This window comes from Caenorhabditis remanei, chromosome V (assembly GCF_010183535.1).
Source record: "Caenorhabditis remanei strain PX506 chromosome V, whole genome shotgun sequence".
In the NCBI taxonomy this organism is placed as follows: Eukaryota; Metazoa; Nematoda; class Chromadorea; order Rhabditida; family Rhabditidae; genus Caenorhabditis; species Caenorhabditis remanei.
The window spans coordinates 20,221,788-20,275,427 of record NC_071332.1 but is presented as its reverse complement, the minus strand read 5'-3'; the positions used below and the strand labels follow the sequence as shown (position 1 = coordinate 20,275,427).

General features: G+C 36.0%; 10 protein-coding genes across 10 annotated transcripts; 5 read left to right on the top strand and 5 right to left on the bottom strand.

Moving 5' to 3' along the window:
* Positions 1-2,526: 2,526 nt before the first annotated feature.
* On the bottom strand, positions 2,527-8,774 carry GCK72_021557 (uncharacterized protein; the record flags this gene model as incomplete). Its single annotated transcript, XM_003104461.2, has 11 exons — positions 2,527-2,777; positions 3,743-3,858; positions 3,906-4,034; positions 4,080-4,144; positions 5,258-5,389; positions 5,443-5,591; positions 6,137-6,388; positions 7,080-7,223; positions 7,268-7,333; positions 7,399-7,489; positions 8,700-8,774. 11 exons carry the CDS (start codon positions 8,772-8,774, stop codon positions 2,527-2,529), a joined length of 1,470 nt encoding a protein of 489 aa, XP_003104509.2.
* A 2,901-nt stretch (positions 8,775-11,675) lies between these two features.
* GCK72_021556 (uncharacterized protein) lies at positions 11,676-13,093 on the bottom strand (the record flags this gene model as incomplete). Its single annotated transcript, XM_003104509.2, has 5 exons — positions 11,676-11,966; positions 12,495-12,606; positions 12,655-12,724; positions 12,886-12,964; positions 13,007-13,093. The coding sequence occupies 5 exons, from the start codon at positions 13,091-13,093 to the stop codon at positions 11,676-11,678; spliced, it is 639 nt and encodes a 212-aa protein (XP_003104557.2).
* A 611-nt stretch (positions 13,094-13,704) lies between these two features.
* Positions 13,705-14,037, bottom strand: GCK72_021555 (uncharacterized protein; the record flags this gene model as incomplete). The annotated part of the gene is made up of 1 exon (XM_053734350.1): positions 13,705-14,037. The coding sequence occupies one exon, from the start codon at positions 14,035-14,037 to the stop codon at positions 13,705-13,707; it is 333 nt and encodes a 110-aa protein (XP_053583263.1).
* A 2,239-nt stretch (positions 14,038-16,276) lies between these two features.
* On the top strand, positions 16,277-18,202 carry GCK72_021554 (uncharacterized protein; the record flags this gene model as incomplete). Its single annotated transcript, XM_053734349.1, has 5 exons — positions 16,277-16,399; positions 16,487-16,705; positions 17,019-17,209; positions 17,327-17,597; positions 18,107-18,202. 5 exons carry the CDS (start codon positions 16,277-16,279, stop codon positions 18,200-18,202), a joined length of 900 nt encoding a protein of 299 aa, XP_053583262.1.
* Positions 18,203-18,258: 56 nt separating this feature from the next.
* Positions 18,259-21,193, bottom strand: GCK72_021553 (uncharacterized protein; the record flags this gene model as incomplete). The annotated part of the gene is made up of 6 exons (XM_053734348.1): positions 18,259-18,354; positions 18,671-18,947; positions 19,599-19,816; positions 20,120-20,283; positions 20,799-20,938; positions 21,081-21,193. 6 exons carry the CDS (start codon positions 21,191-21,193, stop codon positions 18,259-18,261), a joined length of 1,008 nt encoding a protein of 335 aa, XP_053583261.1.
* Positions 21,194-26,812: 5,619 nt separating this feature from the next.
* On the top strand, positions 26,813-27,236 carry GCK72_021552 (uncharacterized protein; the record flags this gene model as incomplete). Its single annotated transcript, XM_053734347.1, has 2 exons — positions 26,813-26,923; positions 26,967-27,236. The coding sequence occupies 2 exons, from the start codon at positions 26,813-26,815 to the stop codon at positions 27,234-27,236; spliced, it is 381 nt and encodes a 126-aa protein (XP_053583260.1).
* A 692-nt stretch (positions 27,237-27,928) lies between these two features.
* On the bottom strand, positions 27,929-30,885 carry GCK72_021551 (uncharacterized protein; the record flags this gene model as incomplete). Its single annotated transcript, XM_003104456.2, has 8 exons — positions 27,929-28,159; positions 28,211-28,322; positions 28,397-28,466; positions 28,524-28,602; positions 28,998-29,169; positions 29,629-29,765; positions 29,815-29,961; positions 30,688-30,885. The coding sequence occupies 8 exons, from the start codon at positions 30,883-30,885 to the stop codon at positions 27,929-27,931; spliced, it is 1,146 nt and encodes a 381-aa protein (XP_003104504.2).
* Positions 30,886-37,065: 6,180 nt separating this feature from the next.
* GCK72_021550 (uncharacterized protein) lies at positions 37,066-39,347 on the top strand (the record flags this gene model as incomplete). The annotated part of the gene is made up of 8 exons (XM_003104415.2): positions 37,066-37,280; positions 37,323-37,492; positions 37,611-37,835; positions 37,891-38,000; positions 38,085-38,205; positions 38,592-38,703; positions 38,766-38,976; positions 39,102-39,347. 8 exons carry the CDS (start codon positions 37,066-37,068, stop codon positions 39,345-39,347), a joined length of 1,410 nt encoding a protein of 469 aa, XP_003104463.2.
* A 1,673-nt stretch (positions 39,348-41,020) lies between these two features.
* On the top strand, positions 41,021-42,971 carry GCK72_021549 (uncharacterized protein; the record flags this gene model as incomplete). Its single annotated transcript, XM_053734346.1, has 6 exons — positions 41,021-41,183; positions 41,984-42,166; positions 42,248-42,339; positions 42,420-42,533; positions 42,585-42,793; positions 42,836-42,971. 6 exons carry the CDS (start codon positions 41,021-41,023, stop codon positions 42,969-42,971), a joined length of 897 nt encoding a protein of 298 aa, XP_053583259.1.
* A 726-nt stretch (positions 42,972-43,697) lies between these two features.
* On the top strand, positions 43,698-48,443 carry GCK72_021548 (uncharacterized protein; the record flags this gene model as incomplete). Its single annotated transcript, XM_003104433.2, has 11 exons — positions 43,698-43,860; positions 44,353-44,535; positions 44,580-44,710; positions 44,760-44,873; positions 44,924-45,235; positions 46,282-46,388; positions 46,433-46,577; positions 46,625-46,847; positions 46,898-46,997; positions 47,968-48,268; positions 48,324-48,443. 11 exons carry the CDS (start codon positions 43,698-43,700, stop codon positions 48,441-48,443), a joined length of 1,899 nt encoding a protein of 632 aa, XP_003104481.2.
* Between the last annotated feature and the right edge of the window lie 5,197 nt (positions 48,444-53,640).

Below are 53,640 nucleotides of genomic sequence, written 5' to 3'. Positions count from 1 at the left end.
GATAGTGGAAAAGGGGGAAACGTGACAAAATTGGGGAAACGACAGAGTGTGATGTAATATTTTGAGTGGATTGAGCAAGAAATTAGTACAGTAGGAGAGAAGGAAATAAATGATGAAGTTTGACAGGTGGAGGCAATCAGAAAAATTTGAAAATTTGAAATTTGAAAAGTCAGCTGACTGCTGGTTTTACATTACAACAAAATCAACATAACTTTCACTTTTTTTGAGCCAAAAATCATTGAAATCCCTCAAAAATTGGCAGAGTAACAGATTTTCGACAAAAATTTAGAAAAAGAAAAAAACAAACACCTGAATAATTTCGGAAACCAACCGTTCTGAAACTAAGTCATTTCATAACTGTGGCATTTTGGGATACTGTAATATTCTAGATTGCTGTAAAATTTCTAAGATACTGTGGTGATCTCATATGTATGTATACCACGACAAAAAACTACAATAATACCTATCCCAATTTAATGTACGCAAGTAAACAGACCTTTTTCGTGTGTGTCTTCAAAAGATTTGAGTCATAATACTCTTTACTTGACCTTATTTCTGATAGCAAACATGCAAACATTCAACAAAACGCGTTTTAGTTTTTTTTTAAACCTTTTCCAAGTTTTGGTTTTTCTACCATGTGTCAATAACCTTTTTTCTGAAAATTTCTGGGATAGATATACGGTCATCTGAACTTCTAACAATCTAGGACATTCGGACACTCCGAAACACAGACACCGACCTCCACACTTTTAATTTTCTTCTCGAAACTTCCACGTTCCCGGAAAAAGCCGGCCAGCACTTTCTTTTTTGTGTACAAAACCTGTCATGTTGTCACGTGGTCTCTGTATTCTCTTTTTGGCAATTGTAAAACAAAGTGGTTAGAACTACTGATAACCCGACAGGAAAGGCAATAATATCAATTACACAAAACCGCTGATGGCACATTTTTGGAATTGTTGAGATGGTGGAAATGTGCGTTTAATGGGAATTGGATATGGGGATATGGAAATTTAGTAATTCTAACCGTCTCGACATGCTTCTTTCAAAAATATTATTTCTATACGATTCGAAGCAAATCTGACTGAGATACGATCAATTCTTCGAGTTAACCCGGAAATGTTAACATTTTTTGAAATCTGGGATCCCAGTCGTCAATTCTCTCTTATTTTTATTATTTTTATATGCCTAAAAAGCTGAAGACGTGAGGATTCTGAATCTGTCTTTGAAATGTTTCTAGGATGGACATAAACCGAGTTACAGCGATTTGAATGTTCTGGTGACTTTTTCCTGTTGCTGATCTTTTGACAAATGCAATTAAAAAATACGATGCTTATGTTTTAATGGCTCCTCTATGTATTCCATTTCTGGCACTGCTTTCCGTTTTTTTCCGTCGTTAGAAAGTGTGATAAGAAGCCATGAGATGCTGACGACTACGTGTCTGTGATAAGGCGAAAGAGGAAAAGTTCGGCGACACGTTTCGAGCGGAGAATGAGAAGGAAACAAACAACTTTTATGATCTACGATGCAACTTTGATCGACAGGAGCACTAGAGTATGTGGAGAATTTTTGGAAAATGTGACTTTAATTATTTAATTGTGGGATAATTAGGCTATGAGAAAAAACATAAAATCTCAGGCATCTTGTCAGTGAAGAAAAACTGGAACTGAAATGCTTTCCCAATATAAAAATATGAAAAAAAAAGCAAAACACGAATTTTTAGGATTCCAACAAAACACAAAGCAATTTTCAGATGTTTGGCGACCTGGCCTGCCAGTCAGAATGCTCCACAATGTCAGAAAATGCACTAGAATGACGAAAACGCGTTTGAGAGCATTAAAAAGCATTTGGAGCAGGTTTTTGATGTTTTAAAGCAGTGAAAATGATTCAGAATGCAATTTCCCATTTTTATGCATTCAAGAGCATTTCAGGCATTTATTTTTTCAAATCCTTAATTGTACTCAGAACCAGAAAATTGACATTCCGGTTTCATTTTTGAACATTTTTAGCAACTTTAAAGCAAACAATGTATAAAAATGCATCGTATAAATTTTGGTGCATTCTAGCTCATTTTTTGGCATAAAATATGCCAAATAGTTGATTTTCCAGTTATTTTGGTAGAAAATGCTAGTCCAAAAATTCTAAAATGTTGAAATATGCATTTTTATCATTCTAGCGCATTCTCTGACATTCTGACGCATTCTGAATGGGTTTTCACGCTATCAAACTCATTCTCGTGCATTTTAAACAATTTTCACTTTTCAAAACATCTGAAAATTGTCTGAAATGCACTAGAATGCAAAAAAATGCATTTTGATCTTTCTGGTGCATTCTGGCACACTATGAAGCATTCTGAATGACAGGTCACGCCGCCCAATAAAAAATCTCTGCAGTTTCTGAAAATTTGCTTGAATTCTATTGAAATAGCAATTTTATTCAAAAATGAATAATTAAAAAATAATTAACCGGTATACATATATCATGGCACAAATATTCAAATTATAACAAAATATCAATTAATTAAATAAATCAATACTGAAACTTCAACATATCCTTTAAAATGGGGTCATCCAACACATCATACACCGTAATCTCAATATATGACGTCACCATTTCATGGACCTCCGCCATGGCCACGCCCACTGCCAGTACTATATCAGAAGCACGGAGAAGGGCGTCCGGATGGCCTTCATCGTCACAGATGAGCAAGAGTGTGCGGAAAATGTCGTCACGTTGACGGGAGCACACTTGGCGACCCGTTTCTTGCAGTTTGTAGTAGTCTGGAAAAGAAATTTTTATGTGGAGAATTCCAGAATGACAACGACGCATTCTCAAGCATTTTAGAGCATTTCGGATGATTTTTAATTGTTTTGAAGGTTGAAAAGTTGTTCAGAATGGTCCAGAATGTCAGACAATGCACTAGAATGACAAAAATACATATTTCAACGTTCTAGAGTTTTTGGACCAGCTTAAAAATGCAGTAAAATGGCTTAGAATGCTCCAAAACGCTTTTGAATGTATTTCTTGCGGCACCTGTCATTCAGAAGGCTTCAAATTGTTTCAGAATGCAAAAATACGCATTTTTAAAAATTCAAGAGGATTTCAGACTATTTGCAGATGTTTTGAAGGTTGAAAAATAGTTCAGAATGCTCCAAAATTCTTTCTGAATTGTCTCAAAATGGCAAATTTCCATTTTTAGACACTCAAGAGCATTTCAGGCAATTTTCAAATGTTTGGTGATGGGAACTGCCATTCTGAATGCTTTGAATTGCCTCAGAATGCATCAGAATGACCAAAACGCGTTTTGGGCGATTTGAGACGGTTTTAAGCCCGAAAAAATGTTTCAAAATGCACCAGAATGCTCCAGAATGTCAGAGAATGCACTAGAATGACAATAATGCATTTTTCAGCGTTCAGATGTTTTAGTACATTAATAGCTGTTTAAAAATGCCCCAATTTGCACTGGAACGCTTTAGAATTTAAAAAAAAACACATTTTTGTGCATTCTAGTGCATTTCAGTGCAATTTTCAGATGTTTGAGAGTGTGAAACTTATTCAGAATGCACAAAAATCCTTAGAATGACAAAAACGCATTTTCACGCATTTTGGGGCATTTGAGGCAATATCGGTACCCTAGAATACCCCAAAATGTCAAAAACTCGTTTTTCAACCTTTTTTATCATTTTAAACGTGTTTTTTTTTGCATTTTAAACATTTCCGCTGCTTTCAAAATCCAAAAACTCACTATAATGCCAAATAGTCAACGCCTTGAACAGTGCAAACTCAGTCAACGACATATTGAGATCCTTAAACGGCTTACAGACATGCATCCACTGTCTCAGCTTCATCGATGTCAATACTCTGCAAATTTTTGATCTACATTTAAAATACGAGACTCAGGTGCTCACTTGTACTTATCATAGTCCTCATCTGACTGGAAATTTCCAGAATCCCTCTTATTCTCAATTTGTGGCAGTGGATCCATTGATAGGTACTCCCCATTGGCAGTGACCAACACGTCTTTTGTTGGGAAAATTCTAGAATAAATTGGATTACTGTAGGTTACGGTAGAGGAACCTTACACTTGACTGTAATACGCTTGATCTACCAGCACGTCAACTGCAGCGGCGGTTCGGAAAAGAACTGTCTGAAATTTTTTTGTGGATACTCAAATTGTATTTGAATGCATTTTCAAACAAAAATGCAAAAAATTCCGCATTTTTTGAGCTAAAAATCATGTAGAACGGATAGAAAATGAAGAAGTTACAGATTTTCGAAAAATTTCAAAAAACTTCGAAAATCGAAAAATCTATCGTATCTCCGTAATTTTCGTGGTGAGACCCATAAAACTTATATTTTCAGAATCAACGTGAAAATGCGGTTCAGATGAGTATAATCATGCCATACTTTCAGAAAATTGACATTTTGAGCCGAAAATGCACCAAAATGCTCAAAAATGAAAATCATGCAAACCATATCATGATTATACTCATTCAAACCGTCTTGTTTTGCTGATTTTGAGTATAATAGTTCTACGGAATGTGGATCAAAATTGATCGAGTTACGGCCAATTTTCGAAACTAATTTTTTTTTCGAAAATTGAAAATCTATCGTATCTCAGTCATTTTCGTGGTAGGACCCATGAAACTTATATTTTCAGAATCTGCATGTCACGACGGTTCCAATGAGTATAATCATGCCACATTTTAGAAAAAAAGAAAATTTGAGATTTTGAGCCGAAAATGCATCAAAATGCACCAAAATGCTCAAAAATGAAAATCATGCAAGTCATATCATGACTGAACTCATTCGAACCGTCTTGTCTTGCTGATTTTGAATATATAAGTTTTACGGAATGCGTATCAAAATTGATCGAGTTACGGCCAATTTTCGAAACTATTTTTTTTTCGAAAATCAAAAATCTACCGTATCTCCGTAATTTTCGTGGTGAGACCCATAAAACTTATATTTTTAGAATCAGCGTAAAAATGCGGTTCAGATAAGTATAATAATGCCATACTTTCTGAAAATTGAGATTTTGAGCCGAAAATGCATCAAAATGCACCAAAATGCTCAAAAATGAAAATTATGCAAACCATATCATGATTATACTCATTCGAACCGTCTTGTCTTGCTAATCTCGAATATCTAGGTTTCACAGAAATTAGATGAAAACTGATCGAGTTATGCACCAAAATGCTCTAAAAAAATAAATAATTTTTCAGGGTAACTGTAGGCTACTGTAAGGTACTGTACTCACTTTTTCAGATTTGTTTAATGTTTGAAATTCAGGGAACCTATTGATATAATCCAATATCATGGTGTAATCATTTCGATTCTTTTGACGATAGGTGCGATGGTCGAATAGTTTCAAGTCGGATATGTCATAAGGCTGAAAATTTAAATTTTATCAAAAATACAGTATGCTACAGTACTCCCACTTACACAAACACAAGGACCATCGAAAACTGATCCGAGCAGCTTGTCTGTGTAGGTTATCCGCCGTCGCATGTTTAGATTTATTACTTGGTCAGTGTAGAGAGCAGCCAGTCCGAATAATCGGTCCTCTTCTTCTAGGGCAGACAGGTAGGCGGCTGAATTTTAAATTTGAAAACAATGGCTGTGTATTTTTAAATGAAAATACAAAAAATTCTGCATTTTTTGAGCTAAAAATCATGTAAAACGGATAGAAAATGAAGAAGTTACAGGTTTTCGAAAAATTTCGAAAATCAAAAAAAACTACCGTATCTTAGTCATTTTTGCGGTAGGACCCATAAAACTTATATTTTTGGAATCTGCATTTCAAGACGGTTCAAATGAGTATAATCATGCCATACTTTTTGAAAATTGACATTTTGAGCCGAAAATGCACCAAAATGCTCCAAAATGAAAATCATGCAAACCATATCATGATTATATTTATTCAAACCGTCCTGTCTTGCTGATTTTGAATATACAAATTTCACGAAACGTGGATCAAAACTTATCGAGTTACGGCCAATTTTCAAGACCAATTTTTTCGAAAATTTTCGAAAATCGGTAACTTTTTGAGTTTTGGACAGTTTCAGACAATTTTTAGTTTATCATAACCGTAATTTTTTTATTTTTAATAAAAAATAGTTTCGAAATAAAATCTCACCAGAAGACTCTGAAAATGAAGTCATCCTTGATCGAACCTCTGCGGAATCCGTCAAAAACTGAAAATCATCGGATTCAGCTGGAATCTGAATGAATTGTTGAAGCTCATCCATTCCCATCAGATTTTCAGACGACTCTTCTGTCATTTTTCTGGATTTCGGTGTCGGAGGCGGGCAGAAGTCCCATTCATTTTCAGAGTAGAACATGACATCGGAAGTGGATGTGGTGGGGTATTGGTCGTAGGGTGGAGGGCCTGAAAATGAATTTTTAAATTTTATTGCATTTTTATATAAAAATACGATAAATTCTTCATTTCTTAAGCTAAAAATCATGTAAATCGGATAGAAAATGAAGAAGTTACAGATTTTCGAAAAGTTTCGAAAAATATGGAAAATTGAAAAACTACCGTATCTCAGTCATTTTCGTGGTAAGACCCATGAAACTTATATTTTCAGAATCAGCATTTCAAGACGGTTTGAATGAGTACAATCATGACATACTTTCAGAAAATTTACATTTTGAGCCGAAAATGCATCAAAATGCTCCAAAATGCTCAAAAATGAAAATAATGCAAACCATATCATGATTATACTCATTCGAACCGTTTTGTCTTGTTGATTTTGAATATCTAAATTTTACGGAATGTGGATCAAAATTGATCGAGTTACGGCCAATTGTCGAAACTATTTTTTTTTCGAAAATTGAAAAGCCACCGTAGCTCTGCAATTTTCGTGGCAAGACCCATGAAACTTATATTTTCAGAATTTGCATTTCAAGACGGTGTGAATGAGTATAATCATGACACACTTTCAGAAAATTGACATTTTGAGCCGAAAATGCATCAAAATGCACCAAAATGCTCAGAAATGAAAATCATGCAAATCACATCATGATTATACTCATTTGAACCGTCTTTTTTTCTTAATTTTAAATATAAGACTTACAGATGGATCCGTCCACTAAGGGTTCTATAGGAACCTGCTGGAGAGTCTGCTGTGGCTGACAAAAATCCTCAGACTGTGAAGAATTTCTAGAATTGGACTTGGACAGAGGAATTGTTGGTTTCACTTCTCGCTTGGCTTGGACTACTGTAATTACCAATTAAATAATTAAATGAAAATAATTGACTTACGATCCTTAACCATCCCGGCACGTAAGCATTTCTTGAGACGACAGTGTCGGCAGTTGAGACGGAGGGCTGAAACTTTTTGGACGAATTGCAACCGGTTTCGAAATGTCTCAGTTCTAATTCGAGAAACTTACTATGATCAATGCGACACGATTTGATACCATCGCCCAGGCAATCGTATGTCTGTCCCATGGCTATACTGCGACGGAAGAATGCAGCGCAGGCCTGGAAATTAATTTTTTTTTGATTTGGTATTGTCTTCCCCAAGAAATTCAAAAAATGGCGGTTTTAACAAGCTAAAAACTGTCTGAAAGTGTCAAAAATAAAAAAGTTACAGATTTTGTTTTCGGAAATATTGGTTTCGAAAATTGACCGTAACTCGGTAAGTTTTGATCTAAATTCTGTGAAACTTTTATTTTCAAAATCGGCATAACATGATGGTTGAAATGAGTATAATCATGATATGGTTTGCATGATTTTCATTTTTGAGCATTTTTATGCATTTTCGGCTGAAAATGTCAATTTTGTGAAAGTATAGCATGATTATACTTATCTAAACCGCATTTTTACGCTGATTCTGAAAATATAAGTTCCATGGGTCCTACCACGAAAATGGCTGAGATACGGTAGATTTTCAATTTTCGAAGTTTTTCGAAACTTTTCGAAAATCTGTTTCTATCCGTTTTACATGATTTTTAACTCAAAAAATGCAGCATTTTTTGTATTTTCATTCAAAAGTGCAATCAGATTCAATTTTTTATTTTTCAGAATGTTATTATGCAAAAACTTAGAGTATCTTTTCTGAAACTTGAAATTTCAGAAAAAATTGAAAAACCATAACTTTCTTGAATTTTGTTCATTTTTCTTAAATTTTGGCTCAAAATTCTGCAATTTTAACAAAAATTCTCATTCAACAAGAAATCAGCAACACAAGACGGTTCGAATGAGTATAATCATGATATGGTTTGCATGATTTTCATTTTTGAGCATTTTGGTGCATCTTGATTCATTTTCGGCTCAAAATGTCAATTTTCTGAAAGTATGGCATGATTATACTCATTTGAACCGTCTTGAAATGCAGATTCTGAAAATATAAGTTTCATGGGTCTTGCCACGAAAATAACTGAGATACGGTAGTTTTTTCAATTTTCCACATTTAAAATTTTTTTCGAAAATCTATAACTTCTTCGTTTTCTATCCGTTTTACATGATTTTAGCTCAAAAATGCAGAATTTTTCGTATTTTCATTCCAAAAAAACGTTTTTTACCGTATCTCAGTCAGTTCTCCATAAAAATCCGTAAAAGTATACCATTAGAATCATCTCAACGGGGCGGGGCCTACTCCGTCATGTTTATAGTCATTGGAGTCGTCTAAATATGGAAATTCCAAAAATCAAACTTTCAAACAAAATTTGTTATAAAAAATTGGACCTACCTTACAAGATTGTGCTCCGAAATGATAATTAGTAGCATTTGGTGAATCACACACTGTGCATTTCCCACGGACCATGGTTTGTAAAAAAATCTCTGCAAAAAAACAAATCAATACGAAAGTTTCCATCAAAAACATAATAGAAAAGAGAAATTAGTGACCAATATGTAGAAACATATAGAAAAAGAGAAAAAGAAAGAGAGGAAACATGATAAGTTGATAAGGACACACATTCAACACACACGTGTGGTGAAGAAGGGGGGGGGGGGGGGGACTAGGAGGACACATACACACAATTCGTATGTAAGGGACAAAATAGAAGGGGGAGAACGACAGAAAATGATAGCATTTTCTGTTTTGTAGGGTGTAAAAATAGATGATGTGAATGATGTTTGCAGGAGAATAAGGTATAAAGATCAGAAAAATGTTAGGAGAATAGTTTAGAAACAGAATCCAACTTTGAGAGTGTGCCATAGTAATTCTGATCGTCACACCAAGAAAACGTTTAATAGATCATGCAGATCAAAGATAGAGCTTCATTTTTGTAGTTGACAACTTTTTTGTACGAACACTCCCTAGCAAGTTACATATCGCCGAAGTAAAATCGACTCTTTTCAGTGCAAATCAGTGCGATTTTTGAGCTGTCGTCTTAAAGTGACCATAACTCTCTAGAGAGTGTCCGTACAAAAAAGTTGTCAACTACAAAAATGGTGCTCTACGTTCAATCTATATGATCCATTAAAAATTTTCTTGGTGTGACATTCAGAATTACTATGGCACACAAAGTTGGTCATTTTCCACTGAAAACCGCCAAAGTTGATACCTTTTTGTCTGGTACTGTATAAAGATCAGAAAATATGTTGGGATAATAGTTTTTTTTAAACTGGAATTGTCAGAAATTGAGTTTTTGAGATCTCCGTGATTTTCCGCTTCAAATTAATGAAATTTATAGTTCTGGAATAAGCAAAATAAAGGGGGCAAGGGTCCGAAAATTGATCTTAAGAAAGTTATGACCTTTTAAAGTTTCGAAAATTAATCTATAAAATTCCTGCTGATTTTTTAAAACATTGAACTGTTTTTTAACGTTTTATGCTGTATATTTGCATATTTTTCATGTATAATTAATTAAAACCTGAGTTTATCTGAAAATTTAATGATTATTATTATTATTATTATTATATTTTTCTTTAAAAATCAGCTTGAATTTCATTCGCACAACATGTGGTTTAACATCCATATTTTTTCAAAAGCAAACATTTTTGCTACTGATGTTTAAAACCAGTGAAATTCATTCTATTAAAATCAGCTAAACAAGATGTTTTAGATACGTATAAATATGAATAATTTCAAAATTGTCTTGACTTAATTATGCCATTAAAACCGTCTAGATCTCCTGATTCCAAAAATATAAGTTTTATCAGATTTGAGCTAGAGATACAGAAGAAAACGTGTTTTTTGTAGCAAGACCTATACCGATAATTATGCTTATTCAAATTGCCAAGATCTCATGATTCTGAAAATGTAAAATTCACTAATTTCAAGCTGAAACTGACAGGGAATGTTCCCACAATTAGAAATGAAAAAAACCCCCAAAAACTGACCATCAAAAAAAGTAATAATAAAAAAGTACACTTATTTGCATCATCACCATTTTATTTTTGTGTTGACTGTCATCATGTCCCCCGTATCGACTATAATACACTACACATAAGTAGAAGAATGGGTGGTCATATCAGTGTATTCTATTTTGATCATCAATAATGAGGGGCGACGGATAATACAAAATGATCAGGGGGAATGATAAAGATCAACGGAAGATCAGAAATCGGATAATTGGGTGATTTCAATTAAATGCTAATTGTAAGATCTACGTGTCCAGGTGCAATATTCATATGCTATACTAATATCTGAGAATATCGAATGATAAAAATAAGTAAAATCAAGGTGATAAGCAGTTTTTCAAAGTGCAGTATGTGCGCTCTAATGAGAACAGTAAAAAAATATGTAATGATTAAGTATAAAAATAATTAAATAAACATAATTAAGTATAATAGGGGGGAATTTGTGGTGTAAAAGTAAAATCAATAAGACCACTAAGACCAGTGTCCTCCTCGCATAACGATGCTATCTTATCTTATCTGTAGCGAACAAGAGTACACAATTTCTATTTGTAAATAAAATAGAATGCAAAATTTTGATGGTTTTTGAAAGGAAAAGTACAAGTTGTTAGGGTTTTGCAAGTTTCGCACTTTTCAAAAATTCGACCGAATGATCCGAGTGCATTTTCAAGCATTGTGGATCATTTTGAATCATTTTTATGCATTTTCAGTTTTTGTTTCAAAATTGACTTTTTGCACATTTTTGTGCATTTTCTGCGGTTTTCTTTGTTTTTGACATTACTTTTCAAAACTTTTTGCATTGTTTTCATCTAAGAAACGTTGACGCTAGATTTCAGTGCATTCTGAACCATTTCTAAGCACAAAAATGCCTCAGAATGCTCCAAAATGCACAAAAACCATTCGGACGCTTGTTGGCACATTCTGGTGCAGTTTGACGCACTTCAAAATGCACCAAAATGCTCCGAACCGCTCTAAAATCATTCTGATGAGTTTTGGTGCATTTTCGAAACAACTTCAAAATGCACCAGAATGCTCCAGAATGCACTAAAACCTTTTTGACTCAGTTACATTTTCAAGTGTTCTAGGTTTTCAAAATGCACCATATGCCTACCGTACCCTTTCATTCGCGGTATTGAAAAATGGCTCAAAATGAATCAAAATGATCCTTGTATTCTGAAGCATTTTTTTTGTTAAAAACCGCTCAAAGCACTTTCAACTTCATCATAAATGCACGAGAATGATCAGAGTGCATTTTCGGGCATTCTGGATCAATCTGAATCATTTTCATGCTTTTTCAACGAATTTTTCCAAATCATTTATCACAAATATACATACAATGCAATTATCTCTCAATTATCAATTAACCAGTCGTATTACCCTTCATCATTATCAATTTCCCGATTTCCTCGAATCCTTTGCCAATTCCCTCATCCAAACTATACACATAGACCATCACAATGATAAGAATTGAGTGCGTGAAAAACAATCGTTCCACATTTTTTCTGGTGACACAGAACACGTGAAGCACGTTATTCGTCGATCGGTTGTGTAGACTACGGTCGAGGAGCATACGGTAGTTTTCGAAAATTAAAGGCTCATCGCATTCTTGGAGGATCGTAGAGTTCAGCAGGACACGGGCGGTCTGGGACATCTGGAAAAATATTTTTTCATTTAAAATACCATAATTTTTTGAAGAAAAATGGTCTAAAACGCTCGGAAGTGTGCAAGTACGAACAAGAATGCATAAGAATGCACAAGAATGCTCAAGAATGCTCAAGAATGCTCAACATGCACCAAAATGTACCAAAATGAACAATCTGCATTTCAGTTCATTTTTGAGAATTTTTTGCATTTTTTCTTCTATTTTAAAAATAAAAAATTTCTAAAACGCTCAGGTATGCACAAAAATGCAAAAGAATCAAAATGTAGAAAATCATTTTTGGTGCATTTTTATCATTAAATAAGTAAAAATGAGCCAAGACTGCATGAAAACGGCCAAAAATGCTTAAAAATGCTCTAGACTGCATAAGAATGCACAAGAATGCTCAACGTGCACCAAAATGCACCAAAATGAACAATATGCATTTTGTGCATTTTTGAGCATTCTAGAGCATTCTTGAGCACTTCTTTGCATTTTTTTTATCTAAAAGCCTCAAAATGTGCATTATTTTTGACTCACCGCCTCTTGGATAAACGCCACTGGGTACATCAACGCAAAACTGATAATAAAACCAGATATAATCCATGCTATCATGCAGATAAGATAGAGAACTGGTGGTTTACTGCTGAATCTGAAAAAAAATTTTCATTTTTGATGAAAAAAAGTCAAAAAAACTAACTCAGTAACAATATAAGTGGCCATGAGAAATGAAAGAATGGCAAGAGCTGGTGCCCACGTCATGAAGCGTTCTGGAATGATGAAAATGCCCAATGATCATTCTGGTGCATTCTGGAGCATTTTGAATGATCACCTTATTTTTGAAGTTTGAAGCAGTTTGAATGCTCTAAATTAGCCCAGAATGCGCCATGATCATTCTGGTGCATTCTGGTGCATTCTGATGCATTCTTACCCATTCTCTCCGTCAGAAAGTTAGCGTACTCGAACAACTTGATTTGCCTTGCTCCGTACTCTCTGATGAGACTCAAATTCTGAAAAATTCCAGTTTTTATATATAAAAATGAGTTTCTCACCGCCAATTTCTTTTCCTTATCCGTTTTTTTCCAATTCTTCATTGAAAATTTCAAATTCTCGAGTGACGGCGTGAGCTCGGATAGCATGAATCGGGAGGAATAGGAAATTCGAGTAACCACAGAGAATTGCGATAATCGGGTCGATTATCCAGTACCAGGAGCTGTGTTTTGAGCTGGAATGAGAAGAAAATTTATGAAAAATGCACAAGAATGCACAAGAATGTATAAGAATGCAGAAGAATGTATAAGAATGCACAAAAATTCACAAGAATGCACAAAAATGTAAAAATTGCATTTTGTGCATTCTGGAGCATTCTAGAGCATTCTTGAGCATTTTTGTGCATTTTTCTACTCCAAATGCTCAAAAATGTTCATTTTGCGCAGTTTTAATATTAAGAGTTGTGTTTTGAGCTGGAATAAGAAAGAAATGTATAAAAAAAAAACAAAAAATGAAAGAAAGATGATCTAAAACGCTTTGAAGTGCACAAGAATGTTCAAAAATGCTCATTGCGTACGAAAATGCACCAATCATGCATTTTGATCATTCTGAACATTCTCGAACATTTTTGAGCAAATGCACCGAAATGCACATTACACATTTTGTGCATTCTTGAGCATTCTTGAGCATTTTTGTACATTTTTTTTGCATTTTTCCTCTCAAAATGTGCATTTTTACCCAATTTTCTCCCAAAAAAAACTTACTCTCCCTCCGTGACATCCCGATGCACCGCCAAATAAACCGAAGTCAGTATAAATGCGCAAAAAACGAAACAATTCGAAATGAATGCTCGACAATACAAAATCCGATAGTCATCCTTCTTTTTCTGACACTTTTCCACTCTCATCGTTCTCAAATTCGCCATATTCTTCTCATTTCTCTCCAAACTTTTCGTCCATCCCATCCGGATCAGTGCCACCGTCAAAATCGCGGATTCCATCGAAATGAAACCGAACATTTTCGCCTCAGCCCATGAGAATGACAGGAATTCGCCAGGAACTTGCCATAGCATCCAGTAGAATCGGAATATCATTAGGAGTACTGTAGCTACAGTAAGAATTAGCGCTGGGTACCGTAGGAGCCTATGGGGCGAGGAGAGTAAGTAGAAAGGGGAATAAGTGTGGAAGAAATGAAAAAATGAGAAAATGCGTCGATCATTTTCATGATTTTGATCATTCTCAGAATGCTCCATGTTAACCAGGACCATTTTACAACAATTTTTAAATTAAAATTGCCCCTATCCTCCGTTGTTATATACTTTAAATCCACAAAGTCAGAAAATTGTGCACACCACTATTTGCTCACCTCCCGCCGCCCTCTGGACAATGGGAAAGACAAAAAATGGGTAACAAGATGATTTGTGTTGTTGGAATGGATCTTTTTGATCTTTGACGAAAAGGTCATGACTCATTTGTGCATTTTTGGAAAAATTGGTGATAAGAATATATTTTTTTGATAGTTTTTGTTTCAAAATTGATTTAGAAATCACTACGTTTGTTTTGGTGCATTTTGAGTCATTTAGAAGCATCACAACAACCGAAAATGCTGCAAAATGCTTCAAAATGATTATGTTGCATTTCTGTGCATTTTGTAGCATTTTGGATAATTTCAAAACATTAAACTGCAAAAGAATGCTTCAAAATGCTCCAAAATGCACCAGAATGTTCGAAAATGCACTAAAACCAATCTGACGTATTTTGCTTCTTTTTAGTGCAGTTTGACGCATTTTCGGACTCCTAACGGCACCAGAATGCTTTAAAATTCCTCAGATTGCTCTAAAATCATTTTGGTGCATTTTCAGACATTTCAGAATTCAAAAATGCACCAGAATGCTCTAGATTGCTCTAAAATCATTTTGGTGCATTTTCAAACATTCTGATCCATTTTGAAGCTCAAAATTCACCAGAATGCTCCAGAATGCACCAAAATGATTCATGGGCATTCTGATGCATTTTTGTTTTTTCCAGCGCATGTTAAGCTTAAAACCGCTCAAAATACTCTCAAATTAATCAGATATCCGTAAGAATGATCAGAGTGCATTTTCGAGCATTCTAGATCATTCTGAATCATGTTTTGCTTTTTCAACGCAAATTTTTCATTTTTTTTTCAAAATTTCAAAATTTCGGTGTTCCCCTTTGCTATCAGCCACCAAAGTTCAACATACAATATTTGTTTCCTTGCTCTCCGCGTAATTTTGTGCAAACAGTCCCCCCGCTAGTCACCATGTGCTCACTTTTCTGACTTCCCCCCCAACAATACCTCTTTTCTTCTCTATTTCTCTACTATTTTGTAATTTACAAGAAGAAATATTGATCATTTTTCATTTTTTTAAATCAAAAATGACTCTAGCTATCCCAGAATACAGTAACCCGCTGTGTTTGGTATGCGGAAATGATGGGAATGGTGTGCATTTTGGTGTGCAGACGTGTCGGGCGTGTGCCATGTTTTTTCGGTGGGTTTTGTGGTGTGAAAATGCACAAAAATGCAGAAGAATGCACGCTAATCATTTTGGTGCATTTTAGTTCATTTTGGTGCATTCTGAGGCATTTTGAAGCGTTTTTTATCCTATTTTTGTCAATTTTTTGTTATTTTTAATATTTTCAGCCGTTCTCACACTCAACAAACGCTATTCCAATGCAAAAACCACTCAAAATTCTGTAATATCCGTGTGGCAGAGCATCGACTGATGTGCAAGTACTGTAGACTCAAAAGTGTCAAGAAGTGGGGATGAGCAGTGAGAGAAGTGAGTTTTTCAAGCTGAAAATGAAAAATAAAATAAAAACTGAAAATTCAAGCCAAAAATCATAAAAATTGGTTAGAAATGAAGCAAACTAAAAGGTTTTGAAAAAATTCGAAAAATCGCCAAAAATTGAAATTTCACAAAATCTACCGTATCTCAGTCATTTTTGTGGTAGGACCCATGAAACTTATATTTTTGAAATCAGCAGGACAAAACGGTTCAAATGAGTATAATAATGAGTTGTTTTGAATGATTTTGGAATTTTGTGCATTCTGGTTCATTTTGCCTCATTTGGGCTCATTTCTCAATGCAAGAGTGCTCATATGCTCCAAACTGAAAGTCACAGAGTTCTGGGTGCTGAAAACTGTTAAAAGTTCAAAAATGCACAAGAATGACAAAGAATGACAACAAATCATTTTTCGAAACTTTTCATTGCCATCCATTTTTGATTTTTTTATTCATTTTTTTAGAAGACCCCTCAAAATCCCGCTGCGAGATCGCTACAGTACCCCAGACTACTACAGTAGCCCAAATGATACCAATGTCTGATCCGAAACGTGTAATGTATGACGTCATAGACCCTGTCACCAATAAATCAATAAGATGGATAGATATTGGACCGATAATCAGAAGAAGCAAGGAGATTTTGGAGGATGTAAGTGAAGAATGCTCCAGAATGCACTCCAATCATTCTCATGCATTCTTGTGCATTTTGGTGCATTCTAGTTAATTTTTCTTGCAGTTTCACCCACCAACCACCACCCAATTCAAATCTCTCAATGCCCTTCAAAAAATGACATTTTCACTCCAAAAACTGCAGTCCGGACAGAAAAAACAGCCGAAAATGATGTATGAAATGACATTTGATGACTATTTTCTACATTGGGAGGAGCTGATGACAAGAGCAGCCGAGTGGTCGATGCATTCCGAGCAGTTCTATGGATTACCGGAGCATGAGAGGGTACGGTAGGATTTTGGTGCATTTTGGAGCATTTCAAAGGACTAGAATGCATAAAAATGCACCAGAATATGTCAGAATGATTTCGGTGCATTCCGGTGCATTTTGGTGCATTTTGAGCTTCAAAATGAGTAAGAATGCTCCAAAGATCATCAAAATGATTCTGATGCATTTCAATGCATTTTGTGCTTCAAATTGCTCCAAAATGCCCCAAAACGCTTCAGAATGATTGTCAAGCATTCTGGTGCATTCTGAAACATTTTGAGCAATTTTAAAGCATTTTCAAGGCTAAAGTTTCCCAAAACTATCGTTTCAGCTCAACTTCTTCAAAATCATCTGGGCTGTTTGGCGACGAGTTGAGAGGAATTCATTATCTGCAAAAATGTTTGGACAACGATGTTTGGATGAAAAACTATTGCTTATTTCGGATGACATGGTTATGCAATTTGACAATTTCGAAGTGGACATGACGGAAATTTCTGGGAAAAGTATGGCGGAATATAGGCGGTAAGGAAAAGGAGTGAACAAGAATGATCAGATACATCAGTGTGCATTCTGGTGCATTCTAGTGCATTCTTGTGCACTTTAGATGCATTTTTCATCATTTTCGATCAAATTTTTCAGTTTTATGAGAAAACATCTGCTCCTATACTTCGACATCGTTGTCCGTCCCTGTCTAGAATGGAATTTCACGGACACTGAAATAAATTTTGCCTTATCTCAAATCGTATGGAACTATGCATCCCGAAAACTCCTCGGACAGACTCTCCAGGCATCCGACGCGTTTTTGTCTGAAATTTCTGAAAATCTGCATGAATACTATCGGAATGAAATGAGACTGAAGAATTATGCGCCGCGGTTGGCGGTGCTCATGGAGATGGTCAATGGGGTGTTGGTGAGTGAAAAAATGGAAAAAAATATATCAAAAATAAACTATAATTAGCAAAAATGCAAAAAAAAATGATATTTTTCGAAAAATGATTTTTTGTCATTTTTGGTCATTCTTGTGCATTTTTGAAATATAACAACAGCTCTCAGCACCCTGAACTGTGTGAAATATAGTTTGGAGCAGTTGAACCCTCATGAATTGAGAAATGACCTCAAATGACTCCAAAATGTACCAGAATGCACCAAAATGCACAAATTCCAAAATCATTCAAAACATGTCATGATTATACTCATTCAAACCGTTTTGCTCTGCCGATTCCAAAAATATAAAAATCAAATCATAAAACTCAAATCCTAAAGAATTATGACATGTTTAGTGGCGATTTAATTTTCGAAAATTTTCGAAAATCTCTAACTTTTTTGTTTTTAGTCATTTTCAGTCAACTTTTTTGCTGAAATGATTCAAATTGTCTGCTCTACATTTTAAAAACACTAATTCATCTTTTCCTATTTCAGAAAGTCCAAGCGGAGCACGAAAGGACATTGGAGATGGGGTTTCTGTTCGATATGGTGAATGTGGTGGTGTCCGAGCCGGCGTTCTTCTCAGTTTGATCATTTTTGTACATTTTTTTAATAATAAAATATTCTTTATTGGATTATCAAGCTATTCAAACACTAAAAAACGCGGGATCCGAAAATTTGAAGTTAAACATATCAAATAAAAATACCATATCCATCAGCTTTTCTTGTTTGAGTTGGAGGGTCTGAAAATAAACTTTTTGATTGAAAAACGTATTTGATTGCGTTTTTAAATGAAAATTCAAAAAATTCTGCATTTTTTGAGCTAAAAATCATGTAAAACCGATGGAAAATGTAGATGTTACAGATTTTCGAAAATTTTCGAAAATTTTTCGGAATTCGAAAATCTACAGTATCTCAGGCATTTTCGTGGTGGGACCCATGAAACTTATATTTTTGGAATCAGGAAGACGAGACGGTTCGAATGAGTATAATCATGATATGGTTTGCATGATTTTCATTTTGGTGCATTTTGGTGCATTCTAATGCATTCTCACTTACCAAAACATTATTAACAATGCTCATCATTCTTGTCAACCTTCCTGCATAGTTCCCAATGATATCTCTATCAATCGATCGATAATAATCATTCAAATTATTGGAAATTTTCTCCAAAAATATTTCTCCGGCCGTCTGCGTCTGTCCTTGAAGTCTTCGGCCAGCATAATTCCATACTAGTTGACAGAGAATGAATGTGACTTCGATTTCAGATAAATTGAGTTTCAGATACGGTTTCACGAGGTCCTGGTAGTATTGATTGATTTCTTCTCCGAACATGCTGTAATATATTGAGTGTAACTTGGTGGGGTGTAGGTCAAAATAAAATATTTCGACATTTTTGAATTCAACGTGAAAATGCGCTTCAAATGAGTATAATCATGTCATGGTTTTGAAAGTTTTGAAAGAATGATCATTTTGCATTCTAGTGCATTCTTGTGCATTCTCGAACATTTCCAGAATGCAAAACCCACTTAGTAATCGTTTTATGTTCTGAATTCCACAATTCCGAGACATCCATCGCGAAATCATTCACTCTGCCCGCCTTATCATTTGAAAGGAGCAAAATTTTTTCATACAGGCATCTCTGACCAAAAATTTTTGCTGACATCGTTTTCCGTTCTACTCGTCGCCACATTGCCCACACCAATTTGAAAATTTCTAGCTGGAAAATGTTTTGGCGTCATTTTTGTGCATTCTTGAGCATTCAAGTGCATTTTAATGTTCTGTTGACATTCCTAACTCCTCCAAACTCGAAACAGCTCATTTTTGAAGAAGTTGAGCTGGAAATGCATCAGAATGCGTAAGAATCATTCTGAAGCATTTTGGAGCATTCTGGAGCATTCTACCCAGTTCGAAGCTCAAAATGCATCAAAATGCGCTAGAATGAATAAAAATCATTCTGAGTCATTTTTGTGCATTCTAATGCTACCATACCCTTTCATGCTTTGGCAACATTCGAAACTCCTCTGAATACATCAACCATTCGGCGCATTTTCTCATATTCTGCTCCCAGAAGTAAAAATAGTCTCGAAATGACGAGGACTTTATCATTTCTGGGTTCAGATTTTGATCAGATCGAATTTTGTTCAAGGCGAATGTCATTTTTTCCAATGGGTTCATAGTAGAAACGGCTTCGGGTAGGGAGTGCTGAAATTTTTTAAACTGAAAATTCATAAATTTCTGAATTTTTTAAACTAAAAATCATGTAAAACGGATAAAAAATGAAGAAGTTACAGATTTTCGAAAAGTTTCGAAAATTTTCAAAAATCTAAAAACTACCGTATCTCTATGAGTTTCGTGGCGAGACCCATGAAATTTATAATTTTGAAATCAGGAAGACGAGACGGTTCGAATGAGTATAATCATGATATGGTTTGCATGATTTTTTTTTGGTGCATTTTGGTGCATTTTCAGCACAAAATCCCTGTTTTTGTGTATTTTCTGACTCACATTTTCCAATATCAATCGACTCCTCTTGATAATTGGTGCCACATCGATAAGCCTTGACACCACTCCAGTATCCGGGTCAATGACGTCATAGATCACACGGCTACCGTATCGATTTCTGGATAATTCATGGTCACAGCCGATGCCTTGAGGTCTAGGAGGGAGTTCTGAAAAAACCGCATTTTCACGCAGATTTCAAAAATATAAGTTTCCTGGGTCTTGCCACGAAAAGGACTGAGATATGGTAGATTTTCGATTTTCGAAAATTTTCGAAAATTTTCGAAAATCTGTAACTTCTACATTTGCTATTTGTTTTACATAATTTACAGCTCAAAAAACTCAGAATTTTTTGTATTTTTATTCAAAAATGCAAACGGATACAATTTGGGCTACTGTAGTGGTCTGGGGTACTGTAGTGTTCTTGGAGCGGGATTTTGAAAATTTTTCCAAAATATGTCATGATTATACTCATTTGAACCGTCTTGCCATGCTGATTCTAACAATATAAGTTTCATGGGTCTTACCACGAAAATAACAGAGATACGGTAGATTTTGAAAATTTCGAATTTTCGAATTTTTTGAAAACCGTCTAACTTTCCACATTTTCCACCAATTTTTATGATTTTTAGCTCAAAATGTTCAATTTTTAATTTTCAGCTTGAAAAATAATTTTAAAACTCACTTTTCTCTCTGCTCATTCCCACTTCTTGGCACTTTTTGAGTCTACAGTACTTGCACATCAGTCGGTGCTCTGCCACATGGATATCACAGAATTTTGGATGCTTTTTGCAATAGAATGGTATTTTTTGGGTTGTGGAGCGTCTGAAAATAATGGGAAATTGACAAAAATTGGATATACATGCTCCAAAATGAACCAAAATGCATCAAAATGCATCAAAATGCTCCAAAATGATCAGCGTGCATTCTTGTGCATTTTCCTTCATTTTCACTTACTAAAACTCACCGAAAAAACATGGCACACGCTCGACACGTCTGCACACCAAAATGCACACCATTGCCATCATTTCCGCATACCAAACACAGAGGGTTACTGTAGTCTAATTGACTTATGGTCATTTTGAGGGAATGAATGAATCGAGAAGAATTTGTTGGAAGTCACAAAAACGAGAAAAGGGAGAATTAGAGAATCAGAGGAAAAGTCAGAGAATGGAGCACAAAAACGAGCAGAAAATAGGGCAGACAATGAGAGAAAGTGATGTTTGCAGAGAGAGGGTTGAGACACCAATAAAACTATTGTTTGATCAATGCAAGGAGTTGGAAAATAATATAAGCGATTCCAATAGTCTGGGATAGTAATTGATATTCAAAATACTTGGTGCTGTAAAAATGTTTGATAGATAGAATATACAGTACCGCACAATAGTATATTAAGTTCTGCTTTTTTCAGTTGAAAACGACCAACTTTGAGAGTGTGTCATAGTAAAACTAACGGTCCCACAAAATAACTGTTTATGGGATCAAACAGACCAAGAATAGAACTCCATTTTTGTAGTTGACAATTTTTTTGTACGGACACTCCCTAGCAAGTTACAGTCAGTTAAAGTAAGTTCTCCCTCAAATCGACCCAATTCAGTGCAAAATAGTGCGATTTTTGAGATGTCCCCTTAAAATGATCATAACTCTCTAGGGAGTGTCCGTACAAAAAAGTTGTCAACTTTAAAAATGGAGCTCTACCTTTGATTTGTGTGATCCATTAAAAATCTACTTGATGGGACAATAAGTATTACCATGGCACACTGTCAAAGTTGGACCTTTACAACTGAAAAAACCAAAACTTAATATATTAGGTTGATGCATAAGTTTCTTTCTTTTTTGAAGGTGTGACTTTGGTCCCCGGTCTCTAAGCGATGAGGTTGTTTTTCAACCCAAACATTTTTGCATTTTTATGACCTCTTTAGTGGCTAACATATAATGTTTCAAGTTGGTGCCTAGACACTCCGCTCGTGAAAACGATGGCTTTTTTGATCGCCAACCAAATGCCTATTTTGGAAGGTTTTTTGATTTTTGTCGCATTGGTATCAAAATAATAAGATCTTTATAAGAAATTAATTGCAATTCATAAAACAAGACTTGATCTTGTTATCACATTTTAATTTTCAGTCGGAATGTTGAAAACAAAAAAGTTAAGATCAGACTATTGAGAGCAACGAGAAATCATGGTTCAGCTGGGTTCAAACAGATTACAAAAATATTTGAGAGAACATTTGTACCAAACTATTTGTATATGTTAGAGGGGAAAATGAGTAAGTTAAGCCATAAAAAAGTTTATGACACAGCTATCAAATTAAGTGATAAAACTTGGCTGATAAATTTCTTATGATTTTTGCTCTTTCGAGAAATTTTGTGTAGTAGACCTGAGTGGAGTCTAGTTCTCTTCTCAACGCTCACAAATAAGTCTGAATTATTTTGTTGTAAGTAGTCAATAGTACATACATTGATCTAAAAATGTACTAAATATCTAGTGGATTGCTTTAGAGGTAGGAGCAATAGGCCTCATCAAACTCAAAAATAAAGTGATTTTGATGATGTTGACTTCGGGCTTCCTGCGAAAAAGGACAAATGATGTGAATATTGAAAACAAAGTAAATTTAGAAACATCAATGTCTACTTTACTTAATAATAAACATTTCCACCGATTTCCCTATCTACAGTTAAAGAAATATCGAAAATACTCGCACACTCCTAAATTTCTGATCCTAACCTTTCGTCAGGGACCCGCACTGAACTATCGTTGCTTAGTTGGAATGCGTTTATTTGTTTTTTATAAATGACTTTTCTTGCTTGTTTTAATTCTAAATAGCTCACCCATTCTTGTCGACATTTTCTAGGAAAAAAATGGAGACGAAAAGTGGTAGCAAAAAAGGGTTACTCAAGTGTTTTGACGTGCCTCCGGCTGAGATTAAACGGATGGTGGACGTCAAGTCACAGGTATAATCACAATGAGTTATAGGTACTAACCAACAATGTTTCTTATTATGTGAACTATTAGTCTTCTAGAAATTTCATACCAAAAATTACCCAAAAAAAGAAAGAAACTTATGCATCAACCTAATACTTTTGAGCGGTACTGCACAATACTTCCTGTACAGAATGGGACACTTGCAGTTTATAGTTGAAACTGGTCAGCTTTGTGACTGTGACACTACCTCCCTGATAGTCTCACAATATTGATTGTTTATTGAGTGTATAGATCACAAACAGAGCTTCATTTTTGTAGTTGACAACTTTTTTGTACGGGCACATCCAAAGAAGTTATCAATCGTCAAAGAAATTTCTCGCAATTTTTGCATTTTTCAGTGCTAAAAGGATAAATTTTTGAGCTGTTCACATAGACTGTCTGTAACTTTTTAGGATGTGCCCGTACAAAAAAGTTGTCAACTACAAAAATGAAGCTCTATTTTTTTTCTATTCGATCCCATAAACAGGTATATTGTGAGACAGTTAGTTTTACTATGACACACTCTCAAAGTTGGGGATTATCAACTGAAAACAGCCAAAGTTGACTTGATTGTTTGGTAAACTCCATTTTGTATGTGTTGGACAGAGTACAAATAGCAGATCATTTTTGTAGTTGACTATTTTTTTGTAGGCACTCTTTCTTAAAAGTTGTAGGTTGTCACATTGAAATTAGTCGGTTTCATGGAGAAATGGCTTTGTACCGCTCAAAAGTATATTAAGTTTTGGTTTTTTTTCAGTTGAAAAGGTCCGACTTTGAGAGTGTGTCATGGTTACACTTATCGTCCCATCAAGTAGATTTTTAATGGATCATACAAATCAAAGGTAGAGCTTTATTTTTGTAGTTGACAACTTTTTTGTACGGACAATCCCTAGAGAGTTATGGTCATTTAAAAGAGACAGTTCAAAACGGCCCTATTTTGCACTGAAAAGAGTCGATTTGAGGGAGAAATTACTTCGACGATATGTAACTTGCCAGGGAGCGTCCGTACAAAAAAAGTTGCCAACTACAAAAATGAAGCTCTACTTTTGATCTACAAGACCCATTAAAAATCTACTTGATGGTACAATCAGTATTACCATGACACACTCTCAAAGCTGAGCGTTTTCAACTGAAAATGGCAAAACTGAATATACTTTTGAGCGGTACTGTAGGTCACGTCCCATATCTCCAAATTGACCCCATGACCATTCCCAGTTAGCTCGGTGACCTTAGGGATAAGCAGCAGATGTTTAAGCAGCCTGATTTAACCATTCTTCTAAAATTAAACTATCATTTACGTATAGTCAAAGTGACAGCTGAAATCGCTTAATTCGAGACAAATTTCATCTCCTAGGATTATATTTGTCAGCCAATGGCAGGTGAAGAAGGCTCTTACCACCCTTTGAATTTCTTTAATGCTGCTCCAACGCTATATGTATTTGTTGAGCTCCGTCACTTTTCCCGTCCCTCCAAAATGGATCCACCATTAAATTCTTCTGTGCGTCAGCACATGATCACGGATGATGCTCTCAGTAACACCCCGCTACTGATATCAGCTCTTATAGTTTATTTGTCCCTCCAATTCCTAACATTCCCCTTTTACATCCATATTTTCCGGAAAAACCAAGAACGCGACAAGTGTATACCGATATTTCCGATCGTTGAGCATTTCTACAAGCTTATCAAATTGGCGGTCCTTAGCACTTGTCTGATTCTGGCTGCTGTCGTTTTGATACAAGTTTTCGATTTAGAAATAGTCAAACTTGGCTTAACAATTCTTTTGATTTCCGTATTTCCAATTTCTGAAATACTTTGTGAGGTGATTCATTTAATGTTGTCATTGTTAGCAATCCAGCGGTTTCTTTTATACTTTTTTCCGAGTTCTGACTCATTATTGAATATCAGTGCAAAGAATATGAAACGATTGTTATATTGTGTCTACTTTTTATCGATTCTTATTCATATCACTATTTTTAGTATCGCTGCGGTAGAAGAGAAGTTGCATGACTTCGTTAAAACGGTAATTAAATACTTATTTTTCCAAATATACATGCAGTATCATGCAGTAAAAAAGAGCAAAAATAGGGCTACATTTTTGTAGTTGACAACTTTTTGATAGCTCCGCCCACTTTTAAGATATGTGCCTTGAAAGTTAAGCCTTGAAAGCCGCATTTCTCAAAAGTGGGCGGAGCTGTTAAAAAGTGGTACACTAGAAAAATTATCCCCTTTCCTCAATCTACACAGTCATATAAAATTTTTTTATTTGGATCAAAAATAATGTGAAAATTGTTTGGAAAAACATTTTTTTTTTGAAAATTTTTTCAGGTCATTTTCAGATTTATGTATGTCATAACTCTCTAGGTAGTGTCCGTACAAAAAAGTTGTCAACTACAAAAATGAAGGCCGTGTCTTTTTTGATATGTACATCAAAAATCAAGAATTCTGGACAAAAATTAATAGTGGCATACATAAATCTAAAAATGAGTTTAAAAAATATTCAAATAATTATTTTTCCTAACAATTTTCACATTATTTTGATCCAAATAAAAAAAAATTATTATATGACTGTGTAGATTGAGAAAAGGGGATCATTTTTCTCGTGTACCACTTTTTGATAGCTCCGCCCACTTTTGAGATATACGGGTTTAAAGGACTAACTTTCAAGGCGCATATCTCAAAAGTGGGGGGAGCTATAAAAAATGGTCAACTACAAAAATATACCCCCATCTTCAGACTTTTCACTTGAGAGGGGCGGAGTTATACATAATTTACTTTGTGGGACAATTAGTGATACCGTAAGGTCATTTTCAACTGAAAAATGTCAATTTGTCAGTACCGCTCAAAAGTATTTTAAGTTCTGCCTTTTTCAGTTGAAAACGCCAAACTTTGAGATTGTGTCATGGTAATACTGATTGTCCCACAAAATAATGTTTTATGGGATCGAACAGACCAAGAATAGAACTCCATTTTTGTAGTTGACAACTTTTTTTGTACGGACACTCTCTAGAGAGTTACATATCGACAAAGTGATTTCTCCCTCAAATCGACCAATTTCAGTGCAAAATAGAGTGATTTTTGAGCTGTCCCCTTAAAATGATCATAACTCTCTAGGGAGTGTCCGTAGAAAAAAGTGGTCAACTACAAAAATGAAGGTCTAGATTTGATCTACACACTAATATAGGATTTATTACGGTGGTGTGAGAATGAGCGGCGGGACACCTTGTTAAACATAGCCAATTTTCAGGTTTTTCGAGAAATTTTTTTTTCAAATTTCTTAGTTGAAAACGGCAAACTTTGAGATTGTGTCATAGCAAAACTAACGGTCCCACAAAATAACTGTTTATGGGATCTAACAGACCAAGAATAGAACTCTATTTTTGTAGTTGACAACTTTTTTGTACGGACACTCCCTAGCAAGTTACATATCGTCGAAGTAATTTCTCCCTCAAATCGTCCAATTTCAGTGCAAAATAGGGCGATTTTGAGCTGTCCTCTTAAACTCTCTAGGGAGTGTCCGTACAAAAAAGTTGTCAACTACAAAAATGGAGCTCTATTTTTGAACTGTATGATTCGTTAAAAATCTATTAGATGGAACATTAAGTATTGCCATGACACACTCTCAAAGTCGGACCTTTTCAACTGGAAAAAGGTACTGTATATATAGTTTTAAGTATACATAATTCCAGCTCTATTACACTTTCCTAAACCTGTTGATCTTTGTGTCCACATGTCTTTACATGCCAATTGTGATAAGCCTTCGAAAACTAGTCCACCTGCAATCATCTCAACTGAACCATCCGCAAAGGTACGTTCTCTGGCAGTTAGTGGTGATTTTGATGGAGAAATCGGTGAGTTTTGATTTTTTTGTAAATAAATTAAATTCATGTTTAGTTTTACATCTCAATCCTTTTTCTGTATCCCAGTTTTACTGCCTATGAGACAATGCGAATGTTCACCGCAATCGATGTGCTCCTCTTGCCAATGACTATTCAGTTAACATATGTCGGTTGTAATCGACGGAATGTGCATTCTCTACTTGCCTCGTCAAAGAATATTCTCAGAGTTTTTTGTTGTCCGTGTGCTCCCGCACAGGTCTATGTGGGGTCCACTTTGGAGCCGGTGGCGGTGGGATTTGATGTGAGCACGACGAGACAGGAATAATGATTTTATGAATTTTTTTAATAAACAATGTCGATTTTCTGATGAATGATTTGTATATTTGAAAGAGATTAATGAAAGCATTTGTGTGTAGGAAAGCCCGGAATGCACAAGAATGCACCAAAAACAAAATCCGTATTTTGTGCTTTCTGGAGCATTCTGGTGCATTTTCAACCATTTTTGCACAGTTTTCGACCCAAAATTACTCAATTCTCTAAAACCACTAATTTTCCAGAACCTTTTGAACAACCACACCATGTACCATTTTACATAGTATGGCTGACGGGAAGATTTTGGAAAAATAATGATTTTTGGTCAAAAAATGAGCAAAAATGGTTGAAAATGCACCAGAACGCATGAGAATGCGTAAGAATGCACAAAAATGCAGATAGTACATTTTGGTGCATTCTGGTGCATTCTGGTGCATAATTGAGCATTTTGACCATACTGGTGCATTCTAAGTGTGGGCTTATTTCGTGACTAAAAAACTATCATTTTTTTAAAAGCATTCTAAAGCATTCTGAAGCATTCTCGTGCATTCTTGTGCATTTCAAAAGTTTAACTGTTCATAAAAAGTGCACAACTCTAAGACTTAATCAATTTCTTATTTTTTTCAAAATTTCGATTTAAAATTGAATGATTTGTACATTTGAGATAATTGAGATAATTGACCAATTAAAAAATTAAGCACTCAGCTATGGAAACAATAATTTAGAAAAGACAGACATGACCAGTACAATATTAGTAATCACAAAATAGGCTCTCTCAATATTCTTCCGATTCACACTGAACACTTGGATCACCAAATTCACGGTCCTATTTTTTTGCGATCGATCCACCATAGTACGGTAGGTACTGTAGATTTGAGGGTCCGTTGAGTAGTGGAGGAACGGGTCATTCATAAGGATAGTGGAGGTGTGGAGCATCTGGAGCAAAAAAAATTTTTTTTTTAATTTGAAAAAAAAAAAAAAACTTACTGCTTCCTGTACAAATGCAGGTGGATATAGAAGGTTTGAAGAAATGATAATGCAGCAAATCATCATTCCAATCATGCAGACGTAGTAGTAAGTTGGTGTACCTTCTCGGAGACTGGAAAAGAAATTTCAGTTTTTACAAAAGTTTTTTACAAAATTTCCAAAAAAAAAAACTGAAAAAAAACTCACTTGGTAACCAAAAATGACACATTTGCCAATGCTGTAAAGACAAGGAATGGGGCGGCGCTCATGAATGGGTCTGGAAATAAAAAAATTAATTTATTTTTAGGGAGAATGAATAATTTTTTGGACTTACGAAGTCTCTCAGTGATTGTGTTGGTCATTTCGAACATTTTGATTTGGCGATCCGCGAATTTATGAATGATTTGGGGGTTCTGGAAAAATAAATGCTTCAGAATGCTCAAGAATGCACAAGAATGCACGAAAATGGGCGTGAATGTTTCAGAATACACGTGAATGTACTAAATGCATTTTGTGCATTCTGAAGCATTCTAGAGCATTCTTATGCATCCTGGTGCATTTTTAGCCGTTTTTCGCTTATTGTTTAAGAAGGTTTATAGGAATGATAGAGTGATAGAGTAATTTTGGGGCAAAAAATGAGCAAAAACGGTAGCAAACGCACTAGAATGCATAAGAATGCACAAGGATGCACAATATGCATTTTGTGCATTTTGACGCATTCTGTTGCATTTTTGTGCATTCTTGAGCATTCTGGTGCATTTTCAACCGGTTTTATCATTTTTCGACCCGAAAATGAATGATTACTCACCACCAACTCTTTATTTTTTGAAGCGGCCTCCAATTCCTCGTTAAAAACTCCAAATTCTCTAGCCAACGAGTTTTGAAGGAGTCCATGAACCGGTAGAAAGATGAAATTCACATAAGCACACAGAAACATTATAACGGCATCGACATAATAGTACCAGGAGTTTGTAGACGATCTGAAAATGCGATTTTTGACATTTCTGACATTCAAATGTTAAAAAATGCACAAAAAGCATCAAAAAAGTTTCAAATGCTTAAGAAATTTTGTGCATTCTGGAGCATTCTTCTACATTCTTGAGCATTAAAAAGCACATAAATGTACAAAATGCATTTAGTGCATTCTGGGACATTCTATAGCATTCTTGAGCATTTTTGTGCATTTTTCTTTTCCAAATGCTCAAAAAGTTCATTTTGCGCAGTTTTAGTATCAAGAGCTGTGTTTTGAACTGGAATAAGAAAGAAATTCATGAAAAATGGACAAGAATGTAGAAGAATGCACAAGAATGTAGAAGAATGCACAAGAATGTATAACAATGTACACGAATGCACTAGAATGCACTAGAATGCACAAGAATGCACAAGAATGCACGAGAATGTATTTTTTAAAACATTTTTTGATAAAAATTCCAACTTACGTTCCAAAAATGATAAATTTCTTGGCCACCAAGTATCCGGAGCATCCGATGAAAAACACTAGAATCGGAACTTTCAGCAGAAAAGTTTTTGTCCTCAGTGCAGAATATTCATCGTATTTTTCGTGGTAGAGAGTTATCTGGAACATTTTTTTTGAAGAATTAAAATTTAAAAAAAAGCCTACTTACCCTCATCTTTTTGAGCATTCCGAGTCCGTGCTCAAATTTTCTGAGCGTGTCATTCGTTGTCATTTTGTATAATGCAATGACGCAGGAGAATGATTCCATTGAAATGAATGCGTAGAGGTTACGTTCTGCCCAGCCGAAGGAGAGGAGCTGAAATATTTTGTTTTAATTTTGCAGTAGTTTTCATTCTGGTACTGCATTAAAATGCACCAGAATGCACCAAAATGCACCAGAATGCTCAAAAATGAAAATCATGCAAACCATATCATGATTATACTCATTCGAACCGTTTTGATCTCCTGATTCCAAAAATATCAATTTCACGGGTCTCGCCACGAAAATGAATGAGATACAGTAGTTTAAAGATTTTCGAAATTTTCGAAATATTTTGAAAATCTGTAACTTTTCTATTTTTTGACATTTTTACACGATTTTAACTTAAAAGATGCAGAATTTTATAAATTTGATTTTTCTGCGACAATCGAAATCACTTTAAAACATTCGTGAGCATTCAGGTGCATTTAAAAAGACTGTGATGCATTCTAGAGCATTCTAGTGCATTTTTGTGCATTCTTATGCATTCTGATGCAATTTTGCTGGATTTTTGCGTTAAAACTACTCCATCACTCTAAAATCACTTTTTTTAAAAAAGTTTGGGTCAAAAAATGAGCAAAAACTGTTTAAAATACCCTAAAATGCATAAGGATGCACGAAAAGCACGAAAATGCCCAAAAATGCAACAAACATTTTGAAAATGCTCTAGAATGCTCCAAAAAGCAAAAAAAAATGCTTTTCGTGCATTCTAGAGCATTCTAGTGCATTTTCAACCGTTTTTTGCTCATTTTTAGCCCAAAAAAATGCCAAAAATAGACTTACATCCACATCAACCATATAAAACATCCACCACGCCCTGAATATCATTCCCAGAAAGCTAGCCAACGAGAATAACAGAAAGAATATCCGAATCGGGTTGCCCTTTTGACAATTGTACGGTGAGAATTTCCATAAATATCGGAATGCACCGAAAATGTTGGGTGTGGACAGAGGAAGGTCTTCAGGGACGTGAGAGGACATTTTTCAGTGTGGAATAAAAAGAAATGAGAATTTTAAAATAGAAATTTGAAATGAATCAAACATTTTTGCGGGTGATTTAAAAACTTAAAACCTTCTATTCTCCTCCCCGTTTTTTTTGGCACATTATCAGAGAATTGGTCACAATATTTTCACTTTTTTACTCTTTTTCTTTATCAGACTCCTATATACACACTCTCTCGGTCTCTGTTTGTTCATAAGCGGCGGCATATCAATTTCCAATTCGTGTTGACTAATAGCACAGCACAAAATGGGGGGAAAGTGATCAGAAAATGAATCAGAAAACAATTTTGGAAACTTTTTGATCCCAGTTCTGAGTCATGAAATAGGAAACGTCATCTACAGTACCGGACAAAATGGTATCAACTTTGGCTGTTTTCAGTGGAAAATGGCCAACTTTGAGAGTGTGCCATAGTAATTCTGAATGACACACCAAGAAAACTTTTAATGAACCATACAGATTGAACCTAGAGCTTCGTTTTTGTAGTTGTCAACTTTTTTGTACGGACACTCCCTAGAGAGTTATGGTCATGAAAGCTCAAAAATCTTAAAAAGGACAATTTGAGGGAGAATCTACTTTGTCAATATGTTACTTGCTAGGAAGTGTCCGTACATAAAAGTTGCCAACTACAAAAATGAAGCTCTCTTTTTGTTCTGTATGATCCATTAAAAATTTTCATAGTGTGACATTCAGAATTACTATGACACACTCGAAAATGAGCTGAAAAAGTATCCAAATAATTATTTTTGATCAAAATTTAAATAAAATTATTATATGACCGTGTAGCTTCCGAAAAAGGGAGCATTCAACTAGTTGACCACTTTTTTATAGCTCCGCCCACTTAGGGCGGAGTTATACATAATTTACGTTGTCGGACAATTAGTGAGGTCATTTTCAACTGAAAAAAATGTCAATTTGTTTATCATGGTACTACGGGATCGGACAAGAAGGTATCAACTTTGGCGGATTTTAGAGTGTGCCGTAGTAAGTCTGAATGTCACACCATGAAAATTTCTAACGAATCATATAGATTAAACGTGGAGCTCCATTTTTGTAGTTGACAGCTTTTTTGTGCGGACACTCCCTAGAGAGTTATGGTCATGAAAGCTCAAAAATCTTAAAAAGGACAATTTGAGGGAGAATCTACTTTGTCAATATGTAACTTGCTAGGAAGTGTCCGTACATAAAAGTTGCCAACTACAAAAATGAAGCTCTCTTTTTGTTCTGTATGATCCATTAAAAATTTTCATAGTGTGACATTCAGAATTACTATGACACACTCTCAAAATCGGTCACTTTCCACTGAAAACAGCCAAAGTTTATACCTTTCAAATTCTACATTTTTTTCAAATCCACAGAAATCTGAGCACTCTTATTGTCCTACAAAGTAAATTTTGAATGGATCTTACATATCAAAAGTGAAACTTTAACTTCGTAGTTGATAACTTTTTTCTACGGACACCCCCTAGTATCATTTCAGTGCAAAAAGTCCGATTTCTTGTCGTCGTGCAGAAGAGGGTGCTGGAAATATAATGTAGTATTTTTTTCATTAGAAATTCATTAGGTTTCGTGACGAGACCTTTGAAATTTGTATCTTTTGAATCAGCAAAACAAGACGGTCCCAATGAGTATAATCATGATATGGTTTGCATGATTTTCATTTTGGTGCATTTTGGTGCATTCTGGTGCATTTTAATAAAGTACCTGAACGGAAACTACTACAAAATTTAAAAGAAAAAAGAAGTTGTACCCCTGATCTGTATGATCCCTAAACAATTACCTTGTAGGAAAATTTTGATAATTTTGGGCGGTACACAATGAAGCACGCGTTTTTTTTATCTGTTTAAAAGTACTGTCAGAAGCAACAGTTAATCAGCAAAAAGTTTGTTACTAAAGTTTGAGTTTATTTAAAATTTGTGAGAATGTTGGAAAATTGTAACATATTTTTTCTCATTTTTCGAAAAAATTTATTGAAAATCCAGTAGAATAAGCAGATAATAATTCTTTATTCTGTTCCCACTCGATTTCCTCCGAAAATTCCATTCCAAAATATTCTGAATGTAATTTTCTTCCTCAAGACATCCACATCCCGTTTGTTGCAAAATAAATAAGTGACTTGTATCAAGAAGGGCGTCGTGATTATTTCAATGAACCATGTTGCTCCGAAATTCTTTACACAAAGCTACTCACAACCAACATGTCATTGCCGTCACTTTCAATAAAGTTAAGCAGGAAAATACTGCAGCCTTCGATCTAAAAACGGACGTTTTTGAAAGATTTCCATGGGAAAGTTTTCGAAACTTGGATATTCAAGATCAGCAAGACAAGAATGAGTATAATCATGATATAGTTTGAATGATTTACCATTTTTGAGCATTTTCGGCTCTAAATGTTAATGTTCTGAAAGTATGGCATGATTATACTCCTTCGAACCGTTTCGTTCTGCTGATTCTAAGAAAATAAGTTTCATGGGTCTTGCCGCGAAAATAACTGAGATACGGTAGTTTTTCGAGAAAAATATTTTCAAATATTTTCGAAAATCTGTAACTTTTCATTTTCTATCCGTTTTACATGATTTTTTGCTCAAAAAATGCAGAATTTTTTAATTTTCATATGAAAATGCAAACGAATACAATTTGGGCCACTGTAGTGATCTCGGAGCGGGATTTTGAAATTTTTTCCAAAATATGTCATGATTATACTCATTTGAACCGTCTTGCCCTGCTGATTCCAAAAATATACGTTTTATGGGTCTTGACACAAAAGTGACTGAGATATGGTAGATTTTTGAAAAAAAAGTTTTCGAAATGTTTCGAAAATCTGTAACTTCTTCATTTTCTATTCGTTTTACATGATTTTTAGCTTAAAAAATGCAGAATTTTTAATTTTCATATAAAAATTAAATAAGATTAAACAATTTTTTGTAATTGGAAACTTACAGTTTTAACAAATGCAAATACCAAAGTTTGATACAAAATATACTTATGAGGTTGATGTTTTGCAGTTGATGATAATTGTTGCAATTTATAAATACTAATTATCATTGGGATGTATAATACTGCGGATAGAACAAATATAGCATTGAGAATGATGAAATATAAAAAATAAATGTTTAAAACTAGATAGAATTCATCGTATTTTAGGTAACTAGCGAGTCCATGTGCCGCACATAATAATAGGTAAAAGAAAATTAGGATTCCAATGAGAGTTCTATTCATAACCTTTTCATTGATAGTAATATATTTATGAGTCGCTGGGAAAAAATATAGAAAAAATCTCTGAATTGCAAGAATCGATAATATAAAACTATGGCTGTGCACAAGTGTGATAAGCACGCTTCCAAAGGCGACTGGTACGTTTATTCGCCTGAATTATTATGAATTTGAAAAAAATTGTATTTGAGCCTTACATGAAGTGTAAAGATGTTAATATAGCGCATACTGATGAGATTATTAAGAGAACATAAACTACAAAATTGGTTTTATAGAAATGGTTGGTGATTGGGTAGACAGCTGTCTGGAAGCATTTATTTTTTGTACGTAACTCGCTTCAAACTCAATGTTATAAGCAGAAAAATAAATTAAAATGTAGATCTAGCATTTTGGTGCATTCTGGTGCATTCTGGAACATTCTAGAGTATATTAACATTCTCGAGCATTCTAGAGCATTGTGAGCAGTCTTGTGCATTCTGGAGCATTCTTAAGCATTTTAGAGACGCGTAGCAAAAAGGTTTTAATACATTATACACCTATTTTGGGGTGGATAGCTATTTGTTAATGTGACGCGCGCCGGGAAAAAGTGCCACACAACGCCTAGTAGCAGGTCTTTTGAAAAACCGGAAAATTTTTTCGAAAGCAAAATTTCTTTCACCGAACTCTCATCACAGGCTTGTCAAGATCTACATTTTGGTCTATTTTTCAGCTCATAATATTACGTATTCAGAGAGTGACGTGCTTTCTAGTACTCACCTTTCTATCCCTCTCTCGATTCCTTCGGAAAATAGTTATATAAATTGGAAAAATGATAATCAAGGAGACATAAAGCACAGCGAGTATCACTATATAGTGCCAAACAATCCATAATTTTGATATGGTCATAATTGCTGAGCCAATGACATTACCGGCATTACGAAAGGTTGCTAGTAGAGTCTCATTTGTTGCATTCGATGCCATTTTTCGGGTTAAGAATGAAAACTTCATTTCTAAATTTGGGAAAATATTTCACCTGTTTTTATTTCAGAGGGTCTCTATTGCATCCAGGTGGATTCTGATGACGAAAAAAAAAGGCGTTATTTATTAAATTATGGAAAACAAATGAGGTGAAAATGCACTAAAATGCACCAAAATGCTCAAAAATGAAAATCATGCAAACCATATCATGATTATACTTATTCGAACCGTTTTGTTCCTTTGATTCTAAAAATATTCGTTTCTATATGCCGGCATTTCTGATGCATCAGAATGCACGATTTTCATTCTGGAGCATTCCTGTGCATTCTTATGCGTTTTAGTTCATTTTCGTTTATTTTCCCCACATCTTTCAACACGAAATTGTCAATTTTACGTTGTACCTCTGTAAAAACACAATAAATTCTCCATTTTTCGCATAATTTTGTTTGTTTTTCGACCAGTTCCCTCGAAAATCTAAATTTAGGTGTCTGTTTGTTCAGTTTCCCCCTCACTCTCTGTAATATCACATTGCAAATTTTACAGTACCCCCTTTTCGGTCAAAAAATTATGGAATCTCCTCAAAAACGAGCTGATCTTCAGGGTATTCGAGGAATTGCTATAATTTCAGTGCTAGCATTTCATTTTTTCCCGAAATCGTGTCCGAATGGTTATTTGGGAGTAGATCAGTGAGTTTTTGTTTGAAATTTCAAGGGAAAATAAGTGAAAAATAAATCAGAATGCTCTAAAACGCTCTAAAATGCACAAAAATGCACTAGAATGGTTCAGAATGCTCTAGAATGCCCAAAAATGCACTAGAATGTTTGTAATCTTATTTTTTCAAGTTTCAACATGCTTGCGCTTTCTTGTGCATTCTTATGCATTTTAGCTGATTTTTTCCCTAATTTTGCAATTTTTAAACTATATTTTCCAGATTTTTTGTTCTTTCCGGCTTCCTAATGTGCATGCTGCTCCAAAAATCCGACCAACACAATCCAATCTCCCTATTTACCCAATTCTACTCAAAACGACTAAAGCGAATCCTTCCATTATACCTTTTTGTGATATTTTGGGCCATGATTAGTTTATATTTAGTATTTCCGAGTACATCGGAAAAAATCAATCAGAATTCAGCATCAAAAGCGCTGATTTTTATGTCAAATCGAGGGAAGACAAAGGAAGAGGACTATTTTCAAATGGTATGGGGTTTGGAAGAAAAAATAGGTTGAAAATGAACAAAAATGCATCAGAATGCACAAGAATGCACGATTTGCATTCTGGTGCATTTTGGTGTATTTTTACTCATTTTGGCTTATTTTTAAGCATTTTTTGTATATTTTTCACTTATTTCCCTTTTCAGCTCTCTATCGCCCTCGACATCTTTACCCATACCTGGTCGCTATCCGTCGAAATTCAATTCTACTTAATTATTCCTTTGATCTACCTCATCGGTTCCAAATTCCCGGTGAAAATCCAATATTTGTTTTATATTTCTATTGGTAAGCCCCATTTTTTGGATTTTCTGGTTGTTTTGAGCAAATAGAATTATGCAGAAACGGGGTGAGATGGGATTTTGGGGAAAAATACAGATTTCTGGTTTTGGGGAGGAAAAAAGGGGCTGTTTGGCTAAAAAAAATAGAAAAAATTCTCCAGAATGCAAAAAAAATGGGAGCGAATGATTCAAAATGCTTCAGAATGCTTCGGAATGTACAAAAATGTTTTAGAATGCACAAGAATACTTCAGAATGTTCTAGAATGCTCAAAAATGCACTAGAATGATTCAGAGTGTTTGAGAATGCACAAGAATGCTATCAACAATTTCAGCGTGCATTTCTTACACATTCTCCGTTATCTCCACCCCAACCGTCTCTTTCAACAGCGTCTTTGCAAGGGTTTGGCAATTTTTGACAGGTAATAAAATGTACAGAGACATTTTCAGTCATTTTCGATCATTCTTGCTCCAAAGCGTTTAAATTTTCAGGATTTTTGATATTCATGCTATCCAAATCTTCCGATCCGTTGTGTCAATACAAAATCATTCCACAGAATGATGAAAATGATGAAAAAGAATGTCAAAAGCTTCTGGAGAATGAAGACATTCAAAATAATCAGAAATGTTTAGTTATCATTCTATCATTGTCATTTTTTCTCACTTTCGGACTAATTTTCGTAGTTTTCATGCCCATACCACTAGATGCACGGTTTTTGAGGTATTTTTTCTGTAATTTTTAAAGATCATATCTCATTTTTAGACCCCTCACCACGGTTACCACCGGAATGCTCATCATTTTTTCAAAGAATGACCAAAAAATCTTGTCAAATCGAGTTTTGACCTACTTTGGAGATGTTTCATATGCATTGTATCTGGTGCATTGGCCAATGTATGCATTTTGGAAATTGACAGAGGATGGCGATGAGATTGGTGGGTTTTAGATGGAAAATAGATTAAAAAATGAAATAAAAATGTATGAAAATGCACAAAAATGAACTAGAATGCACCAGAATGCACAAACATTTTCCAATCTTCCCCATTATTCTAGCACTTCTTCTCACCCTTTTCGCTTCCATCATTCTTTCTATCATTATCCATGAAGCTTATGAAAAATGGTATCTCCAACAATGCACCACGATCATTGCAATGCTCACTGTCATTCTGTACATGCTCAATATCATTCTGGTCAATAAGAATGAAATTATCGATAAATTGGAAGGGAGCTCTCAGAGATATGGAATATTGGATAATGTCACCGACGAAATGACAATGAGTGATTATTTTCATGATAATGATCATGATAATGATAATGAAAATGATCATTTCAGCCGATGCCGCCCATCTCAACCATATCTGGAGTGTCAATGACTATGCAAACCTCAACACCCCGTATTGTGAATATGAATCCGGAGGACCACTTGGCTGGTGTAGACATAAGGTGAATGATCGGTTGTCATTCTGTCATTTTGTGTTCATTTTCATTCATTTTCATTCATTTTCATTCATTTTCATTTATTTTCAGGGTTTGAGCGGAAAATACAAGGTGATGAGCATTGGAAACAGTTGGGCTGCTAATCACGCAACAATTTTTCATGAGGAATGCGGGCACATTGCGAAAAGTATATTGCAAGGATCAGCGTCTGGTAGGTGACATTATCAGAATGCATGATGTGCATTTTGAATTATTTTGGAGCATTTGTAATGCACAAAAATGCTTTAAAATGCAGAAAAATGTCTCAGAATGCACAAAAGTCTTAGAATGTACAAGAATGCAATTTTTCATTTTAGAGCATTTTTTACCATTTTATTTTAGCCTAATGTTTAGAAATGACCGGAAATGATATAAAATGCACAAAATGCTTTAGAATGCACAAGAATGCCACTGAATGTACAAGAATGCGAAATTTGCATTCTGAGACATTTGGAACAATTTTGAGAGATTTGAAGCGTTTTGAACAGTTTCATCGCCCAAAAATGACTCAAAATGCTCTAAAATGTTCCAGGAATGCTCCATAATCATATTTTTTAGCTTGCGAACCACTGTACCCATCCCGTCAGTCAGAAGCGTGTCGTGCTAACTTCACGGATTTCGAGGAAAACGTCAGATTAGAAAAACCTGATTATGTCTTCATGTTTACCAGGTAAATGCTCAAAAATGCTCGAGATGCGTCAAATCATTCTCAAAAATGCACAAAATTCCCAGATTCATTTCCATCGGGGACCCTCTTCCACCAAATGTCACCAGTTTGGACTTGGACCCTATCTACCAAATAATGAAAGCTCAAATGCTGAAAATGATCGAAAATGTTTCCCAAAAAATGTACATTCTGCATTCAATGCCACGTCCGAATGCAAATTATATCGAGCGCATTGTCCCAATGATGAGGAGAGGTGTTCCGACTGAGTTTATTGATGTGAGTGACATAAAAATAGTCCAGAATGATCAAAAATGCACAAGAATGCACACTATGCATTTTTGCATTTTTGAGCATTTTCAACCGTTTTTGCTCTTTTTTACCCAAAATCATTATTTTTCCAGAATCTTCTTGTCGACCACACCATGTACCATCTCGCCCGTCGCCGTTACTCCCAACTAGAAAAGGATTGTGGTGGAAAATGCATTCTAGTCGATTATGACCCGGTATTCTGGAATTCAACTATTCAAAATTTCCGGTTTTTTGACAATCGGGGAGTCTCATATTTTACCACTGTGACTCACCTGTCTCCGAGGGGGTTGGAGCATGTTAGGCATGTCTGGACGGATGTTTGCAGGAAAATCATCTAGAATCGACTCCATCACCGACTGGTCTGATAATGTCAAATTGGAATTAAATAAATCTAAAACCTATGTGTTGAGTCTTGGAAAAAATCCAACAAAAGTAGAATATCGGCTCCAAACCGAGCCAATAAAACGGGAATTAACAGTTAGAGATTTCGGATTCATACTCAACGAAAAGCTTGATTTTAAGCTCCACTGGCGCACTGCGATCAAAAAAGCAAATTTCGCAATTTACTCTATATTCAAATCATTTTGTAGCAACAACGTCAGGTTACTTTTATTGCTTTATAAAACTTTTGCTAGACCATTCTTGGAGTATGGGACAGTCGTTTCCAGCCCAACGGATATGAAAACAGTGAAATCCATAGAGGCTGTGCAAAATAATTTCACTAGAAGAGTAATGTTTAGAGTGGCACGTAAAAGAATTCTTAACACGGACCCAGAGTACCGAAGTGCTGCTGAACGCCTTATTGACTACAACCTCCAAACTCTTAAAGATCGGCGGGAACACTTTGACGTTAAGTTTTTCCAAAAACTTCTACTGGGTAAAATTGCAATTGACCACAACAATTACTTTAGTTACTCTCCCACAAAAACCAGGCGTGGCCACTCCTACCGATGGAAGAAATCAAAAACTAAAATAGGCAGATTATTTTTTACAAACAGAGTGCTGAATAAAATAGTAAATCAAAAGCCCTAGAAGAAACACAGATTCTGACATTTCTGAACTTGACTTCTGACTTCCCCTCCTCTTTTTATTGTATTTTTTTTAATTGTATTCTATTTTTAATTGATTAACCTCACGTATCGAGCATGCGTAAATAAATAATAATAATAATAATAATAATAATAATAATAAAATTGAAACATTTTAAGTTTTGTTGTATATATTGCAAATAAACGTGTTTGATGCATTTTACAACAATTTGGAGCATTTTAGAGGTTGAAAATGATTAAAAATGGTTCAGAATCCACCAGAATGCTAAAGAATGCGAAAAGTGCATTTTGAAGTACTGTGAAGTATTATGAATAATTTAAAACAGTTTAAGCAGGACTCGAAATGAGCAGGAAATGTCAAATTTTATTTTTCACAAAATAAAAAATATTTCCTTAAATTTTAAGTCAAAAATCAATAAAATCGGTTAGAATCTAAGAAAGTTACGGATTTTCGAAAACTTTCGAAAAAACTAAAATTAGAAAAACTACCGTAACCCACTGAATTTCGTGTCAAGACCAATGAAACCTATATTTTTAGAATCAAAGCTTTCAAACAACTATAATCATGCTGAGGTTTGAAAAATCTGAAAATTTCAGAATTTTTAGTCCCAGAGGTCAAAATTTTTGAAAGTTTTAAAGTATGGCTTGATTATACTTATTTGAACCGTCTTAAAGTGCTGATTTTAAATTCATAAGTTTTGAATCGTTATTCAGGAAAGTGAACAAGTTTTTCATTATTTTTCAATGATTTTTGTCTCAAAAAAACATTATTTTCACACAGACATACGGACAAAAACCACTTCTACAAACAAAAATGATCATTGTCTGAGTGTCTAATCTCATCTTTGATGTATGTTTGATCGAGACTGATAAGATAAGCATTTCGTCGCTAAAGGACGCTCAGAAGGTCATTTCATAGAAAATTTTTTGTCTTTTTTTCTCATTTCTATCATTTTCTTACTATGGAACTCGTTGTGAATTCACCCGATTCTCAACAAATCTTTAATCAACTCATCAATCTGTCCGCTGAAACTCACGGATGGTCACATCAACCGTATGATTACAAGTTCTATTCGGAGAACTTTGATGGGTACTGGCTAGTGGCAGTGGTGGATAAGGAGAAAGGTAAGAGGAATTTTTTGGTATAAAAAATGTGAGATCATGTTGGAAATTAAGGGAGTTAGGAGGGCTTGAAAATTCAAGATTTTTCGTAAAAAAAAAATTACCGTAACTCAGTGAGTATTGTAGTAAAAGTCATAATTTTTACATTTTTGAAATCAGCACGTCAAGACGATTTGAATAAGTATAATCATGCCATGTTTTAAAAAGTTTTGACCTCTTGGGCCCAAAGTTCTGAAATTTTCCGATTTTTCAAACCTAGACATGACTATACTTGTTTGAAAGCTCTATTTCTGGTGATTCTAAAAATATAGGTTTTATCTCTTTTGAACTGAAACTGGGTGAGGTACGGCAGTTCGAAGGAATTTCAGATTTTCGAAAATTTTCGAAAATTTTCGAATATCGATATCTCACTTAATTTTTAACATTTTTACTTGATTTTTAGCTCGATGGACGCAAAATTTTTTAGACAACCTAAATTCTCAATATCAGCACGTCAAAACGATTCAAATGAGTATAATCATGCCATACTTTAATTTTCCAAAAATTTTGACCTGGGACTCAAAATATGAAATTTTCAGATTTTTCAAACTTGGGCATGTTTATACTTGTTCGAAAGCCAATTCTAAAAATATAGGTTTCATTAGTCTTGCCACGAAATTCAGTCGGTTACGGTTTTTTAGATTTTTCGAGAATTTTCGAAAATCCATAACTTTCTTCGATTCTAACCGATTTCATTGATTTTTGTCTTAAAATATATGGAAACAATCGCTTATTTTGAGAAAAATAAAGCTTGAAATTTTCAGACGCCTCTAGCAATTTCGTAGCTGGTGGCTGTCTTGCCCGTTGGGATGACGCCAACGGTCCTCCTCTCTTCTCCATCGGTCTTTTCTACACAAACGAGAGATATCGTGGTCAAGGACATGGAAAGCCGATTTTTCAGAGAATGATGGATATTGTGGGCGATGGGAATTGTGTGTTGACAGCAGGTGCGTTGTTAGAGCATTCTGGAGCATTTTCGATCATTCCGATCATTTCGATCATTCTGATTCTAATTATGATAATTCCAGCTGTCGACATGTCCCAAAAGTATGCAGATGTCTTCGGCTTCACAGAAATGCCATCTTACTGGCATATGGAGGCAGACGTGCAGCCAGGGAAGGTGAAAATTCCAGAACTGTCAGGGGAGTACTGTACCAAGGTGGGTTCCTAGTGAAAAATCTTCAAATTTTACATTTTCAGAACTTGAAAAATGTTGACGAAAGCCTCCTAGACGCCTACGACTTGACTATTTGTCCAAGAAATCGGAAGAAACTTATGAGAATTTGGTTTGAGCAGGATCAGGTTTATACCAGGGTGAGCATACTAGGCTTGGAGCTCCTTATCAACTTGTTTTCATTTTTTCAGGTCGCTTTTGACAACACCAACCAAAAAATAGTGGGGTACTGTACTATCCGAGTTGTTAACTTGAATCGCCTGTGCGCTGCTCCGTTCTACGCTGAAAATGAGGAAGTGGCGACACGTCTTCTTGCCGACGTCATCAGGGACATTCCGGATTTCGAGAAGTTTAAAAATCTGATTTTCTGGTACCCAGCGATCAATAAAAATATGGAGAGGTCCGTCATAACAAAATAGTTTTTTTCAAAAATCTTTTTCAGCCTGATCAATCGATTCGTTGGTGCAGATGGGTACAGTATCAAAGTGGATTTCCGTGTTCAATTCACCAAGAAGCTTCTAGAATCCAGAGATGACGTCGTGTATTCCGTGGCTTGCAGTACTCATCAATTTGTGTAATTTTTTGTGTTTTTTTGAGTTTTCCGAATGAATTGTTGTATAATACATCTGTCTGTGCGTCTGTGCGTCCAGATGTCCGCATGAAAATTTCAAGAATCATAGAGAAGGTATTCAGTAACAACATATCAAAAAATCACAAAAGATTCCCAAAAATTTGATGGTCAATTTCATTTTCGAAATTTTTAGATTTCTGAAAGATTTCAAGATATATTATTAGTAATCATCAAAACTGAGGCATAAACCTTCCCAGTGGCCGTGGCCTAGAATCCCAAACTAGGTCACCAACACCAAAATTCTTATTTTTTAATTTTTTATTTCCGGTCGTTTTAAAGCCATGATCCACCCAGTGGACAGGTGTTGTCTCTATTCCTCTATCTCCCTCTCTCTGTCTATTTGTCTAACTGTCTGTCCAGATGTCCACAAAGTTTCCCAACGTCCCGCAATATTACGCAACAGCTGCCCGCTCCTCCACTATATATTCTCATCGTTTTGATTTTCTGCGTCCCCATCAACTTCTGTGTGTCCGGATGTACTTTTTCCCCACCCAATATATATTTTTATCAGTGTCTAAACATCATTTTTCTTATCATGCCCACATAAAATTATCATTTCGTCGCAATACACGGTCAGGAGGTCGCAATGACGTTTTCTACTCTATTTAACCTTTTTTTCTACTTTTTTAAACCAGAAATTTAGTTTTTTTTACTTCCAGAATCTAGAATCCATATGGAGCTCCTGATCAACCCACCCGATTCCCAACCGATTTTCGATCAACTCATCCAACAAGCCGCTGAAACTCACGGATGGTCACATCAGCCATATGACTACAAATACTATTCGGAGGGATTCGATGGTTACTGGTTTATAGTGGTAGTGGATAAGGAGAAAGGTGAGGAGATTTCGAATTTTTTGGTATAGAAAATGTGGGATAATGTTGGAAATGAAGGTAGTTAGGAGGATTTGAAAATATAAGTTTTTTGTTTAAAAAAACTACCGTAACTCAGTGGGTACTGTAGTAAAATGAATAAATTTTACATTTTTGAAATCAGCACGTCAAAACGATTCAAATGAGTATAATCATGCCATACTTTAAAATTTTCAAAAATTTTGACCTCTGGGACCCAAAATTCTGCAATTTTCAGATTTTTCTAACCTAAGCATGAATATACTTGTTTGAAAGTTCTATTTTTGGGAATTCTGAAAATATAGGTGTTATTGGTCTTCACACGAAATTGAGTGAGATACGGTAGTATTTCGAAATTTTGATTTTTCGAAATTTTTCGAAAATCCGTAACTTTCTTAGATTTAAGCCGATTTCATTGATTTTAGGCGTAAAATTTAAGGAAATATTCCCTCATTTTGAAAAAAATAAAATATTCAGACCCCTCCAACAATTTCGTTGCCGGAGGTGCTTTGGCTCGTTGGGACGCACCCAACAGTCCCCCACTATACGGCATCGGTCTTTTCTACACAAACGAGAAATATCGTGGTCGAGGGCATGGAAAACTGATTTTCCAGAAAATGATGGATATTGTGGGCAACGATAATTGTGTGTTGGTGTCAGGTAATTAGGTCATACTAATTTAGAAAAAAAATTCAGCATTTTAGCATTCAACATGTCCCAAAAGTATGCAGAGGTTTTTGGTTTTAAGGAAATGCCGTCGTACTGGCATTATGGGGCAAATGTGAGGCCAGAAATGGTGAAAATTCCAGAACTATCGGGGGAGTACTGTACCAAGGTGGGTTATGAGGGGTCTAGGCGAAAATCTTCAAATTTTGAATTTTCAGAACTGGAAAAATGTTGATGAGAGCCTCCTAAACGCCTACGACCTGACTATTTGTCCAAGAGATCGGAAGAAACTTATGAGAACTTGGTTTGAGCAGGATCAGGTTTATACCAGGGTGAGCATACTAGGCTTGGAGCCCCTCATAAACTTTTTTTCATTTTTCAGGTCGCTTTTGACAACACCAACCATAAAATAGTGGGGTACTGTACAATCCGAGTCATTAATCTAAACCGCTTGTCTGTTGCCCCGTTCTACGCTGAAAATGAAAAAGTAGCCGCACGTCTTTTAGCCGACGTCATCACGGACATTCCGGATTTCAAGAGCTATGAGTGTTTGCTCTTTTTGTATCCGTCGATTAATGAGAAGATGGAGAGCCTTATCAACCGATTCGTTGGTCCAGATGGGTACAGTATCGGGTACAGTACGAAAAAGAGGAATCAATTCACCAAGAAGCTTATAGAATCCAGAGATGATGTGGTGTATTCAGTGGCTTGTAGTTCTCATTCATTTGTTTGATTTTCTCAGAAAAATTGAATTTCAGGAATAAAAGTTATAGTTGCGTTTCTGTGAAGCATTTTGGGGCATTTGAAAATATCAGGCTGCAATAGAATGCTAGAAAATGAAACATCATGAAAAACGAGAAAGTTACAGAGTTTCGAATATAATCGAAAAAAGTGAAAATAGATAAGTTATCATAACTCGGACACTTTACGGAATAACGGTTCAAAACTTGTAAAATTGAAATCAACACGCCAAAACGCGTCGAATGAGTATAATCATGCCATACTTTAAAATTTTCAAAAATTTGACCTCTGGGACCCAAAAATTCTGAAATTTTCAGATTTTTGAAACCTTAGCATGATTATACTTGTTTGAAAGCTCTGTTTTTGGTGATTTCAAAAACATAAGTTTCATTGGTTTTGACACGAAATTCAGTGAGATACGGTCGTTTGTGATTATTCGAAAATTTTCGAAAGTCCGTAACATTCTTCAATTCTAACCGATTTCACTGATTTTTGGCTTAAAAATTATGGAAATATTCTCTTATTTTGTTAAAAACCGTCTTGGCACCCTGATTTCAAAAATTCGAAAATTGCGGGTCCTGCTTCAAAATAGACACATTTTCTTATTTTCGAAAATGTTCGAATATCTGTAATTTTTTCTCTTTTTAGCCTTTTCAGCATGTTTTTTCACGAAAGAATTTAAAAGTCCGCGACCAGTGGGAATAAAACATACTTATAAAACATACTATAAAACATATTTTTTGTCATTATTGACACCTCTAACCAGAGTAACAAGAAAACCCAAAAACCCAGTGTAGTCCCCCCTTCAAAAACTACGAATTTGCCATCCATTAATCCTATTTGCTCTCTCAAAGTGTCTATTTGTATACCCTCCCTCCTCAACGGGGGTAATATACCCACTCAACTCCCGTCATTTAGTAATTTTCGGGCCGATTTCCCCCCAAAAAAATGCTGAAATTTTGTATAATTTTTTCGGTATTACTTGTCACGGGTGTCCAGGGAATTTTCGGTCCGGACGATGCGCAATACAATGAGACGGAGGCGCGAATGCTGCTCAACCTAGCCGCCGCTGCATACTCACTGGATGCCACACCGTGTCTGCAGAGGTACAGTAATCCAATTCGATATTATTTCCAATTTTTTTTTCCAGAACCTTCACACCTGCGGAAAACCAGACCTTACTCACCACCTTCTCTGTTAGATGTGATTTTATTGGTAATCCGTGTGCAGGGTACATCGTGGTGTCAGACGTCTTGCAACAAATTACTGTAGTTTTTCGAGGCACCAAAACAAGTGTAACTACCTACAGTAACCCGTATACCATACCGTAAAGTTATTTCAGAGTCAACTTCTGCTGGAAGGGTGGACTACGCTGAAACCTAGCGCGGATTTCTATGGGATGGGTCTAGTGAACACATATTTCCGGTCTGGCCATGAAAAAACTTGGCAATACGTCCAGGACGCGTTGAGTATCCCCCAATACCGGAATTATGATGTATATGTGACAGGACACTCGTTGGGAGGAGCCCTAGCAGGTCTCGCGGCTCCCAGAATTGTTCATGATGGTAATTTTTTTTAAATTTTTGGTTGGAATTTTTATTTTTGTTTTATTTAGGACTCCGTCAAAGCCACCAAATAAAAGTTATCACGTTCGGCGAGCCTAGAGTTGGAAATTTGGATTTTTCGCATGCTTATGATCAGCTGGTACCCTATAGGTGAGTGGTATCAGTTATTTGAAAAAAAAAATCAAAAAAAGGGGGAATTGTTTGCATAGTGTGGAGGAATTGTTGACAATGACTCAGCTGGATTAATTTGAAAATTGTATTGTATAGGTTAAGAATTATTTATCATAGCTTGAGAATGATTTTTGAGCATTCTCGAGCATTTTCAAGCATTTTTGTGCATTCTAGAGCGTTCTGAAACATTCTGGAGCGTTCAGAAACGCACTGAAGCATTATTGAAAGTTTTTGAGAATTTTGGTCCGGTTTGGAGCGTTCTAGAAGGTTCAAAAGTGTTGTAGAGCATTCTCAACAGTTTTTGTGCATTCTGGTGCATTCTTGACTCGTAATTTGCTTAAACCGCAATATTATGAGCTGAAAAATAATCCAAAATGTAAATCTCGGTGAAAAGTTGCTCAAAAAACCCAAGAATGCTCCAAAATGCTCCAAAAAGTTTCGTAGTACTCCAAAATGTTCCAAAGTTCTTCAAAGTGCGCTGGAAAATTTGACAATGCTCTTGAATGCTCCACAATGTTCCAGAATGCTTCCGAATGCACCAAAATGCAAATTGCGCAAATTCTTACTGTAGTTTAAAGGCGCATAGAAAAAAAGTTTTCCTACAGTTTACAAAAATTACACAATTAGCAGTTTTCTATCGGATTCAATAAAGTTTTGGTGTAATTTTTTTGGCAATAATGCTCCGAAACTTATTTTTAAGATTCAAAAAAACTCTAAAGATGCTCTAAAACGGACCAGAATGCTCCAGAATGTTCAAAAACTCTCGAGAATGCTATAGAACACAATTGAACACTCCAGAATGTTCTAGAACGTTCTAGAATGCTTCAAGACGGACCAGAATGTATAAAACCTTTAGAGAATGCCCAAGAACACTCTTGAACGCTTCAGAATGTTCCAGAACGCTCTAGAATGCTCTAGAATGCTCAAAAATGCTTATTTTCAATTCCAGTTTCCGCGTCACCCATGCCATTGACATTGTTCCCCACCTCCCCGCGTGCGTCAAAGATCTCTCCTATACGCCACCAGCCGGAAGTGACGGATCCATGCCGTGCGACCCGATGAGTACCAACGGTGGCTATCATCATGCTCTCGAAGTTTGGTACCCGGGAAATATGACAGTGGGCAGTCCGTATATGATTTGTACGGGGCTGCCGAGAGATGAGGATTTTAGTTGTTCGAATGCGCCGAAAGTGGATCTGGATGATACGACGTTGGGCGTGTGGGATCATCGGAACTATTTCGGGGTGGAGGTAAGAAAAACTTGACAAAATATGTTAAATTTGATATCAAATGATAATTTTTCAGGTTCCGGATTTTGGAAAAGGTGGGTGTGACCCCACAATGACATTCAAAGGACCACCAACCAAGACTGGAGTCTTATCCCTGGTTAGCAGTGTATTTGGAAGGAAAAGACGGGCGGTGTGATTTAAAAATTATTGATTTTTTATTTTCTCACGTTCATTCATGTACAAACTGTCAAAAAGTAAAAAAGATATCATTCAATAAACGTGTTCCGACATTTTCTTGGATTCCTTTCTTTCTGGGGCAGGAAAAAAGCAAAAAAACTGATGAGGCGCATTTTCCAAGAAAAAATTTATTTTCCAAAATAAATTCGATGAAAATCTACAAAATAAACGTATTGGTGATAATCCTTGCTGCTCTTTTCGATGTGGTGACTCCAATCTTCACGGAAATCGATGGGATTTATAATGAGACGGAGGCGAGGGTGCTGTTTGAGTTGGTGGCGGCGGTGCATAATAGTGACCCGCAGTTTTGTCTGAAATCGTGAGTTTCAGCATTCTAGAACATTCTCAAGCGTTCAGAAATGCGTTAGAACGTTCAGGAGTTCTCTATACCAGTCTAGAGCATTTTGGAGCATTCTGGTCCCGTGTTGATCGTTTTAGAGCATTATGAAGCATTCTGAAGCGCTCTAGAGCATTCTCAAAAGATTTTGAGCATTTTGGCCCGTTTTGGTGCACCTTGGAGCGTTTTGGTGCATTTTGGAACATTCCAAAATATTCTAGAACAGCTTACAGCGTTCAGGAGCGCTCTAGAGCATTCTCAAAAGTTTTTGAGCATTTTGGTCGGTTTTGGAGCATTCTAGAGCTTTCTAGACCGTTCTAGAACATTCTGGAACGTTTAGAAGTGCTCCAGAGCATTTTCGAAATTTCTTGAGCATTCTGGAGCATTCTAGAACATTCTGAAGGTTTCATAATGGCTGCGGAGCATTCTTGAAAGTTTTTGTGCATTCTGTTTTGTTTTGGAACATTCTAGAGCATTCTAGAAAGTTCTAGAACATTCTGGCAAAAGTTCTAGAACATTCTGGCTTTTATTAGTGCTCCAGAGCATTTTCGAGAGTTTTTGAACATTCTGGAGCATTCTCGTCCAGTTTTGAGCGTTCTCAAACATTCTTAAGAGACAATCTCTGACTGGCTCGAGCATAGGCCTACAGGTCATGTTACACATGAACCAAAGTGATCCGTTTTGACTGATTTTTTGACATGTTAGTACCCTAGGAATTCTAAGAATTTTATACCATACCAGATTAGGCTCCGCCCCCTTTGACCTACCGAAACGATCGATTGAAGTTGAAAAATGAAAATTTTTCTTTCGAAAGATAGAATCAAAATCTTTTTAGAAATGGATTGCCAGCCTTATTTTGTGCATTGTATAAGATAACTATTTTTTTCTAGCTCTCCTGCATCATATAGAGAAAATCACTTTTTTGAAAAATTTCTCATTTTTTTCATGTTTTTTGGATTTTTCGGGTGGTCGAAGTACTGTGGTCCGAAGTAAATTTATGATGGTAAGATACATATTAGTGATAACTATCTGAAAATATAAAGACTTTCCCCAGATTCTACTGTCTAGAGGAGTTCTGATCAAAAAAGTGACGAAATTTGATGCATTTCAACGTACCCCCCTCCATAGTAAAAAACGTCTGGGTGACGAAAATCAAAAATATTCATGATTTCAGTTATTCAGAGCTAGATTAATGCTCACACAACTTTTCAGGCAATTCTGGCCATGTTTCAGTGAGTTACAGACACCTCCTCCATTTTTTCGACTCAAAAAGTTTGAGCTCTTATAACTTTCCAGACTAGCGTCCCCCGCCTCCCGGCGGGCTCCGCATGACGGGGCTTCGCCCCGTGCGCGGTGCATGGCAAGTTTTACATTCAAAACATTGTTTTGCCTTTTCTTGAACAAAACTTTACTGGAAGTTGTAATTAACATTCCGTTGATATCGTCTGGAAATTGTTCGAGTGGTCAAGGAAATGTTTAAATTATTTTTCAAATGTTTTTCTTTGAGCATTCTTTGAAGTTTTTTTCTCAAATATTCAAACAATTTCAAATAATGTATTACAATTCATATTTAAACAGTAATGATAACTATATTAAATAACAAAAGAAAATTTCACCAAAATTTACAGCAAAATAAAAATAAATGAACAAATAAATAAAACATGGTACACCAATAAAGATAAACGAATAAAATAAACAAGTTTATCGAGCCAAAAAATCCATTTTCAAATCAGCAGATGTCACGATGTGGTTGTATTGATTCTCCCAGCATCGCTGAAAGCACGTTCATTGTCTACCGAAGAAGAGGGAATGGCCAAAAACTTCACAGCAAGCTGAGACAATTTTGGGAACTCACAAACTCACAATTTTTCAATTTCCCAGCTGCAGAACCTCTCGATAGACGACGTTTCGCACCAGTATCCCTCCGTGGATGTAGTTGTCGTCGGGAGTCCCTCTCGTGTAGTGCCAGATTCTAAAGTCTTCGCTCCTCCTTACTCTCGACATTGCAACATAGAGCTGGCCATGCGAGAAGACTGGAGAATGCAGAAGCAGTCCACATCTTGTCAACGTTTGTCCCTGGCTCTTGTTGATCGTACAGGCGTACGCCAAACGAATTGGGTACTGTCGACGGCGGAATCCACAAGACTTTCCTCCTTTTCCAGAGGGACTCATCAAAATTCGGTGCAAGAAGACCATCTGTTTATTTGGGTCGGTGTTCCGGTGGCAGTAGATTATCTGGAAATAAAATAGTTAGTTTATACATTGGTTCAACCGAAGAAAGAAAAGGTGTGACAAAAAAAAACTCACATCTTCTCCAAAAGAAACAATTGTCAATCTTGTGCCATTACACAGTCCGGCTTCCACAGAGAGATTGCGAAGGAGAACAATCTGGGCTCCGATTTTCAAGCGAAGACGGTGAGGTGGCATTCCAGGCGGTGTCTCCGTAGCGAAGATGGCTGGGTCCACATTGAGAGCGTTGTCCTTATCGGCGGTGTCGATAGAGACGAACTCTCTAATTTCTCCGTTCAACTTGTCCAAAATGTATTCGTTTATCCGGAGAGCCGTCCTATTGTCTGCAGTCAATACTGCGGAAGATTCCACCAGTTTGTAGGTGTTGACATCTGGAAACACCCAATCCACGAGATCCGTATCTGTTCCGGTTTGAATGAGTTTGTCCGGAATAGACACCATCTGTCTCTTCTCATGGGCATAGTTGGATCCATCTCCAATCTCGAGAATCAGTCTGGCATAGTCTGGGTCATCAATGGCTCTTTGATTGATTGTCAAGTGGAACTTCTCAACTTGATTCCAGACTTCCCACTTCTTGAGAATGTATTCAATAACTCCTTGATCTCTAACACCTTGAACAATTGGAAGAATTTGCCGCCAATCTCCACCCATTACGATCAAAACTCCACCAAAAGGAAGTGTATTCTCGTGGAGGTCCTGGAAGAGGTTGTCGACTGCCGATACAATCCTGTGGTCAGACATGCAAACTTCATCCCAGATGATGGCGCTCAAAGATCTCAGTGCAGTGCCTGAAATAATAAAAATTACTACTTGCCATCTTAAACCTTCCCTTTTTCACTGTAACACTTTTCATTCCCCAAAACACTCACCCTCGGCTGAAGACGGGTCAATGGCGCATTGCATACTATCAGAAACTTCAAGCGGGATGGAAAACTTCCGATGAGCTGTGCATCCATTCGGCAGAAGACTGGCTGCAATTCCAGAGTGAGAGACTGTGCCAACTTGTTTGCCTCGTGCCATCAAAACGTGGTATATTGTATTATAACAATACGTTTTCCCGGTTCCTCCTGCTCCGCCGACAAAAGCCATTCTGGGTACCTCCGTCTCGTCATCCATCTCCAATACTCGGTCCACAAAGTTTTTCTGTTCCGTGTTCAAGTCTCGGTACAACGTTCTTCCTTTACTTTCATGCTCATTTTGAGATAAGTTGACGAAGTCTGGGTTGTCGAAGTCCTCAGCTGGGTCGATTAGAGGTAAATCGTCTTCCTTGTAATCTCCATCAAGCTCGAACTGATCCAGATTCATTCCATGGCGTTGCAGAAGGAAATTGATGTGTCGCAGAGCGTGAGCTTTCTTTTGAGAGTCCGACCAAGACGTTTTGTTACTGACCAAGGTTCTCCAATGGTTTTCCCATAGATCTTTCGGATTGGCTGGAGCACAGTGAAGGAGTATACTTGCAAACATCCGACGGGATTCAATTGGAGATTCATATCCAGCAATTTCAGTTAATAAATCGTTCCATTCCTCCTCTCCATTCATCAGACGTCGAGCCCGTGCTGCTTGGAGACAAGTTGGGTAGACAACGTTTTTGTACGTCCGTAAGTCTTGCCAGCTTGTCGGTCCACAAACATGGTGAGCAAGTAAACGGACTGCGGTGAGTTCCAGGTTTCTTGGCTGCGGTGCTTGGATCCGCCCAAAGATTTTTCCAGAGAGATCACGTTTTCGGAGAATGAACTTTTGCGTCTTCATGCTAAACATATAGAAACGGAACATTTCAGGAAGAGTCAAATCTGATGTCATCATTCCGTTTTTGAGATGCTGTGGATTCTTGTTTTCGTTAAACCAAGCAGCCATCTGCCCAACAACTTTCTGTTCGAGCAATTTCTTTGCTGAAGCCGCAGATAGTCCGCGTTTGAAATACAGCAATTCATTGTTCTCTTCATGAACGTATCCTTTGAAAACGATATGGGAGCATCCATGCATCGGTCGTGAAGCGAGTTTCCAAGCTGCCTCGTTAGCCGTCATTGCCGCCATATCCAAAACAGCAGTGCATTCATTCATGGAAAGACGTTTGTCTTTTGGAATGGTGACACCGGCAGCATCCATCATCTTGTCAGCTTGTCTTTGTCGGGCGCGTAGTTTTCCTTCAGGAAGATTAGCAGGAGCAAAGACGTTTCCTCGAAGTGTCATTGCAGTCTTGTCTGGGTTACCTTTCTCCATATTCTCACATACTTCAAGAAGCATGCGATCCGGACCTTTGAAGAGGTACTTGAATATGTACTTCAGAGTGTGGAGAGTTGTGATAACCTCAACATTGATATGACATTCGTGTTTCATCAACGAAGGCTTGTTGTGGGACACCACATATTCACTGCCAGCAACATAAGCTTTCCCTTTCCGGTACAATACAAATTTGTTGGTTTTCGTCCGTTTGTAATCCGGATATTGGTTGTCCGTCAGCACGGTGAAGTCTGACATCTTCTTAGGAAATGACTTCACACATTTTTTCCAATGAAGTTTTGCTCCTTCTCTGCAATACGCAGTTGGATCGTTTTCACAGGGGAAGTGG